The sequence below is a fragment of the Tursiops truncatus genome, chromosome 11, assembly GCF_011762595.2.
Source record: "Tursiops truncatus isolate mTurTru1 chromosome 11, mTurTru1.mat.Y, whole genome shotgun sequence".
Lineage (NCBI taxonomy): Eukaryota > Metazoa > Chordata > Mammalia > Artiodactyla > Delphinidae > Tursiops > Tursiops truncatus.
The window spans coordinates 55,220,799-55,292,887 of NC_047044.1; the positions used below are offsets into that span (position 1 = coordinate 55,220,799).

Below are 72,089 nucleotides of genomic sequence, written 5' to 3' on the forward strand. Positions count from 1 at the left end.
GGTTATTCTGTGCCCAAATAACAGAGTTTCCTTTTATCACAAATATATTTACACATGATGGAAATGTAAATTTTGAGAAAGTTTTAGTTTCATCTTATACATATTTGAACTTATTGGACTTACACTTAAAATCTGTACATTTCACTGTATCTGTTAAACCTTAATGAAACAAATCAATCAATCGATAGATTATATAAACACCTGTGACATAATGCCCTACTTCTTGCCTCATCCTTACCCTGCCTCTGAACTCCAGCCAGTTGTCCTGGCATCTTCTATTCCTGTGACCTTACCCTGAAGAGGTTCTTTGGTACACAGAAGTTCTAGAAACCCTCTGCCCTTATCCATTCTGCATGTTCCTTTTTAGTACATATTCCTTTTTTTTCTAACAATGAATAAGCAGTTAGAAAAGACAATTAACTCTTATCTCCCCCAATTTACTCTCTTTCCTTAATACATTGTGCTTGGAAACAATTGCTAGATAAAAATGTGTTCTGGGCTATCAATTCGTATATTTACAAAAAGATAAGTATAAGTATATACATATTTCCTATGTGGAACATTTATTTTTGTCTCCCTATTTACATGTTTACTTGAACTATATGTATGAAGTAGTTTTAATTTCTCAGTCATCATTTTTCAGGCAAACTTATGAGAGTTTCTGTTCTTCCTTATGTCTTGAATTGCTTCGACTAGTGCATATAAATTTCCTTTTTCCCTACCTTCCTTCTTCCCTCGCTTCGTCCTTTCTTTGCTTTGTCCTTCTCCTTCTTCTCTTTCTCCTTCCCCTTGTTCTTTCCTTCTCCCTCCCCCACTTCTCTCTCCCTCTTCCTTCCTTTCCTCTTTATTTTTCCATTGAGGAAACTGTTTTTTAAATGAAATATATTGCCAACAAATCCAATATATTTCATTAATAAAGTAATACTTGTATTAATTAGTGGAGGGAGGGGGACTGGAGCTTTCTCCTGCAGTGCCCCTGCTCCTTGTGCATCACCCCAGGTCATCTGACTCCATAGGCATAATTCGAAAACCACTATTCTAGATGATTGGCTAAAACAATCAGTGGACAATCTACATAAATATCATAATCAGACCTTGAAGCATTTCACAGGTACTCATATTTTGGTGTCTCGGTAATTAATAATTTGGTAGAAAAATACGTCTCTTAAATGGTTCTGCTCTCTTCACCAAGTTGTCAGGAGGATCGAGCTGTAGAATTTCAGGGGAGATGCCTTAGAAGTCAATCCAGTTCTCCACCTGGTGATTGGATTATCTATGCACAACATTTTTTTTTTTTTAATTTTGGCAAGACATAATTTTATCCTTTAAAATGATGTACACTGACCTTTTTAATGATAGGAAAATACATAGGCTATAATTCTGAGTAATAAAGCAGGATTCTGAATTACAAATATGTTATGATATCAAATACATGTATAAAAAAATGCATGGGGGCTTCCCTGGTGGCGCAGTGGTTGGGAGTACGCCTGCCGATGCAGGGGACACCGGTTCGTGCCCCGGTCCAGGAAGATCCCACATGCCGCGGAGCGGCTGGGCCCGTGAGCCATGGCTGCTGAGCCTGCGCGTCCGGAGCCTGTGCTCTGCAACGGGAGAGGCCACAACAGTGGGAGGCCCGCGTACCGCAAAAAAAAAAAGCATGGATAGAAACACGTTTCAGTTAATAATGTTTCACTGTGTAGTGAGATTTTGAATGGCTACCGTTATCTTCTTTTATTAAATTTAAAAAATTTTAAATTTATTTATTTTTGTCTGCCTTGAGTCTTCGTTGCTGCGGAACACAAAGACAAAGATTATATATTCTCACCACTTCTCCCTGAGATTCTAAATTATTACAGTCTACTGCGGTGGGAAGGATAATAGGCCCATAAAATTAATAAAAGAAATAACTCTGGGAGGAGAAAGAGACACGAGACACGAGCAACAGAACTAGTACTGCACTAGTAGAAAAAAGATGGTTATTCTGGGTCAGAGACCTCACCTAATCCAGTTAGTGGACAAACTTTACTCTGAAAATGTGGCAGTCTGAGTAAATCCAAAGTTTGGGTTTTTTTGCGGTACGAGGGCCTCTCACTGCTGTGGCCTCTCCCGTTGCGGAGCACAGGCTCCAGACGCGCAGGCTCAGCGGCCATGTCTCACGGGTCTAGCCACTCCCCGGCATGTGGGATCTTCCCGGACCGGGGCACGAACCCGCGTCCCCTGCATCGGCAGGCGGACTCTCAACCACTGTGCCACCAGGGAAGCCCCAGAGTTTGTTTTTAGTATTAGGAATTTAAGTCAGTTTGGGTATGGGGTGCCACTTGGCTGAGCATCACCCTGAAGTGGGGGAAATCATTTTATTTCACATCTTGAAACACTCCTGTCATCTTAGCATCATTTCACAATAGAGAGGGAGGAAATGGCCTGTACTGGAAGACTGCCTGCCTGAGGACTTCATCTTGCAACATGGTTGTAGTTCCAACAGATGCTGCGATGTAAGAGCATGGCTAATGGTCCTGCAGCAAACGAATGCCTTAAATCTGTATGGGTTTCAGCTGTCTAAACTTGGCTGTAGTACAAAAGATTCAATGACTCTTCAAAGGGGCTCATTCTAGGACAAGCTGCTTCTGGGAAAAAACTGAGGAAGCCTCTTAGTTCATGTGAGTTCCTTTCTCAGCATGGTGAGGCAAAAACCAGCAAGACTATCTTTTGGGACACTCTTAAGCATCCACACATTCCTGGACATACTAGGGGAAGAAATACATAACTAGAAAATAGTACTGATCGCTGCACTGTGAGACTCCTTGGGCGGAGGTGGGGCATTATTCTTATCCTGATCTGTGAATCAAAACGTTCTAGTAGCTGATAAAACGTGGTTTTTAATCGTACAGCCTTCATGGTTTCATTGTATTTTCTCCATTGTTAAAAGTAAATTTCATTTGACTTTTTTTCCTCTTCTTTTTTGCTATCAAGTTCCCATGGGTACCAGTTGATTAGTGATTAATCGGTAGATGGAAATGGTTCTAAAGATAGACATGCAAATGATATGCATGTAAGTAATTCTAAGGGTCAGAAATTTATTAATAGAAGTGATTGTTGTGCAAGTATCATATTTGCACTCATTACAATAATTGGAAAGAAAAAACTGAATGCTTCCAAATTTTTTTATAATGCACTTAGAACCGAAGTAAGAAATAAAATAAAAACCAACGACTTTAATAATGTAGAACAGGACACCAGCAAACTGTTTTTTCTCTTCCAAGCATATTTTTTGTGGTTCTAGGCAATACCACAAAGGCAATAACACTCTGTCGTTGTTGTTGTTAAACATCCTATTTTATCCCTTCGGGTAGAAATACTCATCTATAATAACAATCAGTGCTTTAGTAATGTGGGAATCTTTGTAATTGTTATGATGATCAGGTAACCACTGTGGTTTCTGCCTTAAATAATTTTGAGGACGCTGATTTTTTTTCTTTGCACTCTCTAATAGAAAGACATTTGATGCACAATGTTTCTATTGTAACCACTCCATAAAAGTAGGATAGATCAACCTAATCAAAATTTGGTTCAGATGTCAAGATGAAAACAGACACCACATATTCACCTATAAGGCATAAAAAGCATGATTAATCACAACACTGTAAATCAACTATACTTCAATAAATCTTTTTAAAGCATTATTAATGAATTAAGTCTTTCTGGGAAGAACAAAGTGGCATTCAAAGTTGGCCTGAACATGACTTCAGATAGTAGGGAAAGGAGACCGGTTCATCTTTTATGATGATTAGGGTGGGCCCAGTGTGAGGTTTCCCACAAATCTTGCATGACTTGTGTGGCTTGAACTTGCTGCTGGTGCCAAAAGAGAGAGCAGCCAGAATATCTTATAAGATTGCTCAGATGGGGAGCAAAAGGTGAAGGGGGAGTGGTAAAGGTTGAAATCTGTCAGCCATCAAACATCAAAAATGGAAATTAGACTCTATTTCAATACATCTTGATATTTGATGACTAAAATGTGCCAGGTTTAATTTTTTTTTTTTTTTTTTTTTTTTTTGCCGGTACGCGGGCCTCTCACTGCTGTGGCCTATCCCGTTGTGGAGCACAGGCTCTGGACGCACAGGCTCAGCGGCCATGGCTCACGGGCCTAACCGCTCCGCGGCATGTGGGATCTTCCTGGACCGGGGCACAAACCCGTGTCCCCTGCATCAGCAGGCGGACTCTCAACCACTGCAGCACCAGGGAAGGGAAGCCCCTGCCAGGTTTAATTTAACTGAATTTGAACCTGAGACATTTTGTTGCTCTGTGAGACCTGTAGCCCAATGCTGACAAGGGAGGTGAAAAGTCCTTAGCATCTCTTACTTAAGAGCCCAACAACATATATTTTAAGAAGTAAAATGAGTGCCCTGGTCACTCTCAATAATATCTAAACTCAGAAAGGATTGAGGAGTATATTGATGAGGTCTTGCATAGTGGTTTTTGTATTAGTAGAGATATATGTGCTCTGGAATTATATTTTGAGTATCTGTGAGGCAAGAGTTTCCAAAAACTCTATCCCAAAGGCAGCAATATTGGCTAAAGATTTGTTGCTGGCATTGACTGGACAAGATAGCCAGCCCATTGACAATGGCCAAAGAGTCTATAAAAACATACAGATGGGGCGCGGGCCAATCCAGTGCTAGGATCACTGACTGAAGTTCAGCCAATTGTACTAGCCCTTGGGTTTCATGGTTGATCAGAGATATTATGGTTAAGGGGTAAGAAGCAGCAGCTCTCCAGCAAGCTGTATCACATATGAGGATATTGCTGCCATACTTAAAATATAAAACTCCCTTTGCTATTCACTCAATTCATTCCATAAGTCTCTCCAAATAGAGGGGTGGGAGAGAGAGTAACCACCTACAGCACCAGGTACCCGACAAAGGAGACCATTCCCCCTGCAGCCAGGATATGTCAGAGAACCCAGATTTAGCACTATCTTGTGGGTATCCTTCTTATCTTATCAAGGAGACCTTGGTGGGTGCTGTTTTCATGACCAAAGGCATAATGAGCAGCTGGATATGGAGCTTCATAGGTTTAGAGCCTATGTGAGCTCAGTACACAGCCAGAACTGATGTTCTAATGGTGTGTAGTGCAGAAGTCCATGACACTTTATGCTTCAGAAGTCCAAGGGAAATTCATTGACGTCATGATTGATCCAGTTACTCCAGGAGATATGAGAGGAGGTTACTAAAGCTTCTACAGTAAAGGAGTGTCTGGGAGGCATTAAAGGGAGTGCCTATTGTATTACAATTTGGATGTATTCTAGAGCCTTTTCTAGTAAAGTACTCCATTCAAAGTGGGCTGATTTGCAAGTAGCTTCATAAATGGATTTATGTAAAATTTATAAATTGAGAAGGTATTACCTTCAGAACACAAAAAGGCCTAAAAGATGTCCAGCTTATGTTAACATCACTGGTACTGAGCAAGTCAATATTTGTTTCTTGATTGTGTCAGTGACAGAGCAACACTTGACTGACCAAATAATTTTTGGAAATTTAACGAAGATTTGGGGGCTTGTTCTATGGGTGGGTCAATGACCCATCCCCTTTTGGTAAAGCTCCTTTGTGAGTTTTTGTATGTCCTGAATGAGTTCGTCAAATGAATCTCCTTGGAGAATGATGTCATTGATGTGGTTTTATAACTATACTCCTGGAGAAAGTTGAACAGGGTTAAATTCTTTTCTATAAAGATTGTATGAGATGGCAGGGATGTTGAGGTACTCCAAGGTGCATTATATTCCCAAAAGTGCATTATATTTCTTTGAACTTAAAGCAAAATGCAGCTGAGAGTCTGTTGAAATAGACACTGAACAGAATATATTAGCCAAATCTATGACTGCAGAGTATTTATTAGTTTCTGCTTGGATGGAGTCAAGAATTTCAATAATATTTAATATAAGTGACTTAATGGGGGAAACCACAGTATAAAGATTGCTGAAATCCACAAGGAGACTCCATTCATTCTTTCCAAGTTTAAAACCAGGCCAAATTCTGCTGTTAAATGGAGAAATGGTGGGGAAAATCACTCCTTATCAAAATAAGTTTTTATAATGGGTTTTAATCCTTGAAGGCCTGTTTTAATTTATATTGAATCATATTGACTATTTTAATTGGGTAGGGACAGGGGGAGGTCTATGGCAGATCCCATTTTTGTCAAGCTGATTGTTAAGTGCCAAGACTTAAAAATTTAAATATATTACTCATTGGATCAGAATGTCGTGCTCACTATGGGATATTTTAGGGTAATAGGTGCTATGACCATGGGGTATTTTAGGCAAGGCAATAGCTACAATAGTTAAGGTGAGACTTTTAAGTTTGGTAACTCCCCCAAGAGAATAGGGGTAGCTTATTTAAATTTAGTGGTATCCCAGGTATGAATGTAACTTGAGCTTCAGTATCAGTTAAGGCTATTAAGGTTTGCCATTTGGTGCATTTCAGCCGATGTTAAAGAAGTTAATTCAGAACCTACGTTGTAGTGGCATAAAAGCCAAATCAGTGCTGTTTTATCCTTTTTTTTGTATAAATTATTTTAGTAAATTTTGGATTTTCAAATGGGTCAAATTTGGGGCCTCTTTTATTTTCTTTGTTTCCTTACTCTATGTGTAGGCAATGACTACTACTTCATCTGCTTTCTTCCCCTCCCCTTCCTTCTTCTTCGTCTTTGTTACTAGCTCTACTCCAGTGGGGGGATTCTTTCTACCCTGGGTACATTTATAAGTTTCTTCCATCAGAGAACCTTAACTCAATATCATGAGGGTTAGGGGGTTCCCTTGTGGCAGTGTTTGCTTTATATGGTTTAAGGACCCCCAGTTTGAATTAACCCTGTGATTGTGCCATAGGGGTGCCATGGGTATTTTTCCCTAACACCCCAAGGAACAGTATCTTTTCTTTGACCACAGAAGCATAAGCATCAGCAACAGCAGAAGCATTTTGTAGCCATCTGCTTTTAGGAATGTGACCTCAACATACCACATGGCAACTATTCTTCCTCCACACAAGCGAACACCCAATGGAGCAATGTGTTGCAAAGAATATCAGTTTTCCCTCTACGTACTCTATAGAATGGGGGTTTAGACACATAACAGTGGTCACAGGGTAAGAGTTGTTCTCCTGAGCCTAGCATAAGTCATGGCTTATACTGGAACTGAGATACTTGATTCAATCTAAGACACAAAGATAGTCTGGGCCAAGACACTCAAGTCAGGGTCACTTTAAGGAGGGCCAGGTCTCATACTCCTGCCCTTAAATGTCAATTATTGAAACTTCAAGCATAGTTTTTTAATCTGTGCTCAGTAGGACTCACAAATCCAGCACAGAGAAGCACAGCTCAAAGAAAATGCTTGCCAGAAGGCAGCAAACCAAAGCAAAAAATAATGACGACTAGTGATCACTACCTAGACAAACTGCTTAGAGTGCCAACTGGTGTAACCAACACACAAAGATGGGATGGACACCCCACTCGGCATTTGGTTCAGGTCTTGAGACTGGTGGTGCTAAACACACACACACACACACACACAGACACACACCCCAAGAGGGTATAAAAAAGTTTCTTACTTATATAATGAAGCTTTCTGGGGTGAGAGCAGGATAACGTCCCAAGATGGTCTAAATGAAGACAGGCTCTGCTTTATGGTCAGGGAGTGGAACTGAGTGAGGGTTGTTATACATGGGCCAGAGATTACATACTTTGAATATCCTATAAGCACAAAAAGAGAGAGCACCCAGGCTTAATTTACCAGCTTCACCAAATGTGGAGGAAAAATGGTGGGGCTTGAAAGCTGTCAGGAATCAAACATCAAAAATGAAGTCAATCTTTATTATAGTTCCAAATGATCCCTGTGGTCTCTGATTATTATTCAATATCTTTGTGAAAGAACATTATGGTAATATTAAATATCTTTTGGGAATAAGGTAGATAAAAATAAATGCATGCCTATATAACATTAATACTAATATATGACAAAGACCCAAATTTAAAATTGAAGAACATTAAGAAATGAATGTGGGACACATTAAATGAGACCAAAGCTAAATTAGAATTGTATGTAAAGGAGAGTATAACAATTTAGATAATAATATAAAATGATATACACGTGTAATTAAAGTTTCAGTTCCTTTATAAAGAATTATTTTATAGATTGTACCAAGCTGCATATGATATTACCTTTCAATGTTCATGTAATCAGATTTCATCCTGAGTAGCCTAATTTATCTGCTTAAATTATCACACATTAAAATTGAATTTAAATAATTTAGTATTGAATATGTATAAACAGTAAGAGAGGAAAGAGTAGCTATTTATTTCACCACCAAAAAATTAAAGCCAGCTGAAATTCTAAATACCCAGCAAATACTACAATGACCAAAATGACAATATTCAAGATAGAAATAGAAATGTATTTTTTAAACTCACTAAGATTTAGAAAACAGTTTACAAACAGCCTGTTAAGCCCCTCTAAACATCTCAGATATACATGAGTCATGTTTTTCACTAAGTACCTTAAATAATATGATCATACATATTACCATCAAACTTACGTTTTAAATGACATTTATTGCAGATAATATTCTCTGAAAAATGCATTACAGATTTCCCTCTTTTTAAAGAGGACAGTAAGTATTAAGGTTAACTAAATATCTGTATGCCTGAGTCTTTGAGGGCAGTAGAAGGAAAAACTCATATTTTGCATAAATTCTGTGTGTCTTTCCTGTCAGTCACACTGACTTCCATATATAATTTTAAATAAATATAAATTAATTATTTTCCCTTTTTATTAATTACAACCATATTTTCGACTATATTGCAATTTTTTAAATTTTAGTAGATACTCTTTTAAATGTTTTTCTTGCCTCTAAAGAGAAAATTATGGAGTCAAGAGTTTAAAAATCTATGAGAAACAAAAAATATTGTAAACTATTTATTGAAATAGAGTGCTTTTATTTTGAGGGAAACCTAGGATATTGCAATGCTAGAGAAGCTTCAGTATATGCCTAAAAATTTAAATATCCAAGATGTAATTTAAGACATGGATTTATAAAGCTCTAGTTAAATAACTTGCTTAGGATTAACAGCTAATTAATTGCAAAATCAGACTTCAACCCTCAAAGGAGTAACTGTAAGATGCCATTGTAATCAAGAGACTAATGAACATCAACTCTTGAATATAAAAGATACGATGTCTACTAATAAAAGTAAACAATTTAATTAGAAATGTGAATTTTTCCATGCAGTTGGTGACCAGCATAAAATAATGGAAAATAAGCTTACATAGACAAAAGCCACAGTACATTAAATACTGTCTGCACAAGAAACACACTGGCAATAAAACTATAGGAGCAATTTTATCTCTAAAGAAATATCCTGAATTTTGTGTGATAGGATTATTTCACTGGGATTTCTAAAGTTTATACTAAATAGTCCCTTCTAATAAAATAATAAATATTTTATTACCTTTTGTATGATATCATGTTTACTCTGTGTCAGGGGAATGCTTTGGTTTCAATTAACAAAATATATGACTAATGGTCACATGAAATATAAAGACATTTACTGTTAAATTAATACATCATAAAACTAGATGTTATTTACCCAGCTGTTAAACAATGTATTCAAGGAACTGGGATCTTTCTATGTTAGTGCCTTACTATCTTAAACATGTTGGTTTTTCTTCTTCATGCTATCCTTCCGCTTTATAAAATGGTAGCCACAGCTCCACATGTGCATTACCAGCAATAATAAAAGGAAAGGAAAGGGGACCTTCAAGGTGGCAGAGGAGTAAGACATGGAAATCACCTTCCTCCCCACAAATACATCAAAAATATATCTATGTGTGGAACAACTCCTACAGAACACCTACTGAATGCTGGCAGAAGACCTCAGACTTCCCAAAAGGCAAGAGTCCGGGAAAAAGTCTGGACCTGACTAAGAGGCAAGAGACCATTATTTCAGGGTCCGCAAGGAGATGGGATTCCTTCCCTGTCTGCCCACAGAAGGCAGAGCACAGCCTAGATGAGCTCCAGAGATTGGGCATGAGCCACGACTCTCAGCTCAGACCCCAGAGATAGGCATGAAATGCTAACGCTGCTTCTGCAGCCACTAAGAATCTTGTGTGCAAGCACAGGTCGCTATCCACACCCCCCTGGGAGCCTGTGCAGCATGCCACTGCCAGGCTCCCGTGATCTAGGGACAAGTTCCCCGGGAAAACACATGGTGCTCCTAAGGCTGTTGCAACATCATGCTGGCCTCTGCCGCCACAGGCTCGCCCCACATTCCAATTATGATTACCATACCCCTCCCTCCCCCTGGCTTGAATGAGCAAGAGCTCCCTAATCAGCTGCTGCTTTAACCCCATCCTGTCTGGGTGGGAACAGATGCCTGAGGGTGACCTAAACACAGAGGTGGGGCCAAAACCAAAGCTGAGCCCCAGGAGCTGTGCGAACAAAGAAGAGAAAGGAAATTTCTCTGTGCAGCCTCAGGAGCAACAAATTAAATCCTCACAATCAACTTGGTGTATGCTGCATCTGTGGAATACCTGAATAGACAACGAATCATCCCAAAATTGAGGTGGTGGTCTTTGGGAGCAACTGTAGGCTTGGGATTTGCTGTCTGCTACTGATTAGTTTCTGATTTTTATGTCTATCTTAGTATAGTTTGTAGGGCTTGTTATCATTGGTGGATTTGTTTCTTGGTTTTGTTGCTCTCTTCTTTTTTTTAATTACTTTTATTTTTTTATTTTAATAATTTGTTTTATTTACTGTTTTTGAAATTTTTTTTTCTTTCTTTTTTCTCCCTTTTCTTCTGAGCCATGTGGCTGACAGGGTCTTGATTATCCAGCCTGTTGTCAGGCCTGAGCCTCTGAGGTGGGAGAGTCGAGTTCAGGACATTGGACCACCAGAAACCTCCCAGCTCCACATAATATCAATTGGCAACAGCTCTCCCAGACATCTCCATCTCAACTCTAAGACCCAGCTCCACCCAACGGCCAGCAAGCTCCAGTGCTGGATGCCCCATGCCAAACAACTAGCAAGACAGGAACACAACCCCACCCATTAGCAGAGAGGCTGCCAAAAATCATGCTAAGTTCACAGACACCCCAAAACACACTGCCAGACGTGGCCCTACCCACCAGAAAGACAAGATCCAGAGCCACCCACCAGAACACAGGCACCAGTCCTCTCCACCAGGAAGCCTACACAAGCCACTAAACCAACCTCACCCACTGGGGACAGACACCAAAAACAACAGGAACTACGAACCTGCAGCCTGTGAAAACGAGACCCCAAACACAGTAAGTTAAAAAAAAAATGAGAAGACAGAGAAATATGCAGTAGATGAAGGAGTAAGGTAAAACCCACCAGACCAAATAAATGAATAGGAAATAGGCAGTCTACCTGAAAAAGAATTCAGAGTAATGATAGTAAGGATAATCCAAAATCTTGGGAACAGAATGGAGAAAATACAAGAAACGTTTAACAAGGGCCTAGAAGAACTAAAGAGCAAACAAATAATGATGAACAACACAGTAAATGAAATTGAAAATTCTCTAGAAGGGATCAATCACAGAATAACTGTGGCAGAAGAACGGATAAGTGACCTGGAAGATAAAATAGTGGAAATAACTACTGCAGAGCAGAATAAAGAAAAAAGAATGAAAAGAAGTGAGGACAGTCTCAGAGACCTCTGGGACAACATTAAACAGGGGTCCCAGAAGAAGAACAGAAAAAGAAAGGATCATACACGATGATCAAGGGGGTTTATCCCAGGAATGTGAGGATTCTTCAATATATGCAAAGCAATCAATGTGATACACCATATTAACAAATTGAATGATGAAAACCATATGATAATCTGGTTATCTTTGATACACCTTATCTTTGATAAAGGAGGCCATACACCTTATCTTTGATAAAGGAGGCCAGAATATACAATGGAGAAAAGACAGTCTCTTCAATAAGTGGTCCTGGGAAAACTGGACAGCTACATGCAAAAGAATGAAATTAGACCACTCCCTAACACCATACACAAAAATAAACTCAAAAGGGATTAAAGACCTAATGTAAGGCCAGACACTATAAAACTCTTAGAGGAAAACATAGGCAGGACACTCTATGACATAAATCACAGCAAGATCCTTTTTGACCCACCTCCTAGAGTAATGGAAATAAAAACAAAAATAAACAAATGGGACCTAATGAAACTTAAAAGCTTTTGCACAGTAAAGGAAACCATAAACAAGACGAGAAGGCAACCCTCAGAATGGGAGAAAATATTTGCAAGCAAAGCAACTGACAAAGGATTAATCTCCCAAATATACAAGCAGCTCATGCAGCTCAGTATCAAAAAAAACAACAACCCAATCCAAACATGGGCAGAAGATCTAAATAGACATTTCTCTAAAGAAGATTTACAGATTGCCAAGAAACACATGAAAGGATGTTCAACATCACTAATCATTAGAGAAATGCAAATCAAAACTACAATGAGGTATCACCTCAAACCAGTCAGAATGGCCATCATCAAAAATCCTACAAACAATAAATGCTGAAGAGGGTGTGGAGAAGAGGGAATCCTCTTGCACTGTTGGTGGGCATGAAATTGGTATAGCCACTATGGAGAACACTATGAAGGTTCCTTAAAAAACTGAAAATAGAATTACCATATGACCCAGCAATCCCAATACTAGCCATATACCCTGAGAAAACCATAATTCAAAAAGAGTCATGTACCACAATGTTCACTGCAGCACTATTTACAATAGCCAGGACATGGAGACAACCTAAGTGTCCATCGACAGATTAATGTATAAAGAAGATGTGCCACATATATACAATGGAATATTACTCAGCCATAAAAAGAATCGAAATTGAGTTATTTATAGTGATGTAGATGGACCTAGAGTCTGTCGTACAGAGTGAAGTAAGTCAGAAAGAGAAAAACAAATACCGTATGCTGACACATATATATGGAATCTAAAAAAAAAGAAAGGTTCTAATGAACCTAAGGGCAGGACAAGAATAAAGAAACAGACATAGAAAATGGACTTGAGGACATGGGAAGGGGGAAGTGTAAGCTGGGACGAAGTGAGAGAGTAGCATTGACATATATACACTACCAAATGTAAAATAGATAGCTAGTGGGAAGCAGCTGCATCTCACAGGGAGATCAGCTTGGTTCTTTGTGACCACCTAGCGGGGTGGGATAGGGAGGGTGGGAGGGAGACGCAAGAGGGAGGGGATATGGGGGTATAAGTATACATATAGCTGATTCAGTTTGTTATACAGCAGAAACTAACACAACATTGTAATGCAATTATACTCCAATAAAGATGTTAAAAAAAAAATGGAGAAATGCCAGCCAGATCGTGAAGTCTTTTATCAATAAAGCAAAAGCTTTCTCAGGATCCCATGAACCCCATACTTTCAATGATAACTTATTGGTTATATCTGGGACAAATGGCCATTTTTAACTCAAGAGAAGGTAGGGATGCCACTATAGTTGGAATTAACAAGACAGAACTGGTTTGCAAATGGAATTTGTGCTACCCAACCAGTGGGATCAGCCACATCAAGGAACTTTTGATCACCAGTTTTTCCATAAGGAACTGTGGGAACTGTGACTAGAGAGAACACACCGATTCTTAGAAAGGAATATCTTTCAGTTAATACATTGGGATTTTATATATATATATGTATATATATGTATATATATATACATATATATATAATGTATTTTATACATGTATATACATAGGGTAAATTTTATTTACGTGAAACTTTGATAAAAGTAAACATATATGGAAAACAGGGAAAATCCAATTTCTGCACTACAAGGCCATATGCTACCGTATGGGATAGCAACTCTAATGAGGGGCTGCTTCTGTATATCTTTTCCTGAGTTAAAAGCCAAAATGCTTTGACTTCCTTGTTCAAGCAATAAGTGTATTGGGTTTTGAGGTGTGCTAATTGTCATCACTCTTCCCTTCATATAGATTCTGCATAAAGTGAGAAATAGATATAGGTTTCAAAGTAAGATATTGGTATCAGCTTCGTTAATGGTAAATCTGGACTGAATAATGCAACTTTCATCAGGGGCTGAATGTTGGACTTCCTCCTACTTCCCCAGTTATATAATCCACTCATATTCATGGAGGATCATAGTGTTATTAAAACTCATTGTAATTAAAAGAGTTAGAGAGAAAGAGGAAAGGCTCAGGGAGACAGAGAGACAGAGACAGGAGAGGGAACTCAATCTGCCTTAATTAAGATATTTGCTTTCTTGGAGGTTCTGATGTGTGTGAAGAGATTGCCCTTTGTTATTTGAGCAATTCCTCAGTATGCATATTGATGAGAAGAGTCTTCTCCTACCACAAAACCTGAAAAAACCCAGATATTTGCTTTACAAATAACCCTGTGTCTGAGGCAAAGGTACTAGTCCTAGACTCCACTAAGCAGATGCCTCTCTCCCAGACACTGAATTGGGGACTAAAGAAACATGGACTGTGTAAAATCCCTGATGGTGGTGGCTGTGGAAACAACAATTCTTTTCTGGGACAATGATGGTGGTGGCATCAGGATTGGGATTCAGTGTTGAATAGCAGTGGTGACAGCAGTACCACCATTCAAGCACATTTTTCCATGTAGGAAGAATCAGTATTCTCACTGAACTGACAGTCACATCATTTTGGATATGGTCAGTGGACCTAGCATACTAAATTCCATTCAACACAAATACACAGAAAATGGAAAGGAAGGAAACTCACTGCCATTAGGGGCACATGTGACAGTTCTTTTTGCAGTTCAGCAACGGAATTTGGAATGAATAGCTTTAGGAGGTAATGGAGAAAGGCTGATGGTAGTCAACACTTACAATTCCTAAATAGGAAAACTTCTGCTGATTGCATTTTTTAAAAAAGAAAATGAAATGAAATAACTACATGAAAGAGAAGTACTGTAAATCTGTTTCCATTTTTCTTCACCTTCGCTGGAAAAAAATGTTGTGTTATCCAGGAAACGGGGAAAAGCTAATGATAATTTAGATCGTTTAAAATTTGAAGTTGCAGAAATATGAGAAGTACGAATGTAATAATTTTATTCAAACACAGCACATAGCTATTACTATAAATTATTAGCTAGACAGTTAAATGAATTGTGGATTATGCAGTAGTGTAACTTTAGGAAAGTAATATTATGAGAAATAACATTTGCATTTTTTCTGACTTCTTATTTGGAAATTTCAGCTATTCTTGTAAATTAGTTTTTTTGAATTAGCTTCTTAGGTTTTAAGAGAAAGAAGAAAAAGATGACAAAGCAGAGAAAACATGTATATTTTGGATAGTCACAAATCTGTAATTATATTGCATTAGTATATTTTATTATAAAAACTCAAATGTTTAAAAACCAGTCTTTAAATCATGCTGACTTTCCAGGGGACTATATTTATGCAAATAGCCCAGCACAAATTGTCTTTGGCAGCAAAGAGGCAGCCATGACAACACAGCTTTTAGAGGTCAAAGAGCATATATGACATGCTGTATATTGTTAATAGGTACATGGAAGGAAAAAAGTTCTCTGACTGGTTTGAAATATTCATAAAATGCACGTCTTTTTCAATTAAAAATTAAAGACATGGAATATTTGATGGAAAATATAAATAACAAGAAAGAAAGGGGATGGGAAAGTGAATTATCTATTGATTAAATTAAAATCGATAAGGCATACTGCTAGATGCTCTACATGTGTTGTATCATCCACACAGAATTCCTATGAAAGGGGTAAAGAACCCTATTTTTGCAGTTTGGAGAGCTCATGTTCAGAGAGATAAAGTAATTTTCCCAATGCCACATGGTTGGCAAAGGGCAAAGCTAGACTAGAATCATTCAACATTTGTACATCGGACTAGGACTTTAAAACCAATGACAAAATCTAGACATACAGACATTATGGAAGAAGAAAAACGATACCAAATAAACTAGATATTCCACAGGTATCTGCTCTAAATAAAAAAAAAAAAGAAAGGCAAGTAGTCACGTGAACTTGAAGTTCCTCCGAAAAAACCTGCAACCTCATTACATGCATGCAGCCCAGTTGTGTGGTAAATGGCAGTCATCACAGTTCATTCATTTTGAACATGTAACATCTATACATATATGGCTACACTTAAAACTTAAAAGTTAGAAAAGGCGTACTTCCCTGGTGGTGCAGTGGTTAAGAATATGCCTGCCAGTGCAGGGGACATGGGTTTGAGCCCTGGTGCAGAAAGATCCCACATGCGGCGGAGCAACTAAGCCTGTGCACTGACCCTGACCCTGTGCTCTAGAGCCCGTGAGCCACAACTACTGAACCCGCATGCCACAGCTACTGAAGCCCGCACGCCTAGAGCCCGTGCTCCGCAACAAGAGAAGCCACTGCAATGAGAAGCCCACGCACCACAAGAAAGAGTAGCCCCTGCTCGCTGCAACTAGAGAAAGCCTGCGTGCAACAACGAAGACCCAACACAGACATAGATAAATAAATTTATTTTTTTAAAAAGTTAGAAACGGCAAAGAAGATTAATGACAGCATGTTTTATATTTCAAAATGCATTTAAATATAACAGCTTTATTGAAGTATAATTGATATAAAAAGAACTGTACATATTTAACACATACAATTTGATGAGTTTGGTCATATGTAAACACGATACCATCACCATAATCAAGGTAATAGATATATCCAACACCTCTGAAAGTTTCCTTGGAGAGGGTAGGCAGTAAGAACACTTAACATGAGATCTATCCTCTTAGCAAATTTTGAAAGGCACAATACCATATTGTTAATTATAGGCACTATGTTGTACAAGCAGATCTCTAGAACTTATTCATCTAGCATAACTGAAACTATATTCTTTCTAATAGTTCTCTGTTGCCTATGGGACACTGGAGGACATATTGAAATTCAAGGCTCTGCATTATCTGGTCTTTAACTGTCTCACATTATTTCTTATTCTTCATTCCCTCTTGACTCAACAATGAATTTTGCACTCCAGCTAGGCTTACAACTTGACTCTACTTGGACTAGTCACTTGCATTTTCAACTCTAAGATCTAGAGCAAAGAGATTGAAGCAACATATCATTAATGTTAAGACTCAGACTTTATATTAAAGGCAATGAGGGGATACTGAGGAGTTCACCTTGCCTCATCAAGAAGAGGAAGATAAATCTTTAAAGGCTTTATATGGTGTCTTATATTTCTTTTGATTCTCTTTTATTTATTAATTAAAAAAAATTTTTTTTTCCAGGTAAACCTAGTCAACTTTATTTTTCAGGCATTTCAAGATAAACATAGTCAAAACGAGCATGCTTACCCTCCTGCTCCTTCTCCCCAGTGTAGCAGCTAAGTTCCCAGGGGCTTTTGGGCTTCATGGTATTGGTGAAGGGCCACTTGGTCCATGATTGTCCTCTGTCCCCCTGTTGGGGCCCACAAAGATGTGTCTCATCTTGGTCATTTGCTCATTGATTCTCTTTTAGCAGTCAGTGAATAAAACACAAATAGCTAATTAAATAGGATATGCTCAATAGTTAACAATGTCAAAAAAATTTATTTTTATTAAATATCTGAATTCCAAGCCAGAAAAGATAAAATAAAACAGAGACTTCTGAATGTTTTTCTCAGCATACTCTTCTTTCTGGGCCTCTGCATTTCAGTTATAAAAATGAGATTGTAGTCTATAATTTATTGAATGGTAGCATAATATAGGAAAAAAAAATTTCATTGACAATAATGGAAGCTGAAGTTTTCTTAATCCCAAGTTAATATGTGTGAACATATTCAATAATTTTCTTAATTTTTTTATATTGAACATTCTAACAATATAGATAGAAAATAGGATACAATAACTTATTCAGATTAATTAAATTTTAATGTGTCTTAATATTCATGTGTGTATAATGGATTTGCTTTATACTATTAGAATCCTGGTTTAAATGAATTATGTCGAGTAATGCCTCTGCGTGCACATTAAATGCTGTCTAAATGTCTGGGAAAATCTCGTATTTATATTTTATTTTACTGAGAATTGAAGTATATATTTTGTTTTCTACTCCTACCTTTCTATTATGGCAATCATTTGGGGTTCTAAATTTGGTTTAATCTCCATGGCACCTCCAAATGAAATTTGAAGCTGAAAAAAACAGAAATTTTGACACATGTGAGTAATTTTTAATAGAAACTTACTTAGAGTTAATTACATTGAGAGGACTAAAAACAGGATTTGGAGAAAAGTGAAAATTACAGCCAAGACTATGACAATAAGGTAAGTATATAAAATACATAGATGATTAAATCCACTAAATTTTCCCTGTGGTCATGTACATGATCATGAGAAGAAAAATGTCAAATTACTTTCCAAGTCGATTCTTAACTCTTCATAAAATAACATTAAAAATCAGATATAATATCAATAAGTTACAGTTTATGAACTTGTGTTTATATGTTCCCTTGACTGCATTTGAAGATTGAACTCCCTGAGCGCTGCCCTTGAACCCTTTCTCAACAGCTGGTTCTCTGTTGCCCAGGGGAAAACTACTCAACTTCTGACCATTCTGACTTTGAACACTGAGTTTCCTGTATATTACTTTTGCTGCTTGATTAACAACAAGCATAAGAGATATTTATATAAACTAAGTAATGAGATCATTGTCTCCACAATTCTGGATGTCACCTACCTATATATTTTCCTAATTGAATACTTGAAATTGCTAAATCTTGACACTGCATCTTGTCTCTCCCCATCTGAACCGTGGTTCCTCTGTGGACATATCTCCCTGTTGTTGTTTTTTTTTTAATTCTTGAATGTGGTCTAATGTCAGAACCCACTCCCTCTCACTATTTGCTTGTCATCAGAAATCTCAAGATGTGGGATTATATTTTCTTCAAAGCTAGGTAATATATTTTAAATCACTTTCTTTAACACACCTATGAAAGAGACACCTTTTGTCTCAGGGTATAAGAAAATGAATATTCAGTAGTTATTTAGAAATGATATTGCTATAGTCTCCAAAGAGTAAAAAGATCATGCTTAGAATCTATGATGAAGCTACTTCTGAATTTTCTAAATTTTCAGACATGACTCATAACTTAGGAGTTTCACTCTTAGATGTTTCTCCATTCTGTTAAGTTATTTATCTGAACTAAGATAATATGACCATGAGAAGATATTGAGTATGTCAAAAATAATGTTAATTCTTATTACTTATAGTTTATTATTTGAATCATTTATTTATAGCAATGCTCTATGTTTAGAAAAAACCATAGGACAAAGTTTTTGTCAACAAGTGTCTGCCAGTCTAGAATGGAGAGGCAAACATAAAAGTAAATAACTTTATAAAGAATTGTGTTCCTTTCTTTATAATAAGTGATTTTACAATGTATTACAATTAAAAATATAGTAATATCAGCTTTGGGATATACATATATTACAAAAGGCTATGTATGTTTCCCTTATTCTTCTCCTTAAATTTATTATTTAATTGGAATTGCACTAAATATATAAGTAAGTTTGAAAAAAAATCACCTCTTGTGCAAAAAGTTTTCTTCACAATTATCTAAATCTACTTTTGATCTCAATCAGATATGAACACAGCATAGATATCTTCAATATTCACAGAATCAAGTTTACCTTCCATTCTTCTTTGCTGAAGAAATCACTTGAAGGTAAACTCTACCAAAATAAGTGTGTTGGACAAGTCATTACCATGGAAATTATGGGAGGATTCACATTAGAGAGGCATGTGAGCCAAGCGGGGTTAGGTATTGAAGATTAGCCTTCGAACAATTGAGGGGTGAGATGTGTACATTCTAGGCCAAGAGACTAGTGTGTAAGGAACTGCAAGATTATAGCTTCAGCTGACACATAGAGTATGAGATGAAATCAAAGGAGAAGAGGCTCTGGACAGCAATTTCAGTCAAATGGTGAAGGACTTTACATGCTGTACTAAGGAGTTTCAGTTTTATCCTGTGGATACTGAAATCGGTCAGCGAATAAAAGCACACATTTAATAAGAATGTAGTATGTACTAGAGATGAGACAAGGAAATCTAAGTAGGGAATTGGGTAGCTATATAAGTTAAACAATACAAATAACAGGTACCTAGTCCAACATAAGATACAGGAATCATGGAGAAATACAGCTTGGTTGATCACATGGCTTGATACTAAGGCACTCAGAGACATAAGGAACTAGTGTGACTGGCAATGTATATTACACAGACCTTTGAGGATCTGAATAGATTAGTTCTCCTCCCTTGAGCTGGATGTGATAGAAGAAAAGAAATGAATGTCTTAAGGGTCTGAGAAATTAAATCACTCAAATAGTATAAAACTGGAAGACTAGTAGTTATAAAAGACAATATTATTCTCTCACAATTTTAGTCAAACCAAGAAAATATGTATGGTGTCATTAACATTAAAATTTTTCTCCTTTCTTTTTTGCTAAATTACATGTAAAAATCAAAATTACTTCCTCTCTCTCTGATTGGTTATTAAAAATTAGATGTTAAAAATAAGAACCATAGTGAAATATTACCTAATAAATAGCTCACTAACATCAAAAGTATGATTTTAATGCATAAAAATAGATGAATTTCAAACTAGAATTAATGCATAGTGTTTTCCCACCAAACAAATAGTTTCTCAGTCATGAAGATAACTATCTACAAAAACATGAACAATAAGCATGAGAGAGGCAAGGTTACTCATCCTTTGATTTTCAGTAACCCTGATGCAAATATTGTTTTGTGTTCATTCACCTATTCTCAGTATTCAGTTTATCTTTCTTATTCAAAGCAGAAGGTTAACAAAAATGACAGCACAGATGGTGTCATTTTCTTCTTTACAAGTCAAAGTGATGAGCCTTATAAAAGACTGTCACATGCATCCTCTCACCTGTCTGGTCCCTTCTGTGCCCCCATCTGCACAGCGCTAATCTGATGACTTGTACTTCCTTGACCTCTTCAAAACCAGACTTTCAGGATTAGTTCAGAGAGGAAACTAGTTATATTTAGGTTATATTTTTAATTGTATAGATATTATATTATCAAATCAGTTTTATGACATAAGATCATGGTATGATACATAATTTTTTAAACTTAAATTTAAAATATCTTTAACTTTCATGATTAGTAGCTACTGGAAGTTTATATACTCTGACCAAAATCTCCCCCATACTCCCACCCCCCAGCACTTGGTTACCATCATTCTACTCTGCTTCTATGAGTTTGGCTGTTTTAAATTCTACATATAAAAGTGATATCACACAGTATCTCTCTTTCCCTTTCATAGATAGATAGGTAGGTATGTAGATAGATAGATACATAGATAGATACATAGACAGATAGATATACACACCACATCTTCTTTACCATCAAGCTAAGAAAATAAGAACCAAACCAAGGTACTATTTGAACTGAAAACAATCTTCTTTTTCCCTATCCTGTTGAATAAATGCAGATACTACTACATCAATGTCAATTCTATCCTTCCAGATGAGCACTGTTCATATGTCATATTTCTTCAGAAATTTGCTATAATACAATATTTCTGGAGATTTCAGAGTTGTGCATTTTCTCCCAGCTCTGTAATCTGTTATCATTTACACTTGAAATAAGCTGACATTCTACTCTGTTCCTAACTCCGAATGGATCACACAGTCCCTCCTTTCCCAAAAGTGCCAATCTTTTCCCTGTATCCTTCAAGTCATAGCTTCAAATATATGCAGGTCTGCCTTGGTTCTGATGGTAAAAACAAAAGTAAATAAATAAAACAACCTTCACTGGAACCCTAATAACTCTTTTTATTTTCTTTCCTCCATTCTTTCAAATAATGGATTTATTTCAGAATGTTTGTCTGCTGATGGTAGCTCCCAAATATTTCTAATTCATTGTCTTTCTCTTGTCTTTCATTCTGACGGCTATATTTACTATATGGCTTAAATCATTTGCTTCAGGATATATTGGGCATGTCATTCAGGGCACCTGGCAGGTCCAAATTATAATAGATATAATTACCCATACACAGCCTCTGTTATGCCAGAGTTCTCAACTGTGTTTTATCACGCTTGGCAGACGATTGGATTGTGATCAGGCAACTAACCCAACTGAAGATTATTACTAACGTCTACCAACGCATGAGGTTGCTAGAAGCAAAGAGCCAGGCTGTCCATGAATTTATCAACAGGAATTAGGCTAATTTGCAGAATTCTCATGACTGATTATCTCTACAACATATGAAGACAGTGGGTCCATTTTATGATTAAAGAATGAAAAAGACACTCAGAAAGAAGCAGAAAATTATGTGAGCAATATACAGACCCCTAGAAAGATTCAAAGGATTGTTGCCAGAGTTTCCTTATGTCTTGGTGATGTTCAAGTGTGATCAATATGTATCCTCAGGAAGCAATGTGACCATAGACAATACTGAATAATCCCATCTTAAAGAAGAAGCAAATATGATATTTTTATAATTATAATTGTGATTGGGGCTACAGGAAAGAACACAAAGTAGCAGATACAGTGGAAATTGATTTTGCCATCATTTGCCTCAGGAGAGTTCTATCTTGCAGCAGCAACTGACAGTCCCTAAACTCAAAGAATGAGGGAATTTAGATAAATTTTAATAACATTACTAAGTTTTTATATTGATTATTTTTATAGTTACCATCTATTTATGGTAACTTAATTTAGTGTTCTATTTATAGTGAGAATGTCATTTCTTTAAAACTCATTTAAGAACCAGACTTTCAGGCTTGGAAGGGTTAAAATTATTGTAAGAATAGAAATAAGATCCTTCTGGCAATATGGAACTAGGTCAGGAAGGAGCCCAACTCAGTACGTATGCTTATTCCCAGCTGCAGCAAATTTAATCATAGCAAGGTGGCCAGGTTCTTTAGCAGCTGTAACCAGGACACTGGTAATGGATGTCAAATGATAACAACAGACCATTTCAACTTACAGATTCACTTACAAAGAGGGAATATAATCAGCTATGGCCATCTAGATATTGGAGGTGGGGTCCCTTCCCCATTCCCTCAAGGTTGGATTGGTTTCACCAACTGCATTCACCAACCAAGACTCTGCTCCAAGCAAGGTGGTAATGTTATCAATGTGGGGGACACAGAATAAGCGAGAAGGCTGGATAACAAGGATCTATGGATTCATTCTTAAGTGCAGTTGAGGCACTACGCTGGGAAAATCTAAGGTGGAAGTTTGTTTATTTATTCTTTTTTATTATGGAAGCATGCACATAAAAGAAGAAAGAATTTTGTAATATCATAAAATCCCATGTACCCATCAGCCAGCATCAACAGTTAACACTTTAAAATTTTTCTTTGTGTGTGTGAAAGGTTTAAACTACCTAGCTTGGTTAATTTTTTTTTTATTTGTGACTTTACTTTTTTAGAGCAGTTGTAGGTTCACAGCAAAATTGAGGGGATGGTACAGAGATTTCTCATATATTCTCGGCTGCTCCCACACATGCATTGCCTCTGCCATTATCAACATTCCCCACCAGAATGATACATTTGTTACCACTGATGCACTGCCATACACATCATAATTCCCCAAAGTCCATAGTTTACATTACAGTTCACTCATGGTGTTGTACATCCTATGGGTTTGGACAAATGTATAATGACATGAATCCATTATTATGGTATCATACAGAGTATTTACACTGCCCCCCAAACCTTCTGTGCTGCACCTATTCATCCTCCTGCAGCCCCAATCCCTAGCAACCAGTGATGTTTTTACTTTGATATCCTGTAGTTTGAAAATAATGATGTAGGAGTTTTTTCTTTTAGGTTTTTGTTTTTGTTTTGCTTTTATCCTGCTTGGTGTTCTCTAAGCTTCCTGGATCTGTGGTTTGGTGCCTGACATTAATTTGGGGAAATTCTTAGTCATTATTGTTTCAAATATTCCTTCTGTTCCTTTCTTTTCTTTCTGGTATTCCTATTATGTGTATGTTACATCTTTTGTAGTTGACCCACATTCCATAGACATTCCATTCCTTTTTCCTCAGTCTTTGTTCTCTACTCCTTTTGGTTTTTGAAGTTTCTATTGATATATCCTCTAGCTTAGAGATTCTTTCTTCACTGTTCTCTTTTACTAATGAGCCCACCAAAGGCATTCTTCATTCCTCTTACAGTGTTTTTCATCTCTGGCATTTCTTTTTGGTTCTTTCTTAGGATTGCCATCTCTCTGCTTACATTGCCCATCTTTTTTTACATGTTCTGTTTACCATAACAGCCCTTAGCATGTTAATCATAGTTGTTCCAAATTACCATCTGATAATTCCTACATTCCTACTATGTCTGGTTCTGGTGCCTTCTCTGTCTCTTCAAATTGTGTTTTTTTTTTACCCTTTGGAATGCCTTGTAATTTTTTCTTGATAACCAAACATGATGTACTGGGTAAAAGAAACTACTGTAAATAGATCTTTAAGCTTTAGGAGGAGAGGAAGCATTCTACAGTACTGTGTTTAGGTCTCAGTCTTCTAATGAGCCTAAGCCTCTACACTGCAAACTTTACAAGTGCTTCTCAGTATTTTTTCTCCCCCTTAGGTGGGGGAGGATGCCTAGAATGGGTTGTATTTAGTATTTCTCTTCTTTGTGGTAGGCGAAATATGGCTAGAGTTGGGTTTTTCCCGACCCCAGGTCAGTTTAGCTCTGATAGTAGTTTCAGGCTCAGGCTAACTAGTTTCCCCTGAGGTCAGGCCATGTTAAGAAGAGTGCTCTGGTGTATTTCAAAATGGTTCCTTTTGCTTCCCCCTGCTGAAAGCAGGAAGGGATATTCTTTGATATTTACTGAGAATTTAGTAGAGCTCCTGTAGGTAAACCTCACAATTTTGTGGGCACCCACTGCCCCCACACCCCTGACCATCAATGGGTTCTCCTGGAATTTTTAACTCTCAGACTTGTCCACACTGAGCCTTCAGCAATTATCAATTACAGTTCAGGTTTTCCTACCCCCACACTGGTTCCTGAGGCAGTTTCTGCTTGTGAATCTGCCCTTCTAAACCTCGACTCCCTGTATTCACCTGTCTCTCCAATCCTGGGGGCCAGTGGTTCGCCCTATGTCCTCTCCTCTCTCATGAATTCAAGAAGAGTTGTTGATTTTTCAGTCTTTTCAGCTTTCTGTTTGTTGTTAAGTTGAAATGGTGACTTCCAAGGTCCTTATATACAGAACTGAAAACTCAACCTCTACTTGTTTTTTTTTTTACCAAAGCTACAGTTGGATTTGATTGGGATTGATTGGTAGTTTCAAGTATTTTCAGCTGTGGTAGGCAGACTTTTAGCCCACCCAAGTTCCTGGCCTTGGTTAGTCAATCAAATACTAACCTAGGTACTGCTGTGAAGGGACTTCAGAGATCTAATCATGAGAAAGAGATTATCTTAGATTAAGTGGGTGGATCCAGTCTAATCACCTGAGCCCTTAAAAGCAGAAAGGTTTCTCAGTCTGGGGTCAGAGAGAAGAGGTAACAGGAGAGATGAGGCAGAAGGGGAAGTCAGTGATTTCATAACATGAAAAGGAGTAAAACTGTTGTTGCTGACTATGGCCTCTAAAGCTGGGAATGACCCCCAGGCAAAAGCCAGCAAGTAAATGGGACCTCAGTCCTAGAACCACATGGAATTGAACTCTGCCAAAAACCTAGATGAGCTTAGAAGTAGATTCATCCGCAGACCCTCCAGGAAGAATGAAGCCCTGCTGGCAACTGGGTTTCTGACTTGTGAAATCCAGGTAAGAGAACTGAGTCACACTGTACTTGGACATCTAATATATAGAATTGTGAAATAATATGTGTTCTCTTAAGCCACTAAATTTGTCATAATTTATTATGACCACAATAGAAATTTAATACATCAGATTTATTCCTTTTATAATCTCCCTATCAGCCTTTTACCATTTCCCCATCAGCCTTTCACCAAATGCTTTTAGCATTCACTATTGATCATTGACTAGATCCATTATTTCATTAGAGACTGCAAAATAGTAGTATAACAATTTTATCATTCCTCCCACATTTATTACCTTTAATTTTTTTATGAAGGAGACTTTCTCTTATTAACTATTGGTTATCCAACAATAGAAGGGTATAAAACCTTTACTTTACCACTTTTCAGAATAATGAGTTAGTGTTCTAGTTGCTGCCTAAAATTCATTTGAATATCATTATGAATTCTAGATTTCTATGTATTTGATCTGTTTTGGTTTGATGAATTCAAAATTTTCCCATCTTTGTCAACCTGCAGACTGTCTTGTTTCCTCTGACATGACTCATTTGTTTTATATATCATCTTTTCTTTCTGGTACAGCAATATAATCACAAGTTAACTTTGCATATTTTCTTCCCCGGACCTGGAATCAACCATGTTTCCCCCAAAGAACTCTCATCTTTTTGTAGAAAGTGGTATTTAGAGAGTATCACCTGGGTAGTAGGTGAGCTCACTGCAACTGAGTTATTATTGCTTCTTGGACTTAAAGTTGCACAGAGCAAAAAATGTTATTCTGTTGGAAAAAAAATATGAGATCCTACTTATATTTTCATTTCAAGTGTAAGATTACAAATGTTTTACTTGTTTTTTAACTTATTTTGATATATATATAGAGAGAGAGAGAGAGACAGAGAGAGACAGACACAGAGAGAAGGACAGAGAGAGAAAGAGGGAGAGTCAGTCATATACACAGATATCATAAAAGTATAAACCCAGGAAAGTTAACCAGATGGTAAGATTCTTATATATTAATTACCTAAAAACCCCATTCTCAACTCATAACTTTATTCTTTACCAGAAAAATGGAAAAGGAATTTCCCATAAGCTAATAATGAAATGTGTCTCTTGTTTGTTAATAAGCATGAGTTTACTTATAATATTCTCTTCATTTGAATCTCTAAATTAGGAAGAACCCAGATTAGAGATGCTACATATGTGTAAATTAGTAATTCATTCTTACTCAGCAGTGATCAATAAACTTCTTAGCAGATGTCTGTAAATTATCTTGGAGCCAAATACCAAAAGTTCTCTCCTGGTGATTGTAATATATAACCCTTAATGTATAAGCTGTTCTTCCTTGTCTCAAATAAGGAACAAAAATTGGATGAGAGAAACCATTCTCTCTTCTCTGTGTTCAGTAGATATATTGCAGGTGCACTTTCAAACGAACTAAGCAAAAATATGAATAACTGAAGATGGTTCCATTTGCCTAGACATTAAGTACAAGTTTTACTAGGAAAAGAACACACAGAATGGATATTATACAAAGGTCACCTACAAACACACAACTGTAAATTATAAAATAAGAAGATGGGCTTAATCTTGGGGTTATTTTATGGAATAACGTGATACTTTGCTTCAGTGAGTAATAAGCTTTCAGGCTTTTCCATGATACACACAAAATAAGTAAAACTAGGAAAGCATCTAAATGTCAAGATGCTTTGTTACTCTGCTTTCCATGTTGAAAAGGGAAGTCATAATATTAAATACCACTCTCCATCATGCCACAGAACCTCAGATACAAAGACTTTTTGTGAGATAGATATAAAGCAGAAAAATTGGATGCATAAGAGCTGGCAGTGAGAAAGGTTTTCTTCAACTGAATGCTTATAAATATCTTCAGAAATAGACTGTAAAGGCAGAAGTTAAAAGTTATCTTTTAAAAACATTTGTGTTGAGTGAAGTAAGTTAATCTAAGCTTTTCTTTTACTCAGAGAATTATTTTCCATAATTTTACTATGTGTAAAATGGAACAAATTACCTAACAACATAAAGATAAAAATACATCTCAAGATGTCAATAATAAGATTGGGAGAGTGGTAAGAGGGGAGAATAATAAAGTTATGTTCTGGAGGAAGATGAAGATATTTACTAATTTTTGTCAGAAAAATTTATGTTGAAATATAGATTGAAATGTAAACATAACAACTGAATACTAAAATACAATCCATAGATTTCAAACTAATAGAGAAACAAATGGTAATTATCAGCATATATATCAATTAACAGAAGGCAAGAAAGGGAGATAAGAGGAAGAAGCAAAGAAGAGGGGCTAGGAACAGATAACACAAAATACAAAGTAAGCACATCCAAAACAAAAGCAAAAGGAACAGTTAAATAATAAAGATATGAAAAATATGTACTACTAAACATTAAAATTGTTAGCAATATTAACGTTAGATAAAATGGAATCTAGGTAGAAGGCATTAATAGAGATGAGTATTAGCATCGTGTAATAAAAGAAACAAATGGATAAGAATATATTAAAATATTGACATCTTGAAGAAATATATGAAGCAAAACCTGTTGAGATTTATATGGAGATAGTGACAAACTCACTAATCATAGTGGGAAATCTTTATAATACTCCGTCAGGAACTTGTGATCAAGTAGATCAGAAATTTAGCCAGGATATAGAAGATTTTGAAAACAGAACATAATCTTTCTGGGTACTGTAATCAAGTAGAGATGGTACATTATTATCAAGTACACATTAAACTATTATAAAAATTGATTATATGCTAGGTCACTCCTAAGACTCAACACATTTCAAAGAACTGATATCATACAGTCCATGTTGTTTCACCACACAAAAAAGTTAAAAGTAAAATCAGCCACAACATTTTGTATGTAAGAAAGAATAGAGAGAGTATTAAGCCATCATTTCTGAAAGCTGAAAAAGTTAGTCTGAATTCACACTGCTGGAAAGGCAATAGAAACAATAAATTGTGCTGCCAAGGGAAAATCAAACATTTTCTAAAAGAAACTAAGATTTAGGTTGCAGATGCCTTTGTGGTTTGCAGTATCAACACTGGGTAATCATAGTGAAGAATTGTATAAAGTATTTTATCCCCAGGTTGAAACTATTGCTGAGTAGAGCTGTTTAAAGAGGGAGGGAATAAATGGTTTTCTCTGTTGGTTGCATTAGTCTTTCTATACCATGATTAAGAAATTAGAACCTTGTTTGAACTGTGGATTAAAAATCCTAGGAGGATTCTGATTCTCTTCGCAATTGATGTTGTCTTTAATCTTTTCTCCCCCATTAAAAATGGTTTTGCTTTTTTAGCATTGGAAAATACTTCTGCTTATACAGCATAGGAATAACTTTGAAATCCCATGGCATAAATGCTTTCTCCATACTAGAAGAAAGTATGAAATACCAGGAGGAATACAATATCATGAAAAACTGAGAAGAGACATGAGAAGGAAACAAGAGGAAATCTGATTCTCTCTTTGATAGGAAATAGAAAAAGTTGAAAAGTGCATCCTCACACTCAAACAGATAAATGGCAATCAGAGAATGTATATTAGGAGAACTTTTGTCCTCGGGGTAGAAAAAAAAAATCCTGAAGGTTTGAAAAGCCGAAGTCTTCCTACTGCTAATTATGTATGATGGTACTTTCTTAGTGAGAAGTGACAGCACACTTACACACATAAATGACTGGGAGCTGCTTTTCTGACTGTGAATAGAAGAGCTTATTTTCTGTTCCCTCCACTGAACCAATTATGCTTTTAACATCAACTCCCCACAGAGACAGTTAATACATGACAACCTTTCTTGGTCAAGCATGCCTTATTTAAACAGAAGTTTCTCTGGAGAGTGTAAATGGTTTGGCATGGAAATAAGTTAACCAGTGACAGCTCTGTTCCATTTTATAGAATAGCATTAAGAAATGAAAGGAGCATGCATCCAGCTTGAATTTAATAGTTAATTCCTCCAAAAAAAAAAGTCATTTTAAGCTCCCATTGGAAATGTAACGAAGAGACATATTAATAAAAATGATGGATAATTGAACACTAATAATCAGTTATTATACACTTGTGGGGTAAATTAGATAACTGCTTGGTCTTGAAAAACATAACTCTTAGACCAAGGACTGAAGTTTTAGTTCTCAATGAAATAATATTATGTGCTACATATTAGTCTAACAATAAAAAGTTTATTTCCCATTTCTCATTACCAGAAGCAATTTAGGAATGATCTCGCTTAATATTTGAAAAGAAATATGGCATCATAGAATTGAAATGATTGAAAGAGTAACGTTAACTCTTCTATGAAGAATGTCTAATCATCTGGGGGAGTATTTCCTAAACGAATCCCATAATACATTAACAAGTATTGAGTAATAAAAATAGTTGTTGTGGACAAATCAGTTTGGGGGAAAAATATGTATTCCTGCTTATAGATTCACAATGCTCAGGATCATATTAATGGCATTAAGAAATTCTGTGAAATAAACTTTGCCTGAAGAAGCCCAAGCTTGTTTAAAATGAAACAAGCAACTCTTTCTCTCTTTCTTTGTTTTCTTTCTCTGTTTGTCTCTTTATTTCTTTCTTCCTTGGCTCCCTCCCTCTTTCTTTCTTTTTAGAGAAGAGGTTCTTAGAGATCTAGTGTTTTCAGAGTACAGTTTAGAAAAACTGATTTGAGGACTTGGGATTCTTGTCTAGACAGACATTTAATTAGTTACTTGGCTATACATCACCTGGGCAATTTTGTTTTGGTTCATGTAAATATATGTTTAGAATTTTTTTTAAATCTCTGTTTTACATATTTCCCTTTTTTAATCAATTCTCAGTACTTAAAAAAGTTATACCTGTACTTGGAAATGAAGTTAATAATAAAGCCGTCTTAGTAAGAATTTGAGTGGAACTTAGGAATTATCTAGTCCCAATTTTCATTCATGGATGTGGCAAATGGGTTCCCATTCTACATGGCACCTAGTTATGAATGTTTATAATTCCACATAATTTTTGGATATTATAATGTCTCCATCTTCAATATTCTTGTGTTCTTAAAGTTTTCTTCATATGCTTCTAGGAAAACATATCATAACCCATTAACAGATGATAAATCTTTCAAACATGCTATTAACACAGAGAAATCAATCTATAATTTTACTGCAGGGGAATATTTGTAACTCTTGATTATTAGAAGACAGCAACTGATTCATCCTGTGTAAATCTATGAATAGTATACTTAGTATCTTTATGTAACCATATTTTATAAGTCAATGGAAGATGGGATAGAAAGATACAAGGTCAAGAAAAAAACAAAGTGGGAATCTGGAAGAAGTAAAGCAAAAATAAGGAAAGGAAACAGGTGCTGCGTTTTGCTCATTTGATTTTTTTAAATAGTTTTTGACAGCTGGCTTCACTTACATGGGGTTTTTGGCCCAGGGCTAGAATCGATTAACAGGTAAGATTGGGTGCACTGAGGACTGGCTGCCAGTGGATCTAGAGTGAAGTTAAGCTGTGTCCCAAGATATTGAGTGGCATGGTTCTCATATGTCATATTCCCTTAGGACGCCTCTTTTGATATCGGCTCACACCTGTCACAATGGCTATCATCAAAAAGACAAGAAATGTGTCAGAGAGGATGGGTAGAAAGGGGAACCCTTGTGCGTTGGTGAGGATATAAATTGGTGCAGCCACTATGGAGAACAGTAAGGAGTTTCCTCAAAAAATTAAAAATAGAACTACCATACGATCCAGCAGTTCCACTCCTGTGTGTTTATCTGAAGTAAACAGAAACACTAATTTCAAAAGATATGTACACACCAATGTTCATTGCAGCATTATTTATAACAGCCGAGATATGAAAGGAATCAAAGTGCCCATGGGCAGATGAATGAATAAAGAAAATGTGATATAGAGAGAGGTAGAGATAGAGACACAGACAGAAATATTACTCAGCTGTAAAAATGAATGAAATCTTGCCATTTGCAACAACATGGATGGACCTGAAGGGTATTATGTTCAGTGAAATAAGTCAGATAGAGAAAAAACAAATACTGTACATTTTCACTTATATGTGGAATCTAAAAAACACATGAACAAGTATGACAAAACAGAAACAGACTTGCAGATAGAGAAAACAAACTAGTGGTTGCCAGAGGGGAGAGGGATAGGAGGAGGGGCAAAAGAGGGGATTAAGAAGTACAAACCTCTAGTTATAAAATAGGCAAGTCACAGGGATTCAATGCACAGCACAAGCAATATAGCCAATACTTTATAATAACTGTATGGTTTGTGAGCTATAAAAATATTGAATTCACTGTGTGGTACACCTGAAACTAACATAATATTGTAAGTCAATCATAAATAAATAAATGTTGGGTCTATTTATGACCACAGGAAGGTTGAAGATCTGTTGAATCTTCAATTATTAAAACTCAGAGGAACTTTTCCTAATAGAAACAGTTAAAGATACACTACATAGCATATTTGTTATACTATTTGATACTAAACTTCAGTATCAAATATATAGTGTATTTAAAACCAAGTAAGAGGACTTGATTACTTACTGAACTACCAAGATATCAATTAGCAGATATTTATTAAGATTTTCTTTTTTATGCTCAGCAAAAACCTAAACATGATGAGTCAATAGAAAAGTATACAACATTTAGAATTGCTTTTGTGACATCCCTCTCACTCCTAAAAAAATAATAATGATGACTCATTGGATGCTTTGTTTTAATTATATTAAGCTTGAAAATTACTTTGGGGAAAAACAGACATCTTTAAAATATTGGAAATGTTTTGACATTCAGGAACATGGTATCTCTCTTCCTTTATTCATTCTTCCCCAAGGTCCCTTAGGTATTTCTTGCAGCTCTTTTTAAAACATTTTTGTTCAGTTTACTTCTAGCACATAGTTATTTCTATTGTGAATAAAATCCTTATTTTATGACTTTTAAATTTAGATATTAATGGATAGTGCTTTCAAACATGACTGCATTCTCAAACCCAGCTGCACATTAAAAACGCTGAAATGTGGCCCATTTGAACTCCTGCCATACAAATTATTTGTTGCTCACAACTAAATTTGTAATTACTTTTTCTCTAGTTGGGGGATGGTCTAAATTCTTCATTTATTTTCTTGTTTTCAGTACAGACCTGCATCTGTAAATAAAAGCCAGCACACAAGTTTGTCTTTTAATTTCTAAAATGTAAAAATATAAACAAACAGAAAACCTCCATAAAATCAGACAATGAAATTTGCATTGTCAATGGCAGCAACATTGGAAATAAAGCAAATATTTGCTCATTTTTATGTAAAGTCCATTCTCATATTTCATTTGGAAATATGAACACATTTTGTTTCTTTCATTTTATTTCCCCTTCTGTTTTTGAAAAGCAGATTGTGTCTTTCCCAATACAAGGATATCTGACTGTTTAGAAGTAAGGGATTGTTGTAATCTCCAGATGTTGCTAATATACTTTTGTGGTCATCCTTTATTCTCCCAGAATGAGGAAAATACTATTCAGTCTTTCTGTGATTTCATAATAAATGTTGGCCAAATACAGAGCCATTAAATCAAAACTTTTAGGAGGGGGGCAACAGACATCGATATATTTTTTTTCCAAGTTCCTTAGGTGATATTAACATGCAGTGAGAGAGCAACTGTTGTAAGGTTACTAACCAGTTATATATATAATACCTTGGAGCGTTTTTAAAAACAAACACAAAACCTCATATTCTGTTGAGATTTTTAAAAGTGATTGACTTAATTCTCATGTCCTCATCTTCTAACTTTTAGGAGCAAATGATACTAAACACCCACTGTCATCAAAATAAGCATTCCTTACTGTAAGTTAACATTCTCTCCATCTACCATCCTCTTTTTGCATAGGGAAGAGCCCCAGTGTCCAATCGCCTGGCAAAGAATAGGAAATCAATATAAATATATGTGTTGTATTACTTTGCTGTATGTTTTCACTTTTTAAATTCAGACATATATTTTCTTATTTAGTTGCCCCTGTGACCAGAAACACAGGTTTATGAGATGATTTATTAGGGTAAAGAATATACTCAGTATTCATCAGGCAAAATAAAGTTAATTGGTCCCTAGAGAAGTTATTTTCCAATAGCACTGTTCTCATAAGCACAAGATTTTAACCTACTGACTTACTAACGAAGGACTTATGATTCCATGTCACATATATAACACCTTTGCACACAATGTCTTTGTAGAGGGAGGTGGGGCTATTGCTATGGGGATGAGATAAATCTGAGGAGTACACTGATACTGAATTTTGACACAAGATTATCTAGTTTCTCTAGCTCTGCTTGGAACAGTATTAGAAAGAACACGTTAAACATACATGGCAGGACAAATTTTCAGGTATTGATAACTGCTGAGCTGAGCTGCTGTAGAATGTCAGAGCTATGTTGGGAAATCAGGAAATCAACAAGGGATCTCTTCCATTTCCAGGACATCCCTCTGGAATACCAAGAAAATCACTGAAATGTTAATATCAGAGTAAAATAAACATTTGTTTCCTTCAAAAAACAATCAGTGAGTAATAGTTCTATCTCAGTGGCTATATGTGATGTTAAAAAAAATAGCAGAAAAAGTCCATGATTTATATCCTCAGAGTGCTTACATTTTAATGTACAAAACAGACAAATTATGACAATATGGCATGTATGTGCCATAATAAGGGACATGCACTCCAAGAGCTATGGGAACACAGCAGAGGAAACCACTAACTGCTAGAAGAAGTTGCCACGGAGATTATTTTGTGAATTAAATAGCCATTAAACTCTTTTAAGTCCCCTTCAATTTCTTCTTTGCTATAGCATTCATCTGTGTTGATCATTTCTCTCTCTTAACGGTTATAGTGATTCTTAAAATCTGTACAGACCCCATAAGACTCCTTGGCTTAGACCCTTCACTCTTCCAGATCTTCTGCCATCTTTGACCACTTACTGTGATTTGCATATTTTCCTCCTCAGTCTATTCCTTAAATTCCTTAAGATTAGGCACATTGAACACTCTGTCCTTGGATTGCTTTCTACTCCCTATTTTTTCTTTATAATCCCTTGGTTACTTATGCCTTCTACTCTACCAAGTTATCTCACTCCACTCCTCTCTTCAGGTACCAGATAATACTAAATCTGTCTCAGGATATGTTTTATAAGATATAAAGTTTCTTTTGATGGTAGAACACAACACACTGACACTCTAATGGATGAAAGGCAGAATTTTGTTACTTATAGCTCCAAGAGAGAAGGCTGCCAGGCGGGGCCCCTCAGGGAGTTCCACCTGGGGGCTGAGTAGCAGCAAGCCAGAGCTGTAGGGGGCAGCTTGTGAACAGCAAGAAGGGTAGGGCTAACTGGGTTCCACGGGCTCCCTGAGGATTGCCTAATTAAAATAAATTCTTGGGCTCAGGGACTCAGTGGCTTTCCTAGTCGTCTGACCTGGCTCCAGGGTGATTAGGGCAGGTGCACAGTGGCACAGTGTGTGAGAACCTGATAAGGGAAGTGGTTGAGGCGTAAACTTCCTCAGCTGCTCAACAAGGGGAACTGATCAGTCTCTAGCTTGGGCCTCAAGACTGTGTCCGGAGGAAGAATTTAGGAGACAGCGATGTCAGCAAGATGGTGGAAAAGGAGGCCCCAGGTCTTGTCTGCTCCCACTCTCCCATCCAGTGCCAAAACCAATGATTTACCAACTATCCTTAGATGAATGTAGCTCTGGGAGAACTCCAGAGTGCAGATGACAAGCTGCAGCAACCCAGTGGAACATAGGGACCAGAGATGACAGCAGAGGAAAAGGCAGGAGGCATTTAGCTGTGTCACCCCATCCCCCAGACCAGCACAGCCTAGTACCAAGAAGAATCCTCTCTGCTGCCAGTTCCTCCATGGGGAAAAAGGTTAGAGCAGGCTGACCCCTACAGCTCTCACCCTTGCTGCAGCCTCAGACCCCTAGCACAGCCTTCTCCACCAAGGACCCTGCAGTCTTAGCCAATGCAGACACCAGGGACTGGAACTTCCCATAACCAATAACTTTGTGCTCTCCTGGAACCCCAGAACTGGTGCTGGCCCCTCTCCTCCCTGCTGGCCCTGGCACAGCCATGCCCACCAGACCCAGTGCATCTCAAGCAAAAGTTATTTCTCTCCTGAGCTATTCTTTAATATTATTCTAACAAACTCTTAGGTTCAGTCTTTCCTGACACCAGTACCCCCCCCCCCACATAGGGTTATGAGAATCATAATTTTAAAGTACAGATCCTATCACATAAAACTTAAATTCAGACTCCAAAGCCTTGTGTTCAGGGTACTAGGGTATATTCTAGTTAAGTACCATCCATTCTGTATCTTTTCCTTCTATCATCATCAAACCTCTAGTTCCTGAACTTGCTCCCTTTCTTTACTTCAATATCCATGAGTGTGTTCCATTCTCTGCACAAAATAATTTTTCCCATAACCCCCTCCTCATGTAACAAGATTCCTACTCAATCTGAATCCAGTAGAATTCTTTATCTTCTAAAAATGTCATCAGATTCTCCCATCTAAAAGGAATCTTTTCATTTTGGTCTTCCTTGACAACATATTTGAACTTCTGATATAGCATTCATTTACTTATTTACGTATTCAAAAAATATAGGCAATGAGGATAAAATGATGAAGAAGACAGAGGAGTTTTAGTTTCTTCAGAATGCATAACAGCCTTCAAACAAATGGGCCTGGTATTACTATAATTATGGCTTGACACGCTCTGAAAACTAATGGTCTAGATTCTTGTCTTTGCACCTTGATTTCTTTTTAACTATGTGATCTCACCCACTCTAAATCTTATTTATTATATTTGTAGAGGGCCTAAGAATACATTTATTAAATAGGGCTAACTTAGTTTTCCGAAGAAAACAAATAGAATGTGAATGTTTTATATTCATCTCTGTTCACATAGTGGGAATATGATACATTTATCAAATGGAAATGGAAGGAAAAACATCTAGATCCTATAACAGGGCAAAGAGGTGTTAATTTTCCCATTTCCCATGCATGTCTTTAAATATTTTAATCTATTTCTAAAAATCACACGCTCACACATAGCTTTACCAGTCTACATTGTAATTTAGCGGCACCTGATTTTGACACCCAGATACAAATTGGTTTCCTGAACTATTTCAACCATAGCATATTTAAAATGATAAGAGAAAAGTTACAGGCAAATAATGACATATGAGTTCAATGGCAAATACAAGTATAGGAATTACTGTTGTCAGCCTCTACTTCTGCCTTCAGACAACTTATAAGTGAATAGTTCATCTTCCATGTGCCAGGCACGAGGGGTAAGTTGGTAAATGATATGTCCTTTTCTTCAGGACTTCACATAAAATTTTGCACAAAACTAAAGAATCCCTCATCAGAACACAGTCACAAACATTAATATTTTTCAATCTGACAAACACTGTTTTTGGAGAAGCTGTTCATTCAACAAATATATTGAGTATTTATTCCGTACCAGGCCCTATTCTGGATACTTGGGATACAACAGTGATCAAAACAGACAAATATTCCACAGGGGCCTTAAATTTTGTTAGAATTATCACCCACATTCTATATGAGGGGAAAGAGATTCAGGGAGATATTAAATTATTTGCTCATAGCCAAACACCTAGGAAATAGCAAAATTGAGACCTAGATCTTTTGATTCAGAACACCATGCTTTTTCTACTGTTGCACGATGTGTTTCTCCAACTACCTACTCCCAATGCAAAACAAAATAAAACAAAAATTCTCTTAAACTAACAAAACTACTATGCACAATGGAAGCTATACAATATAACATTTAGCACTTTACTGTAAAATGTTACTTTCACTTATTTCAACACTTGTGGGAGGGACAATTTTAAAAATGAGAAAGTTTAAGGATGAGCTTAATAATCATAAATTTAAGTATACTTAAATTTATATTGATATGAGGCCAGCCCGCCTGCACATAGTTGAAAACTTAGTATGTGCAAGGCAAAATTTTGAGCACTGTGGGACATAATTAATAATCTAATTGAGAAGGAACTTTATTTATTTATTTTTTTTGCGGTACGCTGGCCTCTCACTGTTGTGGCCTCTCCCGTTGCGCAGCACAGGCTCTGGACGCGCAGGCTCAGCGGCCATGGCTCACAGGCCCAGCCTCTCCGCGGCATGTGGGATCTTCCCGGACTGGGACACGAACCCGTGTACCCTGCATCGGCAGGCGGACTCTCAACCACTGCGCCACCAGGGAAGCCCTACATTTACAATAAAACTTAAAATTTATATCATATCTGACAAAGCCCTGAAGATCAGGCGTGCGACCACATTTCTTGTCTAATCTCCTGACTCTCTCTCTCTCTCTTTCAGCCTTTTTTAGTTACCTTGGCTGCCTTTTGTTCCTTGAAGACAGGAAGATGTTTACAACCTTAGGGCCTTCTCACAGTTCTCTCTACCTAGAATATGTATGAATATGTCAGCTCTTTGTCTCTTTCTTATCATTCAAGTCTTATCCTTCTGTAAGAAATGTCACCCCTGCCCACCCAATGTAAAGCACTCCCTAACCCTGGCAATTGATCAAATCAAATTACTTTATTTCTCTCTTGGGAATATTCACTATCTGACTACATCATGGTTATTTTATTTACTTGCTTGTTTTATTTCTGAGATCATGCTCTCCTCCATCCTACTCTCACAAATATACACTAGGACATAAATTTCATAAGAATCAAGAACTCTGTATTTTTCACTAATGTCTCCCCAATATATGGAGAAGACAAATCCCTGAGCAGGTAGTGCATTATCAATAAATATTTGTTAAATGAATGTAAGACAATGAATAAATGCTAAAGGTTTTATTATGTCCAATTTATGGTGATTAGAGGGAAGATAATATTTTACTGAGAATTCCCTTACTAGAAAAAGAAATTTCAAATAATAAAAAATGAAGAGGCCAATACTAAGAATTTTAGAACAGATTAAGGGTAAACAATGAAAAGTGATTGTATTAAAATAATATAAATCAGGAATTCAAGCACAATTTAAAGATTTTTATACCAATATAGCAGAGCAAATGCATGAAATCAATAAACTAACATTTAAAATATTAAAATAAGGGGAAATATGATAAAAGGATACACTGCAAAAGGTAAAGATTATAAACATGACAGTAGGATTAGATATTGAGGAAAGAATTAATATTTAAGAGGTTAATATAAGAGGATTAAAACATCTGCATATTTAAGAAAACAGCAGGTAAACTACAAGGTTAAAGAGAAAATAGGAAACAAATAATGACTACATCAGTATAAATCAGGGAAATTAAGATGCATCAAAAACAATATTATGGTCCTGAGTTTCCGATATTTTGTGTTTTGGTGTGTCATTAATTTTCAAAAATTTTTGGCCATTCTTTGTTCAGATATTTCTTCTGCTCGATTCTCTTTTCTCCTTCTGGTATTCCAATCATGTTTATGCTAACCCTTTTGAAATTGTCTCATAATTCTTTATTAAAAAAATTTTTTTTTTATTAAAATTTTTTTTTTTTTATTTGTCTGAGTTCTCTCCTTCAAAGTGTTTTCTAGGCTGTATTTCTACTCTGGTACTTTTTTCCTTTCTCCTGCTTCCCCCTCTCCCAGTAGCTTTCAAATTCTTTGCTTTCTCATGTTCTGGGGACCATAAATTACCCTTCTATTATGCAGAATAATCCAACTCTGCCCCAGCTCTTGCCTCAAATGCACATACATTCAAACTAGCCTGGCTCTTGAGTAGTAAGTAAATTTAACATCACAACCTTGTACACACACACACACATACACACACATGACACACAAGAGGATGTAATAAATTAACTATCTCTAGGCAGTAGGATTATTGGTGTATTTTCTTCCTTCACATATTCCAGTAATTTCTAAGTTTTCTGCACTGAGCATGTGTTACTTCTGTAAAAGGAAATGTAAACAGTAAAAAAAAAAAAAGCTCAGTTCATGTTTTGCCTCTTTTAGGAAACCTTTCTTGTCCTATAATCCTTTGATGTCCTCTTCTCGATTTTGTTTTGGTTTTTTTTTTTTAATTATTTTTTCTTTTTGCATTTCAGTTAGAGAAATTTCTGTTGTTTCTTCAAGCTCAAAGATAATTAACTCCACCATGCCAAATGTGTTGATGAGCCCATAAAAGGCACTCTGTAATTTATGTTACATTGTTTTTGACTTCTAGAACTTGCTTTTGATTCATTCTGAGTGTCCACATTTTTGCTTACATTACCCATCTATTCCTGCATGTTGTCTATTTCTCCATTAGAGCCCTTAACATAATCAATGTTATTTTAAATTCTCTATCTGATAATTCCAGCATCTGTGCAATATCTGGATCTGTTTGATTTTATTTTGTCTCTTCAAACTGTGTTTTTTCTTGCCTCCTAGAATAACTTGTAATCTTTTGTTGAAAACCAGACATAATGTATCAAGGTAGTAGAAACTGAGGTAAATAGGCCATTAGCGTGAGGTTTTATCTGGCTAATAGTTGGGCTGTGTTTAATGTTTGCTGTATCTCTTAGTGCCATAGTTTCAATTTCTTCCATTGTCCTTGTCAATATACTCTCTGTTGTTTTTGGGTTTTCCTAAGAGCCCCTCCTCAGGTAGTATCTGTGTCTTGCTGTCTCTTAGCTGCATATTAAGAGTTAAGCTGAGCTGCTATGCTAGGTGTCAGAGTAGTCACTTAAGACAATAAGCCAAAACAAAGTTAAGTCAAGTCTTTACTCCCTTACTGCAATAGTATAAAAAAGAGGCTAAACGACGTACACTTCAGTGTACAACTCTTTGCACCTCCTTTAAATTTATCCTATTTTATTCTTTTCAATGTTATCAGAAATGGATATTTTTCTTAATTTCCTTTCAGATTGTTCATTGCTAGCATACAAAACTACAAATGATTTTTATGTTTAGATTTTGTATCCTTACCAAATTTGTTTATTACTTCTAATAATTTTTCTATGGGTGGATTCTTTAGAATTTCTCATATATAAGATCATGCCATCTGCAAATAGAGATAGGTTTACTTCTTCCTTTCCAATTTGGAAGTTTTTTTTTTATTTCTTTGTCTTCCCTAATTTCTCTGTCTATCATTTCTAGTACAATGTTGAGTAGAACACGCAAAAGTCGGTATTCTTATCTTATTCCTGTTTTTAGGGAGAAACCTTTCAGTCTTTCGCCACTGAGTATGATGCTGGCTGTGGTATGCTCATAAATGCTCTTTTTTTAGTTTGAGGAAGTTCCCTTCTATTTCTAGTTTTTTAAGTGTTTTTATCAGGAAAATGTTGGATTTTATCAAATGCTTCTCTGTATCAGTTAAGATGATCATGGGGTTTTTGTTGTTGTTTTATAACCGTCAATTATATTAATGCTGTGTATTACATTGATTTTCGTATTTTGTACCACCTTGCATTCCTGGGGTAAATCCCACTAGGTTAAGGGGTATAATTATTTTAATATGCACTGTATTTGGTTTGCTAGTATTTTGTTAAGGATTTTTGCTTTAATGCATAAGGGGTGTTGGTCTGTAGTTTTGTTGTTGTTGTTGTCTGCTTATCTTCCTATTATATCTTTGTCTGGCTTTGGTATCAGAGCAATGAGTTGAGATGTATTCCCTCCTTTCATGTTTTATGGAAGAGTCTGAGCAGATTTATTGTTAACTCTTTAAATGATTGATAGAATTCAACAATGAAGCCATCTGTTCCTGCGCTTTTCTTTGTCGGAAGATTTGATAATTGTTAGTTTCATCTAATTACCTGCTAAAAGTCTTTTTATATTTCCTATTTCATCTTTAATCTATTTTGGTACTTTGTCCATTTCTAAAATATTTCATTTTCATTAAGATCATCTAATTTGTTGGTATGCCATTATTCATAGTACTTTCTTATAATTCTTTTTATTTCTGAAAGATAGTAATAATATTCCCACTTTCATTTCTGATTCTGGTAATCTGAGTCTTGTCTCTTTATTCCTTAGTCAATATACCTAAAGGTTTGTCAACTTTGTTGATCTCTTCAAAGTATCAATTTTTGGGGCTTCCCTGGTGGTGCAGTGGTTGAGAGTCCGCTTGCCAATGCAGGGGACATGGGTTTGTGCCCCAGTCCGGGAAGATCCCACATGCCATGGAGCGGCTGGGCCCGTGAGCCATGGCTGCTGAGCCTGCGCGTCCGGAGCCTGCGCTCTGCGGTGGGAAGGGCCACAACAGTGAGAGGCCTGCGTAATGTAAAATAAATAAATAAATAAATAAATATAAATAAAAATATATATACAAAGTATCAATTTTTGGATTCATTGATTTTTATCTATTGTTTTACTTTTCTTTTATCACTACTCTAAACTTTATTATTTCCTTCATTCTGCTAAAACTTTCCCTCTAAGCACTGCTTTTACTACATTCCATACATTTGGTATGTTGTAGTGTTGCTTACATTCATCTCAAAGTATTTTCTAATTTCCCTTATGATTTATTATTTGCCCCATTGGATGTTTAAGGGGATGTTGTTTAATTTCCACATATTTGTGATTTTCCCACTTTTCCTTCTGTTTTTGATTGCCAGTTTTATTGCATTGTGGTTAGAGAAGAGCTTTGGATAATTTCAATCTGTTTAAATTTGTTGAGACTTGTTTTATGACCTAACATATGGTCTATACTGGAGAATGTTTCATGTGCACTTGAGAAAAATTTTTATGCTGCTTTTCTAGAGTAGAAAGTTTCATGTAAGTCGGTTAACATAATTGATGTAGTGTTATCCAAGTACTCTGTTTCCTTACTGACATTCTGTCTGGATGTTCTATCCATTACTGGAAGTGGGATACTGAAGTCTCCAAATATTGTAGGGGTGCCTATTTTCCCTTTGGTTTGTTAATGTTTACATTATGTATTTTGGAATTCTATTTTTGGTGCATTTTTAAAATCTTCTTGATGAATTGATCATATTATCAGTAGATAATGTCCTTATCTGTCCCTTGTAAAATTTTATTCTTGTAGAATTTTGTTTTTTAATTAATTAATTAATTTTGGCTGCATTGGGTCTTTGTTGCTGCATGCGGGCTTTCTCTAGTTGCGGCAAGCAGGGGCTACTCTTCATTGTTGTGGTGCACGGGCTTCTCATCCTGGTGGCTTCTCTTCTTGTGGAGCATGGGCTCTAGGTGCGTGGCTCAGTAGTTGTGGCATGTGGGCTCTACAGCGCAGGCTTAGTAGTTGTGGCACATGGGATTAGTGCTCGGCTGCATGTGGGATCTTCCCAGACCAGGGCTTGAACCCGTGTCCCCTGCATAGGCAGGTGGACTCATAACCACTGCGCCACCAGGGAAGTCTTTGGCTGTTAAGTATGTTTGTGCTTCTTAAGTGAAAATTCATGTTAATGTCTCCTATGAATGGCCCATACTTTCTTTTTCTTTACATGCTTCATGGATTTCTGTCATGGAAACTTTGAATATTATATGTGGAAACTCTGAAAATTAGATTCCTCCCTCCTTCTCAGGTTTTGTTTTATTGTTTGCTGTGGGTTGTAGTTGTTATTTAATTGACTTTTCTAAATATTATAAAATCTGTATTCCTTGTTGTGTATAGTCTCTAAAGTCTCTGTTCCTTTAGTTTGTGGTCAGCTAATGTTTTGACAGAGATTTCCTTAAATAATATGGGGGAAGGAAGGAAGGAAGGAAAGAAGGAACAAAGGAAGAAGGAAAGGAAAGGAAAGGAAAAAAACTTTCTTAGTTTTGGGAGATTGACTCTATGTTGAGGTACTAAACACTTACCCAGGCTGTTTAAACTTTGCCTTAGCTTCACTTCTGGCTTGTGCTGAGCCTAAAGATCAAGAGGGGTGAAAACTTCAGTGTAAGAGGAAGTAAAATGCCCAAGTTAATATGCCTCAAAGATTTCCTACCATTTTTAGGTTGCCTTTTTCTTGATTCTATGTTCACTGGGTTTCTGTAAGCCTTTGACTTTTTCCAGAATTCTGCCAAAGTTGATTCCAATAGTTTTTGTTTGTTTTTTCTGTGTCAGTGAAGGGACAAGCCCTTGGGTCTACCTATTTTGTCATTTCACTGATGTTACCACCCTGTTTATTTACTATTAAACAGAAACTCAGAAAGGTATTCTAGAGATGATCAAATACATTTATAGATTTTTCCCCTGTGGGCAGAGTCTTGTTATAGATGCTGTTTAGAAGAGGAGACAGAGGTAGAAAATTAATTTACATGGTACGATTTTATTTATTTTCTGTTTCTGTGTAAGAAAGGAACATTAGCGTCTCCATCTGTGTGTGTCTGTTTACCCTTTCAGCTGTATTTAAGTTTTTGCCTCATTATTTTGAAGCTCTGTTTTTATATACATACACATTTAAGAACGGTATACTTTCTTTGAGAATTTTCCCTTTGGCATTATGTAATACTTATCATTATCCCTGGTAATATTCCTTGTTGTTAATTCTTAAATTAACTGTGCCTAGACTTAACTATAACCACTCCAGCTTGTTTGGGATAGAGTTTGCATGGTTTATCTTCTTCTACCCTTTTTCTTTTAACCTATGTATGTCTTTATATTGAAACTGTTTTTTTATTTTATTTTATTTTTTGTAGATGGCATATAGTTGGGTCTTAATTTTTAATCCAGTTTGAAATTTTCTGTCTTTTAACTGGTGTGTATAGACCGTGGACACTAATGTCATTATTGGTATGGTGATATCTACCGTATTGCTAGCTATTTTCCATATATTTTTTCTTTATAGTCTACCTTCTCTTGGATGCTTAAGACTTTTTATAATTTTATTTTAGCTTCTCCATTGACCTAGTATTTATATATTTCAAAATTCTTCTGTGGTCATCTATATTTTTTAATATATAGTTTAATTAATATGAATCTACCTTAAATCAACAGTATACTGCTTTACTTGCTTAACCCAATTATGACAGTGTTTCCCATTCCTTCCTCTCATTCTATGGGCTATTATTGGCATATATTTTACTTTTACACATGCTACAAACACAAAATATATTGCAATAATTTTGCTTTAGAGAGGCAATAATCTTTTAGGGCAATAATTTTTTTTTTAAATGTTTACCTTAATTTATTCCATATTTGTATTCTTATCACCTCCCCAGTACTCATCTGAGCCTAGAACTTATTCCTACCCTTCGTCCAGGTGGTGTAACATTTTCTTCACCTTTTTCCTTCCTGTAACTGCAATGCATTTTCATCAGTGCCTAAATGTGACTATATTTTTGCCATCTATCCACAAATTAAGGCTTTAGTTCTATAGAGAAAGTAGGACATGGGGTCCAGGTAGAGTTTTCTGCTTCTTCCACAATGCTGCCATTTTCCTTTTTCCAGTTCTGCATAATGAGGAGACATTTTTTGAACTCTCCTGATATTTTTAGTGAGCAACTGGTGGAGCAAATTAAAAAAAAAAAAAAAGCCCATAGGAGGCTGTAGACTTCAGGTATTTTTATGGTCCCTGGGGCTTGCCATCTCTCAGCAGTGCACACTAAGCTGGCCTTCACCAGTTCACCTATCACACCCTAGCTTAACATTCCTTATCCATGTCCAGATGTGCCTTGCCCAAGTAAGCACATTTTCACACTTTGTCTCTATTTTAAGGAACCTATCTCTTTTTAGATTATAGCATCAGTTTCCCTGTAATTTTAGCACTTCAGTGGGTTCAAAAAAAGTCACGAACTTGATGTTTTATAGTTAGCAGTAGCCTTCTTTCAAGCTATGCCCCAGAATGACACCAAAATACTACTTTTAAAGCAAAAGTTCCTCAAATAGTTTTTACTAACAAATCTCCTTATATACTACCATTGACTATTCCGTGTTTTGACCTCCTTTGTGACCTCCATCAAAACAGATATGGAAATTTTATTTTTATATGTTTAGATGTTTGTCTTCACTGTATGTCCATCAATATTAAGAAACACAAGTTCTATGGCCCCTTAGCACCTGGAAAAGCAACTGAAATATAGTAGAAACTTAAATGTTTATTGACTGAATAAACAAACTAGAATTGTAATAAATACTTGGTGGCACAATGTATATGTATATTAAAACATCATGAGGTACACCTTAAAAAAGTGTACAGTTAAGTAGATTTTAGTATATCAATAGAATTGTGAAACTATGGCCACTGTCTAGTTTTAGAACATTTTCAGCACCCTAGTAGTTTCTCATTTCCCTCTCTTCCAGACTCTGCAAACCCTAAATCTACTTTCTGTCTCTATGGATTTACCCATTCTGGAAATTTTATATAATGGAATCATACAATATGTGGTCTTTTGTGACTGACTTCTTTCAATAATCATGTTTTCAAGATTTGTGCATGTTGTAGCATATATCAGTGCTTCATCTTTTTATTGCCAAATAATATTCTATGGTATGGACATACCACTTTTGTTTAAAAAAAAAACTTGGTGGCAGAGAACTCAAAATTGTAAACTCTGAAAAAATCTTGGAGCACAGATTTTCTGTCTAGTTAATTAGGAAAGATGAGATAGCCAAAATATCAGAGTAGATGATTAAGATAGAACTTGGAAATAGTAACAATTATATATAAATATAGGGCTGAATTGATGCTTATCACTTCTATCACATTTTTTATCCTTTTATGAATAATCATTCTTAGTGAAAATTTTGTTATGGATTCCAAGAGAGAGTGAGAATATTAGAATAATTTATTGCAAACTAAATTAACAGAATAGAAGTGGGGAATATAGCACAGGTAGAAAGCAGCAAGCACTGGCTGGTGTTTCAAAAATATAGTCAAACATTATTGTTTTAATTACCATCTACTGATTGTGACATCATCCCATATTATCAAACATCAGTATATAAAGAAAAATTAAACTGAGATTTGCAAAGAGTTTTGTGTTGACAGCCATAAGAGGCAGCGACTGTGAACCAACCCATGCTCTGCATTGCCGTTGTGCTTCCTCACAATGATCAACTCACTGAGGACAGTGCTCAGGAATTTTTACCTGTCTTTGAAGTGTTTCAAGATATAGTTCAATAGGAATATTGTTCATGTTCGTCTCCTCTGAACAGAGCTAGTTTTTTTTTGTTTTGTTTTGTCTGTAGTTAGTGACAACTTCTACAGTTGATTAAGAGTGATTCTGGCACTTTGTCTGTATTAAAGTAACAGCATGGGAACAAGCATGATAGACATTATACTATCATCTTATTTCTATGACAAATATAAGTAGCTTGAGAATATTTATATATATTTGCAATAAGTGTCCTAAACAAAGAAAAAATGAAACTGACTCTGAGGGATTCTAGATAAATGCATTTATTCTCACATACATATATGAATAAATATGCACCTATGTATGCTCTTTTTGCAAATAATGAAGAAAACTTTGTTTTCCAGAAAAACTTTTTGAAAGAATAGTAAACTTTTTGTAAGAAAACTAAATGATATAGAGAATAACTGAGAAGCTACTTGAGATGAATGTTCTCAGATTTCCAAAGGGGATCACTATACTGCTACGTATAAGGGAAGAAATTTTTCTTTTGTTCTCAAAAGAATAGGAGAAGAAAAGAGAAAAGGCAAATATTAAAGAGAGAAAAGTGAGAGTCATATAAATGTCATAGAGTAATACATTCAAAGATGTTAACCCATAAGCCCAGATTTCTAAATCTTTGGTGTACACGGCTTAAGGGTATATAGAAACCTGTCAGCCGCTGATTTCACATTCATATTGACATCAAATAAGGAGAATTACACTGAATATGTGAATGTAAAAACCAGAGCCAGGGAGGCTGATAAGCAAATGAGTTTCACAGACATCCTTGGAAGGAATTTAGATTCTTTAGGTCATGGGATTGGAGTTTTTAGCTGAATTTATCCATATATCCAAAGAATGAAAGAGCACAGCTGGCATCAAGGTTAATGACCAACCAATCAAACAGTTAGATATTATATGAAATAGATAGCAACCACTCATAATTAACTTCCCCTGAACAACTAGTTCACAAGAATACTGTTGTGTCAACACAAATAGAAGCCTGGTTTTATCTACTTTAATTGGAGGAAAAAATAAATATGGCTTTTGTCTGTACATTTCTTTATTTTTCTCAAATTCCTTAGAATTTAGAGAGGCAAATTGGAAAATGAGAAAATGAAATAATGATCAATGCATTGGTTTGTCTATTATTTATCTTGTCTATTATTTATATTATTAATATAAATAATAAATATTATTTATATTAGGGCTTAAACAAGAATCAAATAAACACATTTAGTCAAAGTTATATTTTAGGTGTTTATAAAAGCAAAGTAACGGGGATTCAGGTAGTTATTACACAGATGAGCCAAAGATGGCCTCTGTGTATTGACCTCTAAGTTATTTCTTTACTGTAGGCTAATAAATGTTAGGTCAAAAGCTCACCAGTGTCAAAATCAAATTTTTACATATCCAATCATTCTTTTAAAAGCCCAAGCAAGCAGATTTTAAGCCATTTAGAGCCTGCTTGCTTTGCATACCCTGTGAAATGCCATCCCATATATGCTATCTTTTTGAAGACAGCCTTGTGGTTATAAGCCTGACCCACAGTCTCCCTACCATAATTCCGAGTGTCGTCGCCTAAATATGTAATCCCCTTGTCTGATTGTCCTCACTCCCCAGGGGTTCCTTTGCCCTCCTCACCTTCTAGATGGTGGCCTCCTTGCTATAAGCCTCTGGACAGTCTCATGCTGTGATAGACTTCCCTTGCATGCAACCCTGTCCAAGCACCACCCAGTAAAGTTAATTGTGTGTTATTGCCTCCTGTGGTCGTATCTTTTTCCTTGATCATCCCCCAATCCCTTAAGTACCATATATAGTTATAGAGGAAATCACAAAACTCATTTTGGCAATGCAGTGCACTAGACAGGATGAAAAAAAAAAGTGAAGATGTAAAATACTAAAAAGATTGAGAAAATATAACAAAATCGTCCAAAGCCAAAAAAAAAAAAAAAAGATTAGGAACCTAGAAACAAGCCAATGTTGAAATCCCTGGAAGTGTTTGTCAATATTAGTATCCAAGAAACCTGGGTTATAAGAACTGCATAGAGGATCAAATATAAGAACCTGAACTTATATGTGGAAGAGGGTTAGAATAGAAAACTTCAAAAACTCCTTGACTATTTGGACAATTAAAAAAACATACCTTCCATCAATGCCAGGTATCAAAATACCTTACCTATCTAGACTTGGGCATTGTGTAAGAAAGAAAATTCCCTTGAGAGTCTGTAATTACATCTCTCCCCTTATTTGTGTTAGAGTTTCAAATTATAATTTTGCATGCTTCAAAAATCCTCAAGATGAGAAATTAAAGTTTCCTAAGGTAGGTAGCACTCTGGTACACTCAGCTTCTGCAGTGTTTGATGGTCCCTGGAGAGATGCAGCCCCAATCTCCATAGAAATCTCAAAGATAAAACCCTTCCTGGGCTTCCCTGGTGGCGCAGTGGTTGAGAGTCTGCCTGCTGATGCAGGGGACACAGGTTCGTGCCCCAGTCCGGGAAGATCCCACATGCCGTGTAGCGGCTAGGCCTGTGAGCCATGGCCGCTGAGCCGGCACGTCCAGAGCCTGTACTCCGCAACAGGAGAGGCCACAACAGTGAAAGGCCCATGTACTGCCAAAAAAAAAAAACAAAAACAAAAAAACCCCAAAAAAACCCAACAAAAAAAACCCTTCCTAACATCAGAGAAATAGAAGGGAAAGCCACCCTGAACAAAATGCAGCAAAAACAAACAAAACCCTGAATAACAGGACCTGAATGGAATTATAAGACACAGAATAAAAAATAGAGATATTTAGAATTCTTAAAGAACCAATAATTAAAAGAAATTATAGATATAATAAATTATAATCTTTAAAATATAAACTTCATTAAACAAGTTAAACAGTAGATCACATGTAGCTAAAGATAGAATAAATGATTAAGGAGAGAGATGCAAAGAAATTGCACAGAGCAACAAAAAATTTGAAAAATTGAGGCAAAAGTTAAGATGGGGAAAGAGTAAAGATTTAAAATAAGCTAACTGAATTCTAGAAGAAAAAATATAGAAGAAGAAGAGTTACTCTACAAATAAATAATGGCTGAGAATTTACATAACTGATGAAAAGTGAATTTTCAAATTTATGTCTCAACAAGTCTGAAGCAGAAAAGCAGAAGACTAAAATGGTGGCCACAACTTAACCATATCCTTGAGAAAACACAGAGTTAAAAAAAACAAAACAAAAACAAAAAAAAACTTTAAAAGCACCCAGAGGAAAAAGATACATAACCAAAATTGACAGTAGACTTCTCAATAATGGTAATTAAAGCAAGGAAAATGGAAATTTATTTCAAATGGAAGAGAGAAAACTATAACCATCTTAGGATTTTATGTCAAATTAATTAAAAATACAAGAATAAGAAGGGGAGATGCCACTATTTTCACACACGCACACAGACGCACCCCTATACACAAGAGGTAATCCCCAACATTCCTCACTAAAAAAATTCTAGAGACTATATTTCAGGAAGAGAAAACTGAACTCAAAGCCAAAAACAGAAGAAGAAGTACAAATTTTGAGCAGTTAAGTTGTTAAGTGAGTGGAAAGCTAAAGAAAAAATTCTTAATAAAAATAATGTTTGCTTTTGTAGAACTAAAATGCTGGACCAAATAGCATGTAAATGAGGGAAGGCAAATTAAAATATTTAAAATGTACTAAGTGAAAGCAACCTACATATGTTGATTAACTTGTTTTTATTAAGTGTGCATTTTTTAATATTAAGCTTATTAAAAAAGAAAAGAGATTGTATAAATTCTAAACCAATGTAAAAGAAAGATGAAATTTAAAATAAATTCAATGGATTATAAAAGAAGAGGAAAAATCTAACAAAAGCAGAAGGAATGGAAAAAATATATATTACTTAAAATCTATCCATAAATTAATTAGATTCACCTACTACACATAGAAAATATCATTGATAAAGAAAACAAAATTCATCTGTATTATATGACTACTAATCCAAGAATGCTTTTACCACAGCACATTGGCTCTTCAAATCTTTTTGACAAAATAATCAAAATTCATCTGTAGAACACAAAGGTTCTACAGTGACGCTTTAATACATCAATCAATTTCCCAATAGTGTGAGTGGTGTCTTTTATCAATCAGCTGTTGCCACAATATCCTACGTATCAACAATGAAAAAAATCTCAAAATCTCAATAACTAACAGAACAAATATTTACTTTCATGCTCGAGGGTCTCCAGGTTGACGGTGGTTCAACTAACCTGAGCTGGATTGACTGGGCGAGTATGGACTCCAGGAGTCCAACTAAATTCAAATCTGTTCCACATTTCTTCATTCCACAGTCCAGGCTGAGGGGGTGGTGTTTACCTAGGGTATGTTCTTCTAAAGGCAGGTTATAAGAGTGTCAGAAAGCAAAACAAATCCTTAAACTAAGATAAAGTTACTTGTATCAAATATTCTAATATTCCATTGGCTGAAAAAGTCACATGGCCAAGCAAAAGACCAATAGGGTAGAGAAATAAATGCTGTCTCCTTTGTCAGGATAAATCATTTTCTAACAGGCAGAGAATAAAGAATTTGGAATAATAATCTAATCTCCCACTGTTCTTTTACAAGCTTGTCTTCACACTTTTCATTCCAACATTATCCTTAGTTCCCATACAATTTATTGAATTTAGTCTATGAGGCCAAAGTAAATAGATTTATAGATAAACTAAATTTTTCCATGGGATAGATCTCTACATAATGGCAGGAGAGCAGTAGATCCTACAAACTCATTTATTCTACTTCTACTTTTATTTATTTATTTTGGGGAGTACACAAAACTATCTGAGCCACTTGGTTTTGCCAAGTAAATCCAGAATTAAGCAACAGTCAAAGTATAATAAATATATCATTTGAAAATTGCTTATAAACTACAGGGTAAAAGAGGCTCTGTTGTATATTTTAAAAATAGCCCCAGCTTCTCCATTGTTTCAGAAGTTCCTCCAAATAATATAGTTTCCTCTCTTCCTTTCTAATCACATCAATTTTTTTTTTTTTTTACCATGAAGGCCCAGTTAGCTTTCTAATAAAAGTCCCAGCAAAATTCTATTCCTACTCCAAATGTAACATATAATTTCTGATCTCTCCACCGTTGCCTCAGTTTGAGACTATCCTTCAACCCTAAACTTTTTTCTTTTTTAAAAACCATTTTATTATCTTTTTCTTCAAATTTATTAAGGTATAAATGACAAAATTGTAAGATATTTAAAGTATATGAAGTGATGATTTCATATATTTACACATTGTGAAAGGATTACTCCATTAATTAACATATCCATCACTTCATATATTTACCTGTTTTGGGGGGGAGGGGGCATGAGAAAATTTAAGTTCTACTCTCTTGGCAAATTTTATTTATTTATTTAGGCACGCCTCGCATCTTGTGGAATCTCAGTTCCCCCATCAATGATTTAACCCTCGGCAGTGAGAGCATGGAGTCTTAACCACTGGACAACCAGGGAATTCCCCTTGGCAAATTTTAATTACTCAATACAGTGTTATTGATTATTCCTCTCAATTGATCCTTCCTCAGTGATAATATCTTGAATGGTCTCTCTGCCCTTCTCTGATCAGTATCTTAGCTATTTGCTCCACTCCACACTCTTCTCTGTACTGTGCATAGAGTTAGAAGAAAGCTCTTCAGAATCAATACTCTCATTTCCTATTGGAATGGGTATATCAGCACTATTCATGTTACGAGTAGCAGTTTGATTCAAACTAGTTCCAATAATAAAAGTAGTTCATAATCTCACATAACTAAAGATCTCAATAGCATGTCAGTTTTCACACATAATTTGAATCCTGGGTTCACAGTAGCACCAAGGTCCCTGGTCCACCTGTCTGAAAATATCTTGACTACCCTCCTCTTTAATTTGCTTCATCTCCTGTGTGTCTGCTTCCTTGCCAAAGTTATGGTTAAACAAATGACTCTCAGAATTCCAGGATAAAGTCCATATAGCATACTACCCAGAGGAAAAGAAAAAGTCTTGGCCCAGTGTTCCAAACAAGTGTATGTAGATTTTCTTTAATTAGATCGTTTTAGAGGCAAATGCCCATTCTCTGAACCAATCATTATGGTCAAGAAGATAGAATGGAACAACATATTTAGACTAGGTTTTGGGTCCCAACCCTGGAACTATGAAGTCAGTTTACCAAAAACTAAATGGATTCTCAAATGGAAACTAGAAGATATTGAGAACAATTGATTTAAAAAAATGTATCCTGATTTGGTAACAACTGTGTACAAAACTGCTCTTTTCTAACAAGAATTCAGGGGAAAGAGCTAATTGGGACTTGCTTAGCAGCTTTAGCTAAACGTTAGAAGTACACATTCTGATTTCTTGACTAGTATCTCCCAATATATGTTCTACTCAGCCCCAATTCCTCAAGAAATATATAGTTACTCTATGAAAAAATGAGAAAAGTTGTTTGATGTTTAAATAATATTAGGATATTCACTTAATAAAACTGAGTCCTTGTAAATCTCCCTAAAATCAGTATAAAATTAATACTAACTTTAAATAATTACTGATAATATTTTATATAGCATAGCTCACAATATTTAATTAAGGAAGCCTTTTTCTAGAATGATATCACTAGATTAATTTCTGAGAAAAATACCTATATTGTTGCGTTTCTAAACCCATGTGCTAGCTTGGCTAGGTAAGCCAGCTGAGCGCTTTTCTCTCCCCTTTCTGACTTCTTTCGCCCAGGAACCAGCCCAGTGCACACTCCCTAGATACCTCCACAAAATGCACTCTGAATAACACACCATGCATTTGTCATTTTTCTGATACTGAATACATTTGATTTTTCTAATCATGATTAATTATGTCAGGGAGTCCTTCATGTGCACAAACTTCAATTTACCCTCCTCACTGAAATTATTGAATTTGCATCCAAGATCAAGGTGCCAGCGTTTGTTTCTAGTGAGGCCTCTCTTCCCGGCTTACAGAGGGCTGACTTCTCACTGTGTTCTCACATGGCTTTCCTCTGTATGGAGATAGAGAGAGAGGAAGAAAGAGAGAGACAGAGACAGAGACAAGAGAGAAAGATTTCTGATGTCTCTTCCTCTTCTTATGATGACACCAGTCCTTTCAGGTTAAGGTCCCACCATTATGACCTCACTTAACCTTTATTACCTCCTTATAGGTCTTATCTCCAAGTACAATCACAATGAGGATTTAGGCTTCAACACATGAAATTTGGGAGGACACAACTTAATTAATAACAAATTATACATGAGAGCCAAAATAGCATGGCTAAAGTAAGATCATTCAATTTCCCAAGCATAATGCATGTCTGCAAAATAATAATTGATCCAGGTTCTTTCTTCTTATTCCTCCAATAGCTATAGGATATATTGACTAGGTTGGTGATACTGTGAGACACTATCTACATTTCACCCAGCATGAAGAGAAGGGGAAGGGACCAGAACATTACTTCCCTTTAAGAGTTTTACCCAGAATTTCATATATTAGTTTTGCTTATGTTCCATTGGCCAAGACTGTTTTATTTAAAAGTTGGAAGAAGCATTTCCTACTAAACAATCTCACATAAAAATTAGAGCCCCAAATCAAAAATGTTTAAGAAAAAAAAAGAATTCCCGTCTTCCTGGTTAAATGACAGTGAACTACAAGGGCCTCCAAACTTTCCATTATGAATATCTATGAAGACACAGAATTATAGGGTCATCATATAAGAACTCTATAAACTATGTGGAAAAAAATGTCATAAGCTAATATTCAAATTGACCTTCTACCAACTGGACCATTATTGGGAAAGAAGATTCAGACTCTAGCACACAGTAACACGTGCTCTACTTTCTACTGGGAAATTATGTCCTAATAGTTAGTGTAGATCCAGCTCTGGCAGAGATTCAGGCACTAGGCCAGAACCAAGTAATAAGTGCTAAGGGGAAAAATTGAGCAAGAAGGGAAGATTGATGTGTGTGTGTGTGTGATTTACTATTTCTGCTTTCCAGTCGCAAAATGTCATTGCCGTCTTTGTCACTTCTATTTGTCCTTAACATTTTATGCCTATTTAAAGTCTCTTTATTTACATTTTCATGTAGTTTCAGGAGAGTGGAAGTAAACATATGTGTTCAATCCTACAGGTTGAAACCAGTTTGTATTACATTTGGATAAATTATTTATATAAAGGAAATAACTGTACTTATCACTAGAAAGTGAATATTACATGACTGCCAACTTTTGCATTGACCATTTGTTTTCAGCTCCTTCTCTGTCAAATCAAATTACAAAATACAGGTATGCACAAGAATAAACTTGAATGGGGGATCTAAACAATAATGGTTCAAAAAAATGGGGAATCCAATGTATGTAAAAGAAGCCATGTAATATCTGTTCTGATTCACTCTGTCTAGCAACACTAGAAACAAAGTAACTTATAGCAGAGCTTCGGAATTTGCATATTGAATAAACAAAAATATTATTGAAGAAAGCAGTAGAATCATGTTAAAAATCTATTTTCGTGGACTAGCAATTACTATATGAGAAAATAAATGCTCAGGAGTGGAAGTACATGAAAGTAAATGTGGGTTACTTTGGCTTCTTGCAAATTTTAGGCAACCTACACATTAAGAAACAGAAAATGTGTTTTTGAGGAGACTGCAAGGAACACATCAGTGATTGAAATGAGCTTCATTGGACAGATTGAAATGGGCATGTACTTTATTCTAAGTTATCGTTTCTATGTATTAATACAAAGACTTTTTTTGTAATTTTACTGGAATAATATAATTACAGCTGGAATGTTAGGTTTCTAAACAAAAAAACCCAAAAACATTGCTTTTAGGGAAAAAAAAAAATGAATGTGAGCAGTTAGTTTTTCCACATCAAAACTGGTGAGGTTAAAGGAATCACTGCTATTTATAAAACAGAGAACATCTGTTTTGGTCTACCCTTCTTGTAGATCAGTTGATTGTCAGATTATCTGCTTGACCCTAGCCACATCCTCAACAGAATCAGCAGAAACTTTGTTCTGCAAAGGGAGTTGCAAGCCAAATAAAAGTCAGTTTCCATATCCATTTTCTCAACATGGATACAATTTATGTTTTTCCTTTTGCTTAGCAAGCAGTTGTGCTACGAATTTTATCTTGAGAGTTTTGGTGGTAATGAAACTTTACTGTAATTTAAAATGAGCCGAGCATGTATAAAAATGAGAAGAAATCTGTCTTTCTTGGCTCACTGAGACATTTTTTTAAAATCCAGTTGAAATATGTATGACTTCCCTGAGCTCTGGCATAATTCATCATTTAAAAAAGTCAATATAGAAGATTTTATTTTCAATTAGTAAACATTTATCTGCCAAAGAGCTAGACATTCTTGATTTCTCTATTACGTTTTAGAATATTTTACCATATAAGAATATGCAACCGTCTGTCTTTATATAACAATACATTAAATAAATTGTCAGCTAATACCCTGACATACAGATTTTTAGATCATTATATCAGGCAAATAGTAGATGCTCAGTAAATGCTGTTTTATTTTTATTGCTCAAGGTTTTTTTCCAGTCATACTCCACATGAAGTATCTGATAAGAAAATATGAACTGTTTCCATTTTAAAATTAATATTTATATATCTTAAAAGGATATAGAGAAATATTGCCTGAATGAAAATAGCATCACAAAAAGCAAATTGCTTCCTATGCTAACTATGTGTTTCAATTCATCCAGCAATATATTGATCTCAAAAAGAAAGTGTGGGAAATGGTAGTCAATAACATAAATCTATAAAAACTTTCCAGAGAAAACAATATGAAGAAAATCTAAATTTTTTAATTTGTTTTATCTGATTATTTTATATAGATAATAGACCATTCTCATAACACTAATAACTTTAATCAAAAGTTTTACCGGAGATTACATGAAAGCAATTATTAGCGACATGTTCCATCAACATTCTCCTAAATATTTTGTAGTTTTAACATAGGCTTAAAGCTCTTATTCTATCGATATATAAGAATAAAGATAAAATAATAAAAACAAAACTGTAGAGGAAATGTATATAATAAATCTGAAAACAAACACTAGATCATAAACGTATGGGGTTTATTTCTTCAAGGGCAGCTTTCATAGGAAGATTTCAAAAGTTCATAAAGCTTTTAGAGGTTCTGAGGCAGTGTTTTCAGCAAAATGTTTGTTCAAAGAGAATTAATGCCACTGGTCATTTCATAATGCCCTGGCCTGTCCAGAAGACTGTGGAATAGCTCACTGTAGAAGCTGTCAAAATATGATGAAATACTGTATATTCCACCAAGTCAAGAATCACACCGGCCCTTCTCTATTATGTACACAGCATGACAAAAATGCGTAATAGCCACACAAGAAGCAAGAATGTGGGAAAAGTGAGCACACGCATACTGGTGGTTAGAATTTAAATCCATAAAGATTTTTGAAAGGTACTTTTGCAGTACCTAACAGATTTTAAAACTTTGTACATTTGAGAGGGAAATTTGACATCTAGAAATCTAAACCCCAGAAATACAAGTTCACAAATGTTCTAAAGAATGTTCATTGCCGATTTGTTTTTAAATGCTAAATATTGCAAATGACCCAACTGTTGATTAAGAGATGTATAGTTACATAATATATGGTATATCCATACTGTGGGAGGCTATGGAGCCATTCAGAAAAATGAAGTAGGCCTGTACGCACAGACACGGAAATACCACCAAAACTTAGTGATTGAAATATGAGTTGCCAAAAAGTACATATACCGTGATCTCATGTAGGTCAAAAAAAAAAGCTATGTATGCTGTCTGCTTACATGTAAATGTATATAAATGCACAGCAAAAGAATATATACGAAGCTCTTGAGTGGTAACACTAAGGATGAAAGCAGGCCTGGGGAGAGGAAGAAAAGACTTGCACAATTTACTCTTTATATTTGTGCACTTTATATCTTTTATAGAAAGAATATATTTATTTATTAGTTGTATAATAAGCAAGGACCATATTTTAAAGCCAAATATGAATAATATTTGGAGTTTACCTTGTTTTTATAGTATTGACATAAGCAATAAGAAGCTACCATTTAACAGAAGGCTGAATCTCTACTAGCTAATTCCTTTCCCATTGGATAATTAAAAATAATTTATTTTCTCTAGCTATTTCTACCTTTCTGCCTGCTACTTATCCATTTAACTCAAATTAAGAACAGCCAATATATATACATCACTTTTAAGAGTTAGAATCCTCATACACAGCCTCAAAGATTTTATAATTACCTTCACTACTCCCTTTAATAATATATTCACCAGCAGTCAGATAATTTTTTTAAATTTATTTAATACAGATCATTTAGGAAAACATTCATACTAAAGGAATTATCCAAAACTGGTTATTTTTCTTTTACCTACAAACCACGTTGAACAGGCACAGTGTGAAAAATGTAGTTGTCACCTCCTAACTGAGGCATTACACTCCTGACCACTTCATTTCAGTATCTAAAATCCGGGAATATTTTCTTCCCATTATGATCTACTTATGTAGCTTAAGCCCTGTCATTACATACACAGTAAAGATGGAAAAATAATATTCTTGTCCCATCCACATTAATTTGTCTTAAAGCCAAAATCGATGGTGTCACGTGAGGCATCTTGAAATTAATTTCCTAGGTTGCATTTGAATTGTACTGGAAGATGCACTCTGCCTTTGGCTCCATTAGAACAATATTCTGTTCAGCTCCCGTTTTATTACTGATATCTATATACGATACTTAAAAAGAAATGGAAAGGCAAATTTACCAATAAGAAGCAACAAAAGGATGCTTATGGCAAGGAGGTTGATTAGGTTTGCATCCATATCATGCCACTTTGTTCTTTTGTTTCATTATTAAATGCCCTATTTAATCCACAGTCTCAGAAAAGTCTTTAAACCATTTTGTGACCATGCATAAGACGTTTCTAAGATAGAATAATTTGAATGAGATGTTCTGCACAATAGGCTGAATCCCTACTAGCTAATTCCCACTGGAGAACTGAAAATAGCTTGTTTTCTCTAGGTAATTCTGCCTGCTAATTACCCATTCAATTCAACTTAAGAGCAGTCAAGACCTATATAAAAAGGGGTCACTCAAAGTGACTTGTTTCTCTAGAATGGTAGTAAAAACTACTCTTCCTTAACATACAAGATTAGAATTTTCTTCATACACACATTTGGTCAGAGTCAATATATAATTATAGGACACATGGGAAAATCACATCTTAAAGTATCGGATAAAATGTAATATTCATTACTATATGGTCAAAGTAAAATTTTAACAATTAAGAGGTGCTTGTTACTAACAACCATCTCAGCCATGTGTTGAATATTTATTTTGTGTTATGTGCCAGTGTTTCTTCCATCTTTACTTTTGTACTTTTCTTGTCCATAATTACCTAAGAAATGCTTTTAAATCAAGTGCTTAGCAACTCTCCAGACAGATTTAAACCATATGTACTTCCTGCCATTTGAAGCAATATTCCAGAATTTAGAGGAAGGGCCAAAGTCCTACAGATAATCCTGTGACTCTGGACCATCTCATTTTTCTTGTTTTCTTCCTCATTTGTAAAATAATAGGGAGAACCTGACATTATCTAAGATTGCACTTTAACGATATATGTTTCTAATTTCCTTTCCTCTTTATATCCTTTCAGACTTCCACAGAGTAGACAATATGTCAATCCAAGGAATATTTGTTAAAACCAAGTGGTTTTGTATGTTGTATATGTGATAACTCAGAGCCTTTGGCAAGATTTTAGACAAATTCCAATTATCTGTCCAACAATTATCATCTTGTAAATATCAGAAATATCACGATCACCAATTAGTATAAAAATATGTGATTATGGCTATTCAAGGTTAGAGAATATCCTGTATACCCTGTTTCTTCATGTTACTTAAGGGTAATTTATAAATTGTGTGCCCTTAATAGCTAAGCCAAGAAACATTTTCATAGATATTTTTATAATAAAAATCTGAAAATCAATACCCATTGCCTCCAAATTCTGTAATATAGGGACTACTTTGTCTCTCCTATCAGTAACTGGGATGAGCCAATGCAATCTAAGACTAGAAAACAGGTCTCAATAGAAAAAAACTATGCATGTGATCAGGGCAGTCATACCCTTTCCCACAGCTTGACCAAATTTTAGGCAGGCTTCTTCTTGTCTCTAGGCCCCTGACCTCCTTTTCCTTAGAGTTTTACTTTAAAAAACTTGTCAGTGCAAACTCTTTCTCTGCTTCTTTGAAATATATGTAAGTCTTCCCCAAGCTTCTTGCCAGTTTACAAGCCAGGAATGTTTTTCTTAAGGTTCAGAGAGTCATCCTTTTTTATTATTATTATTTTTTATTAACGTACAGTTGATTTATGTTTCAGGTGTACAACATAGTGATTCAATATTTTTGTAGATTATCCTCTGTTTAAATTTATTACAAAATAATGGCTATATTCCCCTGTACTGTACAATATATCCTTGTTGCTTATTTCATACATAGTAGTTGGTATCTCTTAATCCCCTACCCTTATTATGCCCCTCCTTTCTTCCCTCTCCCCACTAGTAACCACTAGTTTCTTTTCTATATCTGTGAGTCTGTTTGTGTTTTGTTATATTTATTCATTTATTTTATTTTTTAGATTTCACATATGTGACAACACAGAGTATTTGTCTTTCTCAGTCTGACTTATTTCACTAAGCATAATACCCTCTAAGTCCATTCACATTGTCGCAAATGGCAGAATTTCTTTTTTTTCATGGATGAGTAATACTTCATTGTGTGTGTGTGTGTGTGTGTGTGTGTGTATATAAATATATATATATATATATATATATATATATATATATATATATATATATAAAACATCCTCTTTATCCACTCATCTGTTGATGGACACTTAGGTTGCTTCCATGTCTTGCCTATTGTAAATAATGAGATAACACCTCACATCTATCAGAATGGCTGTCATAAAAAAGTCTACAAATAACAAGTGTTGGTGAGGGTGTGGAGAAAAGGGAACCCTCTTGCACTGTTGGTGGGAATGTAAATTTGTGCAGCCACTATGGAGAACAGTATGGAGGTGCCTCAAAAAACTGAAAATAGAACTACCATATGATCCAGCAATTCCACTCCTGGATATATAACCAAAGAAAAGGAAAACACTAATTTGAAAGGATACATGCACCCCAATGTTCTGAGAGCAATCCTTTGAAATGTAAACATGGAGGAAGACAGCACCCCTATCTCTCAGTTTCTGTGGAAGGTTGTAGCCTAACTTCTGTGAGTACCTTACTCCAATTTGTAAAACTACTTCCTGTCATGAGGATACAAGAAAGTTTACTTTTCCTTTGAGTAAAGCAAATTAGCAAACACAGAGGGCCGAGGATCATCCCTCCACTCCAGCTCTTAAAATCGCTCCAGACTTTTGTTTCAGGAAGTCGAGTTCAGTCTCTCTTGCCTTTTAACTTTGGTGCAATTTTTGCTTTGATGCATGAAAACCATGGTGAGTTAAGGAAAAATGTATCAAATTTGTTCAATTTGGGAACTTATAAAAAAACTCCAAAAAATCATGATCATAATATTGAGGATGCATTGTAACCTATTTCAGTCATGTCCTTATAAAGTTGTTCAGGTAGGCTTACCTTAAAACAAATATTTTAAATAATTTTGAACTAACATCTGTTGGAGACAAATTTCACATTGCAGTTAAATTATTTTTCTTTATATCGACATCTCACACATTAGAATTAACACAATTCTGAGCTTATATTCTGTTGATTTAGGATGCACAGTAAATGGTTTCTTGCTTGTAAGAGCTTGTATTTCAATAGAAAGGACAAATATTGATTTAGAGAGAATTACTAAAATCCCATACGAGAAAAGTGAGACAAGACTGAAGGTGAAGCTGAATGTTGCTTACATGCAGGCTTGGTGCATTATGTATATAACAAAGAATAGGAGAATGTGTCCATAAAATAGCGAAAGAACATTAATGGAAAATTCATAATACATGATCTTAAGTACAATTCAATAAATGTAATGCTCTTTAGTGCTTTTTTCACCTCAGATTACTTGTTCTTTAAACAATGGCTAGAATTATCTTTTAACAGCTAAAGATGAAAGAAGCTACCATGCAAAAGAGAAAAGACTGAAAGAACAAGGAAACAGACAATAGCACTTCAGATGAGGAGTGATGTGATTGCAGTGTTCATATATATTATCGAGGAGACAAATGAGGATGAAGAATAAAAGAACACTGTGCATTTCTTTTTAAATTTGTTTTTAAAATCTCACATGGTTTCACCTCCATGTATATCATAGAACTAGCAGGCATCTTTTTATCTCTTACCTTCTCAGGTCTCTTTACAACTTTTCTTTTACTTTAAGAGAGAGAGACAAGGCTTCCCTGGTGGCGCAGTGGTTGAGAGTCCGCCTGCCGATGCAAGGGACACGGGTTCGTGCCCCGGTCCGGGAGGATCCCACATGCTGTGGAGTGGCTGGGCCCGTGAGCCATGGCCGCTGAGCCTGTGGGTCCGGAGCCTGTGCTCTGCAACAAAAAGAGAGCGAGAGAGAGAGTTAACAAAAAACATATTTATTATTCTAGATCAAAGTATATTTACACAACATCAAAAGTTAGCATGAATTAAATGGTTGTTTAGGTATCACATAAATTTCACCTGAGATAAAGGTTCATTAAAACAATTAAGAAACTTGTCACCTATTCAGTATGTCACTCTTTAATTCATGTCTAGTTGTTCCAGCTCTTTTTGAATTGATGCACTAGTTCCATTGTCCACTTGAAAACTGAAAAAAAAAAAAATCAACAAAGCAGAAAGTGATCATGGTAACTAGACAAATGAAGCAGAATTCATAAAAATTAACTAGCTCTGGCACTAAGCAAAATTATGAATAACTTGCTTGTTTTAGCACACTACCATGGGCAGCTTTTATCATTATTTAGGATAATCAGATTGTGTTTGGATAAATGCTTTAGCCAAATAAGCTACCAACAGAATTTCTTTCCATAAGTGATTGGTCTGTAGGAATCTGCGGAACTGGGGTTTAAAACAACAAAACAGCTCTGAAGAATTAATTTGACAAATATTTTCTTATAATTTTTTTGTGTGTCCTATACTGTTTTACATTTGGTGCAATCTAATAAATAAAATAATTGTAGTCTCAACACTTGAAGAAAATTTAAGAGTAATTTTGTCCAACAACTTCTCCACACTTAAGCCTACTATGTAGCATTGATGATTTTCCTGCCTTGGCTCAATTCCTAAAAATGTATCACTTACCAAAAACAGTCTCACCGTCTGAGACAGCCAGTGATGTTTAAAGAAGTCATGTTTAGCTGCCTCTTAATATATCTGATTGTCATTTATGCTTACTGGTTTAATTCTATTCACAGAAACCAAACATAGAACACATCTAATTCCTATTTTATTTAACAGCTGTCTAAACACTTAGAGACCTTTATATGATGACCAAGTAACAATTACAAGAGATAAATTATATACCATTTAAAATGTATGCTTCCTTTTCTTGGATATTTTTGGGGTTTAATAATGTAATCATTCTTAGAACAAGTGTGATCCAAAACTGCTGGGTCCCAGAGAGGAGCCTGTGAGATCAAAGCTATTTTTATAACAATACTAAAATATCTTTTCTCCTTTTGTACCGATGGTGCAGAAACAATGGTGGATAATACTGCTAACACCTAAGCAGTGTTAGCTTAGGTGAATCGAGACAGTGGCACCAAACTTACCAGCAGTCATTGATTTATTCATCGTTATACATTCTCTGTTAAAAAAAAAAAAACAAACCTAAATGGGAAAAGAATTTGAAAAAGAATAGATACATGTATATGTATAACTGAATCACTTTGTTGTACACCTGAAAGTAACACAGCATTGTTAATCAATTATACTCCAATATAAAATAAAAAGTTAAAAATAATCCACTTCACTTAAAAATAATCTTAATGAAGAAGTGAGATTCATAGGGTTGCCATACCTCAACTCTTGTGAATGAGTCTTTTTCCATAATCTGTGTGATAAAATGGGAAGCATGCATAAAATGCTTTGGAAGCACTTGGCAACTGCTCGATTTGCGGGTGGAACTAGCCACTTTCTTGATTCAACACCATTTTTACTTGAGTGAACAACTGACAGACAAAAGATGATTATTTGGAATTGGGTATTTGCCCAATTTTCTCAAAACTGATGAAGTGAAGCTGTTCAAAAATATGTGATATTTGTTGCCAATAATACAACTTTAGCCTTCAATTGAAAATTAAAAACTTGTATCTGCTACCATGAACTTGTTATCCTCCCAATACTTAAATGATGTTTCTGGAAAGGCCAGTATGGGATAACACAGTGAACCAATATTTTCCAAATGACCAGTGGCTGATGATGCAAAATTATACCTGAGAAAAAGATTCACCACAGTGCAAAATAGACAAATGAATCATAATGTAACTGTGTATGACAATTTCATTGATATGGGATCAGATCTCACACTGTACCTAACTTTTAAGAAACTACTCCTTGTTGATTTTTGGTAGAGCATCAAAAGGGAGACTATCCACAATTACCTGCAAATACTCCTTCCATTTTCCTATTTCATATCTATGTGAGACTGTATTTGCTTTACAAATGTTAACAAAAGTAACATATCACAAAAGCTTAAATTCAGAAGAAGACATAAAAATCCAGCTATCTTCTGTTCAGACAGACTTTATTTTTTTAAATTTTATTTTATTTTGGCTGCGTTGGGTCTTTGTTGCTGCGCACAGGCTTTTCTTTGGTTGCAGTGAGCGGGCGCTACTCTTCATTGTGGTGCGGTGGCTTCTCTTGTTGTGGAGCATGGGCTCTAGGCACGTGGGCTTCAGTAGTTGTGGCTCGCAGGCTCTAGAGTGCAGGCTCAGTAGTTGTGGTACACAGGCTTAGTTGCTCCGTGGCATGTGGGATCTTCCCGGACCAGGGCTCGAACCTGTGTTCCCTGCATTGGCAGGTGGATTCTTAACCACTGCGCCACCAGGGTAGTCCCAGACAGACTTTAAGGACAAGATTTGCAAAATGAAAAAAAATGCCACTCTTCCACAATTTTTTTGTTCGTTTTGGAAAATATATTTATCACAAAAATGTTATTTACATAACACATAATGGGCTTGTTTTTGGTATTTTTAAATGAATTAATAGATAAATGTTTTAAATCTTTTGTTTTAATTTCTAATGTGGTAAATATTGAATGACATAACCTACACAAACTAAATCCCTTTGAGGTTCTTGGTAATTTTTAAGAGCAGCTAGAGGTCCAAAACGTTTCCATGTTTATCTCTTGTTGCAAACTTCCATCATACTACCTATTCAGCTACAATTAAGTTATATTAGTTCCTTGAAATTGCCGTGCTCTTTCATTATCTGGCCTTTTCTTTTGTTCTGTAGTACTATCATTCTTTTATTTTTGCCTGTTTTCTCTTTTTCTTCAGATTCTAACTTTAACATTACCTTCTTCCAGAAGCCTGTCCTCTTCTATCTTGTGACCGCCTCCTCTATGTCACTTATAAGAGCACTTATCCTACTGTATTTAATTACATGTTACATTGGCTGTCTCCATGCTAAATGTCTCACTGTTTATGCCTAAATCCCTAGAGTTTAAGAATAACTAACATTCATTGAGCCCTTTGCCCAGGCACTGTTTGACATTTTACATACAGTATTTCATTTAATTCTGACATCAAGCTTATTAGACAAATATCCATATTCTCCTTTGTTAATGACAAATTAGCAGAGAAGTCAATAATAAGTAGTTCAAATCACGTTGTCAGCAAATATCAAAGCTGAGACTCAAACTGCATTTGCTCACCCATTATAATAATCTCTCCTCAGTATCTGGCACTTACTGAGCATTCAACAAACATCTGTTGCATAGGTTTTCTATCAAAGATATTTTCTGTCCTTTGATTAATTTCCTGGCTAGCACAATATTATATATTTGCTTACAATGAAATTATTTAAATAAATATTTTTGCTATTAAATAAGAAAAATGAAACCCATGGACTAATAAAATTTTAAATATTTATATAAGTACTTTATTTCTTGGAATCGGTAAAATATTATTAAGCTTTAAGACTGACAAGAAAAAATAGAAATTATTGTACTATTGAAGAAGTCTTCCTGGGGTGGTATCTAGAAAAGAATATTCATAAACATACTCAATTTTATTGTCCTCAGAGTCACCTAATACTACGAGTAGAACTATGAAACACCTCAAAAATTCCTTTTATTCTAATTCTAAAGAACAGTTTTCAAATAAATGAGTGTAAAGTCCACTGACCATAAACCATGCTCAAGAATAATTAATTTGAAATTTTGGTATGCTATTATAGAAGGAATAAAATTGCCAGGTTTAAATTAAATAGTTACTCATTTGATATCCCTTGATTCAGCCTTATTTGGTAGTCCAAACATTATTTAACATTTCAAATTGAGACTGAAAACTAACCATAGACAGATGTACATTCTTTTCCATACTCCCTGGTGTCAGTTCATTTTGCCAGAGCATCTATTACATCTTCAGCAACACCATGATCTGGAGATGAAAGGGATGAAATTTAAGTTACATAAAAGTAACCAAATCTAAAGGCAATTTATAGGACAATGAAAAATTTGTGATCTGGATATGAAGACAATACTGAAATGCAGACACGTCCTGGAGTAGAGAAATTGGGATTCTATGTACAACTGATAGTCAATGGACCACTTGGACCAAAGTCAGATTAAATGAAATGTGTTAAGTAAATATTCTCGTGGAACACCATTCAACTCCACATTTGCATGTGGACACATATAGAATAATGAGGCTGTGAAAATAACCTAAAGAATCTCCCTTTAGTTCTTGCATATTTTATATTGTGACAACTCTTAAAATGTATATAGAAGAAAGAATGTAAGATGTGGAAGACAGAAAAGCCAATAAAGTGTGCGTTAATTAATTAGTTACCTCTGTAGAAAACTAAGGCTCGGTCTCACTGGGGAAACTATGAGGAAACTACATAGAACACAACTCAGAATTGACCCTTCTTCCCTGGGGATAAAAAGGCTGGCTGAACTATATACCAACTTTTGTTCCATATTTGTTCAGGAATGACCCAGGGGGCTTTAACTACCTTGAATCTCAGGTTGCAGCAGTGCAATGCCAAGCAGCCTTCTGCAGCTAAGGAGAAGGCCACAAGGCAGCAAGGCATAGAGGCTGCACTATGTATATTAAACATGGCACTCAGACCAGGTGAATGAACAGTATACCATAGCTGTGCTGAATTCAGGTGGGACGATGAAATTTAGCATGGTGCATCCAGGCATAGATCATCAGTTTTATCATTTGAATCTGCTTTCATCTTATATTAAGTTCACTCTATTGCTGACTCTTCCAGGTGGTACAGTTTGCAACCTCTAAAAATAAGATTTGTTTGTAATAGAGTTAAGAAAACAAGCTATAGTTCCTATTTGCTGCTAGTACAGAGGTTATAATTGATATTCATCATCTTCTTCATCTACCCACTCTAGATTTCCTTCACTCTTGGCCAGCATGTCAGCTGGAGTAAGTTGCTTATCTGGTTGGTTCACCATACTTTGGGCATCAGAGTCCTTGGTGCCCTTTGCCTTGTCAGGTTAGGTTTCAGCAATTGTCCATGCACTATTGTCAAAAGTCATTAAAGTTCCAAGAGATGCCCAGTGGAACTCTTACAGTGTACCCTGATGGAGGTACCCCACCTGGTGACCAGGACCTGCAATCCAGGAGGGCCTAGGGTTGCATGGGCACAAAGTTCAAATCTGCAAAGTCACTGAGAGTGATGATGATAGGAGCCAATCCTACTTCCACAACCTGGTTTGGGATTAATTTATTCTGACTGTTGGGCAAGTGTGCCATTTATATGTTTTCATCCAGTGTCTGTACTCCTTCATGAAAAACAGCAACCCAGCCCTACGTGTTGTCATCCCCAGGCTTGTTGTTGGATCCAAAGTGTTTTTCTTTGCAGGATCCTTTGTCAGTAAGTCAAATTTTCTGTAAAGAATCACAGTTATGCTAGCCCAAGTAATGTATGCAGGAAGGTTTGCCTTCCTGTATTGAGTGGATGAATATCCCAGCAAGATCAAAACTTTGTCAGCTCGACAGTGAAAGCGTTCAGAAATAATCAGTGGGGTTCCAATTACCTGGCTAGATCATTGAAAGATGTTACCATATCTGAAACTCAGCATTTGCCTGTCTTTTTATGGTTCAGGAATTCAGGAACAGCTAGATCAGCCTTAGTGAGAGGGAACCCATGTTGTGATGTTTGTGCATAACTTCCATTTATGCTTCCGTAGCTGCTCCATAAAACGCAACATTTAAACTTTTCTTAACACTTAAAACAATCACAGAAAGAATGAAACTTTGAAAGTCATAATATTCCTTCCAAATGTTACCTTTTAGTTTTAGAAATTAAAATATATATGAATAAAAAGGTCATCGTAAATAAAAGGCAATGAAATGGGATTTACTCAAGATTTATTTGACCTTCAGTTGAAAAGATAATTTCTGAAAGCAGGTATATTTTCATCTACTTTCTAAATATTTTAAATTAAAATTACTCTTTTTACCTTAGCCAGAATTGCAGTGAAAACCAAAGAGTTCTACTCAAGAAAAGATTTAAGTTCATCTGTACTTTAAAAGTTCAGTTACAGACTAAAATCAGGATTATTCTTCAGGAAGCAGTCTGGAAGTTTCATCACACATCAAGGCTGTATTTACACATATCAGATATTTTATAGTATTTTAAGCAAAAGGTTTTTTTAAATGCTTATTATCAACCAATATCATCTGCCGGAGGGATGATTTGTTATGTACCAAAATTCAAAATATTTTATCACATGCATTGGAAATTTGTCAAAGATGTTATCTATACATTTTTTCATCACTCTCTTGAAAATATGAAGTAAAAGATATTATAGAAATGGAAAATTACTATCATCAATAGATAATGAAAATACATATTGGAATTAGATGCATGGATACCAAATGAAGATGCAGAGAAGTGTTCCCCTTATTGAATTAAAAGCCTCTACTTTTCTTCCTATTTGTTTTTTTTAAGACTTTATTTTTTAGAGGAACAAACTTGAGAGGGAAATACAGAGATTTCTCATATACTCCCGGCTCCACACATGCATAGCCTCCCCCACCATCAACAATAGAATGTTACATTTTTATACCAAGGATGAACCTACATTGACACAACATAATCACCCAAAGTCCATAGTTTACCTTTGCATTCACCCTTTGTGTTGTACATTTTATAAGTTTCGGCAAATGTATAATGACATATATCCATCATTATAATATCACACAGAATATTTTCACTTACCTAAAAATCCTCTGTGCTTTGCTTATCCACCTTTACCCACTCCTCCACCCCTCATCCACCCTGATCTTTTTACTGTCTCCATAGTTTTGTCTTTTCCAGAACAACATATAACAGAGTATAGCCTTTTCAGATTGATTTCTTTGACTTAGTAAAATGCATTTAAGATTCCTCCATGTCTTTTCACAGCTTGCTAGGAAGAGCCTCTACTTTTAAAATCTTTGTCAGATTCACAAAACACCATATAGCTTCATCCATGTACAAGCTCAAGTTAACACTGGAGACATATAGGTACCCAATTATAAATTATTGAAGTCAGGATGTATATTGATCTGGTCCATCACTGTATATCCAGGGGTTAGCAATGCCTGATCCAGAGAAAGTTATTTATATACACACATGTTGAATGAATGCATCTAAATTGAAAATGTGATTGCCTCAGTTAACTGTGGGACATTTATACAACTCAAATCCAATATGTGAACCAAGCAGAGGGAATCTGCTTTAAACACAGAAATGTTTGGGTTTATGGGAGACTTCTGCATTCTCTTTCCTCCTCAGTAGTGCTTTCACCAGCATGAGAATACCCCTCATCATGTGTTCAGCACACCCTGGGACAAAGAACTAGACATATTTTTCTAAAACCATTGCAGTGGTCTTGAAGAAGTGGATCTTGCACTTCTAAAACTCATTGTTCTTTACTCTGTATTTTGCCACAGGTAGGAACCCAAGTGGACTAGACCTAGCATTCTGACAAGATTTTCACATCTTCCTTATCCAACTTTGAAGAACTGATAAAATCACTCTGTGGCCTGCTGTAGTCAATAAAGTGCTCTCCCATAAAGCATCTCAATTTCTTCTCATGACAGTCTTTTTTTTTGCTATACTCGGGCCTCTCGCTGTTGTGGCCTCTCCCGTTGCGGAGCACAGGCTCCGGACGCGCAGGCTCAGCGGCCATGGCTCACGGGCCCAGCCGCTCCGCTGCATGTGGGATCCTCCCGGACCGGGGCACGAACCCGTGTCCCCTGCATCAGCAGGCCGACTCTCAACCACTGCACCACCAGGGAAGCCCTCATGACAGTCTTTTGAAATGGGCACAGAGGAGAATACTACGCGCAATTTCTAGTGAAATTAAAGCTTTGAGAGCTAAATTCACATTTACAAGTTTGTACATTTACCAAGTGGAATAGTATTCTTACTTCAGGGTACATATGCCACTATGTGACTTAAATAAACTTGTTTATTTCTTCTTTATTAAAACAATGAAGAAAAAGTTTTATATGGAGAAAAGTTCCTTGGATGAGAATGGATTTTTGGGTAGGAGGAAAAGGAACTATGACATTTTAAAAGAACACTTAATCTGAAGCAAACTTTTGCTATTTCTACCAGCAAGAGCAGCTTTGAGTTAAAGTAAATAAAGACAACATTTTACTTAGAGTAAGAACAAAAAGTATAGATTTTGGATTTCTCTGTGGACAGAAGTTTGTAGCTCTTGCAGAGATGACAGCTTGTCTTGGTAAAATGATACCTTTTGGCTAATACAATGCACATCTATTTTCATGAAAAATTTAGCATAAAAATGTATGTCTCCCCAAATTTGAAACCATTTAAAAAATTGAGGAGGCAACAGGAATAGTAAGGAATTGTGGAAATAAAACTACATCAAAAATCTGACTGGTAACTGGCTTAAATACATAGTCACTAGTAACTGTTCTTATGTGACTCAAAGCCAATTACTTCACCTCCAGGAATGTGAAATAAGTAACGTTGATTAGATGACCCCTAAGCTTTCAACCAATGCTCACATTCTATGGTTTTAACTCATGGAAAGTATTTATTGGGTCACTGAGAAAACATAGTTTTAATGTTCTTATTTGTTTTGCACTATCATTATTCTGAAGAAAAGTTTGTAATGAATCTTAATGCTTTCCAATTTGATGATTTCAAGCCTGTCTTTTAGAGAATTTTAGAAATCAAAGGATATGGGTATGACTTCCTTTTACATGAAAACTTTAGAATTTGATTAGAACAATTTGGAGATGATTATATTCTAATATTCACAGTTATGAAGCTTGGATATCTTCACTACAATTCCTTAGAAAGATATATGAAAATAAAGAAATATAATGATAGATATTAGGACTTAAACTAACAGAGAATTTAGCTTCAATACACTTGCTACACCACTGAATCTTATTTAGCCACATATTCATCCTGAGTCAATAAAAAAGAGTGGGTACTTGCCTTGATGGAACACAACAAGCTGTCATGGAGGAGATGAGATATCAGTGTAATTCCCATTGAGGACACACAGATCTGTAGCTTCTCTTGGACAGTTTTTCAGTATTTTGCTCAGACTTCCTCAGCTGAACAGCTATACGCTAAAAACACAAGGATTCTAGAGGTGGCAGAGTTGTAGATGAATATTCTGAGCAGCTTTATTTCATGAAAAACTAGAAAGAGTATGAATGTCCATTAAGAAATGAATAGATAAACAAATTGTGATATATCTCCACAATGGCATACCACTCAAGAAGGAAAAAAAAAAAGAAATGAACTATGATACACACAAGTCAAAATAATTATGCTAAATGAAAAAAACCTAGGCAAAAAAAAAGAAAAAGTACATATTATTTGATACCATTTATATAAAACCACAAAATGTAAACTAGTCTAAATTTACAGAATTCAGATCAGTGAAAGCTTGGGTGTGGAGGGCTAGAGCAAGCGGGAGAAATTACAAAGAGGCAGGAGATAACTTTTAAGAGTAATACATATA

The 72,089-nt window shown here is 35.6% G+C and overlaps 1 long non-coding RNA gene across 1 annotated transcript; it reads right to left on the reverse strand.

Moving 5' to 3' along the window:
- Positions 1–18,139: 18,139 nt before the first annotated feature.
- LOC141275790 (uncharacterized) lies at positions 18,140–51,134 on the reverse strand. The gene is made up of 3 exons (XR_012324082.1): positions 51,116–51,134; positions 26,494–26,573; positions 18,140–18,196 (listed from the first exon to the last, which is right to left on the reverse strand). It is a non-coding gene; the product is annotated as an uncharacterized lncRNA (long non-coding RNA).
- Between the last annotated feature and the right edge of the window lie 20,955 nt (positions 51,135–72,089).